At 35.0% G+C, this 60,948-nt stretch overlaps 2 protein-coding genes across 4 annotated transcripts; both read left to right on the forward strand.

Moving 5' to 3' along the window:
• The first annotated feature begins 611 nt into the window (after positions 1-611).
• Positions 612-18,168, forward strand: LOC138330278 (basement membrane-specific heparan sulfate proteoglycan core protein-like). Of its 3 annotated transcripts, XR_011209550.1 has the most exons (14): positions 612-681; positions 3,296-3,406; positions 4,010-4,309; positions 4,842-5,141; positions 5,588-5,887; positions 7,312-7,611; positions 7,949-8,248; positions 9,259-9,561; positions 10,818-11,123; positions 12,159-12,455; positions 13,789-14,759; positions 15,051-15,112; positions 16,923-16,961; positions 17,450-18,168. XR_011209550.1 is itself a non-coding variant. In XM_069277770.1 (11 exons), exons 2-11 carry the CDS (start codon positions 3,316-3,318, stop codon positions 14,190-14,192), a joined length of 2,901 nt encoding a protein of 966 aa, XP_069133871.1. In that variant the 5' UTR covers positions 612-681; positions 3,296-3,315; the 3' UTR covers positions 14,193-15,033. The 3 variants fall into 3 exon arrangements, 1 of the variants encoding a protein (XP_069133871.1); XR_011209549.1 differs by having other exon boundaries at positions 15,051-16,961; XM_069277770.1 differs by lacking the exons at positions 15,051-15,112; positions 16,923-16,961; positions 17,450-18,168 and having other exon boundaries at positions 13,789-15,033.
• A 1,177-nt stretch (positions 18,169-19,345) lies between these two features.
• On the forward strand, positions 19,346-56,760 carry LOC138330277 (basement membrane-specific heparan sulfate proteoglycan core protein-like). Its single transcript, XM_069277769.1, has 16 exons — positions 19,346-19,493; positions 26,136-26,279; positions 26,485-26,793; positions 26,936-27,235; positions 29,573-29,881; positions 31,401-31,703; positions 33,061-33,363; positions 38,015-38,317; positions 45,372-45,674; positions 49,671-49,973; positions 51,609-52,535; positions 53,273-53,428; positions 54,462-54,554; positions 54,871-54,971; positions 55,643-55,791; positions 56,075-56,760. Exons 1-11 carry the CDS (start codon positions 19,364-19,366, stop codon positions 52,010-52,012), a joined length of 3,111 nt encoding a protein of 1,036 aa, XP_069133870.1. The 5' UTR covers positions 19,346-19,363; the 3' UTR covers positions 52,013-52,535; positions 53,273-53,428; positions 54,462-54,554; positions 54,871-54,971; positions 55,643-55,791; positions 56,075-56,760.
• The last annotated feature ends 4,188 nt before the right edge of the window (positions 56,761-60,948 follow it).

Raw genomic sequence — 60,948 nt, forward strand, 5'->3', positions numbered from 1 at the left:
AGGGAGGAAACTATATTGCTATGAAAGTGAGCAGTCGATTATCACAGGATATTCTTGAAAAAAATGCTATTTAGCAATACCAAGCACAAAACTCTGTAATGCTGATCGTTAAGTATATATTTAGAGATAATGTGTAAAAGGCAATATGTTGTATGTTGAAAGTGTTAAGAAAGATATAAGAATTATTATAATTCTGAAAGGTTCTCCTCTCTGTGCAATGATAATCTAAATGTGTTTAATGTTAAGTGGGGTTTATTATCAACCTTAGCATACATAAATCCCAATAAAAAATGTGTAAACCAAAAAAATGTCAATATTTATCAAAAGATCAAAACACTCTTATCTTACCTCTAGTAGTAGAATTCGACCTTATTTGAAGAAAAAAAAACATATTAATGTTTTCCGCAAGTACAGATTTAAAAAATTGAAATATAACAAAATGTCGTCGAACAGATTTCACTTAAAAATGTATTCTTCTCTTCTTTACGGAAACAAAATTTGTTGATAACTTTTTACGCTTCGCTGACATTGCATAATACACAGTTTCATATTGCTGACAAAGCTAGCTTATCAAATAGCATATTTGATCCGTGTTGCGTCTACCTGTTACAGCGTTTTTAAGAGAAAGGGGCGACATCCTGCATTCTTCACCAGTGAATGTTCCTGTGCGGTTGGCGTAGGGTGAGTTCCATGATTTCTGTATTAAAAATGTATTCACATTCATGTTTACTTAAAGAAATACTTGCTTAAAAGGGGTTGAATGATAAAATTGACCTAAAAAACAACATCATGAAAAAGTTAAAATTCTTATAAGTAAATGTAATGGAAAAATCTATATTATGCTATAAAAATGTTCATTTCATTTGAAAAACTTTACTAGGACCCAACCAGTAGTCGTAATGGAACAGTAGTCGTGATTGTGTGCATATTCTACTGTGCGTCCAGATTTCCGAATGTCTGGGGCTGCTGACGAATACTTAATCATGGTGCTGTCTTGTTTAAATGAAAAAATGTGTTTGGTGATATGCAAACAATTATTTTTTTCCCTAAATCACGACTACTGTTCCTTCACGGCGACAGTAATTCAATATCTGTTTATCAAAATAACTGTGTCAGATTTCAGTCTTCAAACTATCACATCAAGAGTATAGATTGTATTGATATCATTTTAGTATTAGATATGGTAACGTTTTAGCCGATTGGTTGAAACTGTGGTAATGGGTAACAGAACTTTGAATTTACTTTGGGGTCAAAAGGTCAACAAGAAAAGTCACTGCTTTAAAAACTTGTTTTTTAAGCAAATTCTAGTTTCCAGTCGGTGAGAACGGATTGGCGAATTTTTAACTTTATACAAATATTAATGCAGTAAAGTTAATGATTGAATTGGTCATTGTTTTTAGCAATACTCGAAATTATTTTTGTTTAGTTTTATAACTTAAAAATTCTGTTTATTTTCACGTCTGTATGATTCAGCTTCTATGGTTTTTGTATGTAGTACTTTAAAACGAAAGAAAGTGACGTTACATATTTGATGAGAAAGTCAAAGTATCTGGAAAAAATGTTTGCCACTAGACTTTAACATCAGCCAAAAAGTTTGTGTTTATTAAACAGGACCGGTTTATTTATTCATTCCATTCAAATGAAGAGAAAACAATCCGAGCGGAAATTTAAAATGGAAACTGGCTAACACAACGCTACGTCACGGTCTGTCCGGTAGTCGAAATGAAACTGCTGTTGTGTATCTCTGCTTCACTGCATCCATTGAATAGAAATGTAAATAAAGGCTTGAATCGTGAGCTATTCCGACATTGCATATTAATTTTTTTTTAAATTATTTTTTAAAACAGTTTGTCAAATCAACTAAGAATGCATTAGGCATGGGTTAGGGGGGTCCTACATGCACCCCTCTCCCAACTCAAAACCTCCGAACCAATATTTTTCTGAACCCTTATGGTACTGATAACAAATAAAAATGGTAACATTGCATAAGTTGGGATGAACTTCCGGTTATGACGTCATCAAGATTGCCGCCACCTCAAATTTCACTCAAAAGTGGAAAAATAGTCATAACATTGACATTTTTCAAGCGAAGTAGACAAATGAGGTATCAAAATGACCACAATAGAACAAAAAATATCAGGAACAAATAATCCAACATGTATAGGGATTTCTACGCAAAAAATGAAAAAAACGGATTTTAAGCTCAAAAAATGTCTTTTTTCGTAAATTTTTCCTATTTGGTTTGACGCAGCAAAAAGGTTTTCCAACAGTAAAACTATTATTTCTGACAAGTTATTTGACCTCTTTTCAATCACAGAAAACAAGTCATATATCATTTCCGAAAATCACAAGATATACCTAATTAATACAATAAAGATAATGTTAATGTCATATAGTTCGTCGCAGCTGTAAGATGATAGAGCTAATTCAGGCAGAATTCAGTCCGTAACCCTTATTTTTACCCAAATGTGCATGAATATTTTATAACGCTGATCAGACACTACCTCGTACATCAACCATTATGCGTAATGTCTTATAAACAGCCGCGGTTATCAACCATGTGATGGATGCGTGTGTGTTTTCGGAAACTGCGGATTATTTTATTTTGTTTTTTTGTCACCTTGTGATAGTAAAACTCGCACCCATTTCGGGTGTATTATCACCCTGAAACACATTGCAATCAATTTCAGTCTTAATCTTTCGAGCCATGACTGTGCAGTGCTTGTTTTGATGAGAGTTCTAGTTTTCTAAGTATAAGAAAGTTTTAAATTTATATCAAATGTTCTCAGTTTCATACCGTGCTTTTCATTTGCGAATCCGTACCAGTTGTACTAAATTGGTACGACACCGCTAAATGGAACGTGTTTGGATTTTTCCATGATGGCAGCACCCATATGAATGATACGCTTCGAATATAAAAGCAATGTGTTTTCGGTGTTAACAACAAAATGGATAAAAAAAGTAATACATAAATAGTTTTGGAATATATTGAAATATATATTCCATGATTTTTACCGGAAATAGATAATCTCTGTCTTGTTTTCAACAAAGAAAACCTTTCGATGACAAATGAAAATCTCCAGTCCGCCATCTTGGATCCAAGTGACTTGCATCTGAAAACAAACCATTTGTTCTTGTACAGTTCTGCTGGTACGGCGCGTTCCATTTGAGATACAACAGATTCGTATCGAACGAACTGGTACGAATCTGCTAATGGGACACACAGATAACTTTGATCGTATTTTCCATATTTATCGATTTGCATGTAGTTAATTGTGGTTTTCTTTAAAAACAGAGCACTGATATTACTGAACAATGGAAGTAATGGCTGGAATCATTAACATCATCAAAATTCTGTCTGGTATGCAGATTTTGATTTTGATGATGCCAGCGGTATTATCACAAGGTAAGTATGTGTATTGCGATCAGAATCACTTTTTTCCCATGTTGACCATTTCACGTTATTCATTTTCTATAGACATATTTGGGGCCGCGGTGGCCGAGTGGTTAAGATGTCTCGACATATTACCAAAAGCCCTCCACCTCTGGGATGCGGGTTCGAATCCCATGTGGGGCAGTTGCCGGGTACTGGGCGCTGGTTGGTGGTTTTTCTCCGGGTACTCCGGTTTTCCTCCACCAACAAATCTGGCACGTCCTTACATGACTCTGGCTGTTAATAGGACGTCAAACTAATAATAAAAAAATATCTATACATTAGTTTACGAAGATCTAGCTAGGGTTATCAATTAGTGTTGCTCCTTTTACCCATATCAATTTTTAATTGACGTTCGTTTCAGAATTATCAAGGTTAAGCTCAAAAAGTCTTGAAGTGGTCATTGCCATCTTCGAGTTTGTAATATTCCATAGAATCCCAACACTTGAGTCAAATAAAACCGTTGTATGATTGACTTTGACAAGATCATGATTGTGCTAATGAATATGATCATGCTTTTTCTGATTTTGCTAATTAGGAGTATTGTGCTAATTGTGTTTTATGTACAACCCATAGGTATTCCAACAGTCGTAGTTCCCGATTCTACATACTCTGTTATATCAGGAAGCTCGGTGACACTTCGATGTGTCGTGTCAGCTAATCCCCCTGTCGACAGCATCCAATGGAGAAGCATTAAAGGAGGCAATGTCTCGAACATTGATGTTAGATTAGTAGCGTACATAGGTGGCACACCAGGAACTCCTGCTCTTACTATTGTAACCGCAACTGCAGCAGACTCCGCAAGCTATATTTGTACGGCAACAAACAGTGTCGGGACTGGTGTAAGTGGGACAACCACTCTAGTGGTCACTGGCGGTAAGTTAAACTTGTTTTAAATGTACCATCTGCTGTTCGATAATAGTGTATTGCTGCCTATACCAATATCAGAAATTAGAATAGAGATAAAAAGGCAATGTTAAATGAATAATCCATTGTTTCAAGATTGATAAAAAAATGAAGTTCTGTCAATATGCTTCAATACTTTTAAATACAAATAATAATAATCAATTTTATATCGTCAACAGCTATATAATAACAGTAATGGAAAAAATGAAGTCCTGATTGGGTCTGGTTTTGATAAATTCCAAAATGAATACTAAGAAAATATATAGGTTTTTCATTAAGTGTTTTAGATAGAACTATAGCTAAACCCTTGACAATATGTTTAAATAATAACGAGGTCAATATTTATACAGTCAACAGCTTTCTAATAGATGGGGGATTTTGAATTAATAATAGGCTCGTTTATGAAAAAAAAGGATTTCAAGCAAATATTAAAGTTTTTGTGTAAGTTTAGACTTGTTGAAAATATCAAAAATGTTTGAAAAAATTGTATTTTCTCCTTCAGCTGTTCCAACCGTTACTATTCCTGCCAATGCCTATACAGTGATCACTGGTCAGTCGATTACAATTGTATGTGCTGTAACAGCTAATCCTACCGCCAGCAGAATTTCGTGGTCAAAGACAGTCGGCACTGTGACATCAACATTGACTATAGACAACACTAAGTTTACCGGCGGTAACATCCAGACTCCATCTCTCACCATCAATAACGCTGGAGCTAACGACGAGGCCATGTACAAATGCAGTGCCACCAATGTGGTGGGATCTGCAACTAGTAACGCGGCTACTCTAGATGTGACAGGTGGTAAGTATATTAACTGTCAGTTGAGATGGGTAAGCTGCATATGTGAAGGTTAAGTAGTTAAAGCTTTGACCAGATCAGTAGACATAGTTTTGGTGAGTTGAGGATGATTTCTTCAATGTATGAAGGACATGGCAATAGAGTAAGGTGAGGTAATTTGGTGAATTACGTCTCTTGAGAAGGTTTTAATATTTGTATGAAAAGCTTTCGTATTAAGGTAAAGTAATTGTAAATACTGCCTAACTGGTTCTTTTCGCGAGCCAAACATTTCGTGATTTGGATACAAAATTCTTAAAATAATTTAAGCGAATCATATCTTTAAAGTGTATATATAAGGCAGTCGATTCTTTATGTTTCCAGGACAAAAATATAATTTTGAAAACGTAACTGTTAGACCTTGTCAATTTAATAAGCAATATTCCACTACATATTTTCTGTATCATAACCAGCTGTACCAAATGTGCAAGTCGCCCAAACATCCTACAGTGTACTAAAAGGCGGGACTATCACTTTGGTATGTACTTTAACGGGTGCTCCTCCTGCCACATCTGTGGTATGGAAAAGAACATCTGGTGGCACAGAAACCGCGGTGTCTACGACCCTCGCCAATTACTCCGGGTCGACGGTTAGTACTCCGTCGCTTACAATTACAGGAGCTGCTAGCGTCGACGCGGCAACATATGTCTGCACGGCCACAAACAGTGTGGGTGATGGACGAAGTGGTCAGACATCTCTTTCTGTTACCGGAGGTAGGTGGTTATTTAGTTTTCTACCCCCTTTCCCGTTTTCAATGATTTTTTTTCTGTGTTATACGTCATCGATTTAGCTCACTTATTTGTGTTCAGTGTCCTCATTCTCAAGAATGATTCTTCTGTTTATCTAATTATTTTCTTTCTTATTTATTATTATTATTATTTTTTTTTATTATACTTATTATCATTCAAACCGTTCAAGACTCTTTTATTTCCAATATTGTTTGCAATAGGAATGTAAATTATACATTAAAATAAAGACACGATTTCAAACATGAAATACAAATGGTTATTTCATAAAGCATTACATTCAATTTCAGTTTTGTTCGTTAATCCATATCGATCAAATGTCAATCCATCACGTGTGGCACTATTTACACATGATAATTTACAATTTTCAGAAAGATCATAATGTATTAATAAAATGTTTATGTCAATATTTTAGGACACAATCCCAACTTTCATTATTATTTCATTATGATTTGATTTCATATGTTACATTGATTTCTATTGGTGAGAACTTTTGTTGCTTTGCATAAACTGAAAGATTTAGAGGTAGGATGATATTACGTCACACACGAAGAACTAATAATTAAAAAGCGGCACAGTCATTGGACAAACAAAACTATAGGCTAGGATACAAATGCGCCACATCTGAATTTGTTTTATTGTAGAAATAATAAAAGAATGAAAACTAAAGCCTAATTAATACCTCGCTGAGTTATCATGTTATTTAAGCATTATTCGAAAAACATATTTCTCGTCTATGAAGAATGCCATTCAGTTTTTGTCTGCGAATTATAAACCAAAACGATATTGAGTATAATGATTAAATGATTGATTTCATTCTAATAATATTCCGTTGAATCTAAAACTTTGTCAACCGTTGTATGATTGACTTCGGCTAATTCATATAATCATTTAAGCAATTGAGTATTTTTTAGCTTCATCAGGGTGAGAAAGAAATTTTGTTTGCAAACTATGTGAGAGCGGATTCTCATAAACATTTGCAAGCAACATTTCAGACATAAAAAATAGTGACATGCTTATAATTAATATTTCAGACTTCTAGATAACATAAAATACGTTTAAACGAACGATTCCATTTAATTTCCAATGAATTGTTTTTCTACATCAATATGCAACGTCGACGTCTCTATTATGGCGTCATGATAACGTCGGGTGTTCTCGCCGTTTTCGGATCTTTTCTTCATTGTTGTGTGAAGAAATAAAATATGCCAATCAGAAAGTCGGATTTAGTATGAAAACAAATAAGAATTTATTATTTAAATATAATATTACATTCTTTAGAAAAAACAGACTTAAGTTCCTTTCATAAATTAAATTAATTATTTTTTTATATTTATGTGTGTGCTAATTATTATTGTGCTAACTCATATGTGATTTTGTAACACCTACAGATGTCCCAACAGTCACAGTTCCCGATCCTACATACTCTATCGTGTCAGGAAATTCGGTGACACTTCGATGTTCAGTGTCAGCCAATCCACCTATCGACAGCATCCTGTGGAGGAAAGTTAAAAGTGGCGTCACGACCAATGTAAATGTTGGCTTAGCGGCATATACAGGTGGTACGATCGGAACACCAGCACTTACTATTGTAACCGCTACCGCAGCAGACTCCGCAGGCTATGTTTGTACGGTGACAAACAGTGTCGGAACTGGCGTAAGTGGGACAACCACTCTAGCGGTCACTGGTGGTAAGTTCAACTTGTTTTAGATGTACCATCTGCTATTCGATTGTAGCGCATTGCTACTTATATATAAATACTATTGAAACAAAACACCAATAGAAATCCATTATCCAATGTTTCAAGATCGATAAGTAACGCCATTGCCAATGTGCTTTAATAATAACGGGGTCGATATTTTACCGTCTCCTGCTAATTAGTAAATGTAGCGGGGATTTCAAATTTGTCATTAACTCTTTTATGACTCAACACAAAAATGTATCTCGAGCAACAATTACGTTTTTTTAAGTTCAGGTTTGTTCGAGATTAAAACAAAGTTTTAACAGGAATTTATTGTCTTTTTCAGCTGTTCCAGCCGTAAGTATCCCTCTCAATGCCTACACAGTGATCACTGGTCAGTCGATTACAATTGTATGTGCTGTAACAGCTAATCCTACCGCCAGCAGAATCTCGTGGTCAAAGACAGTCGGCACTGTGACATCCACATTGACTATAGACAACACTAAGTTTACCGGCGGTAACATCCAGACTCCATCTCTCACCATCAATAACGCTGGAGCTAACGACGAGGCCACGTACAAATGCAGTGCCACCAATGTGGTGGGATCTGCAACTAGTAACGCGGCTACTCTAGATGTGACAGGTGGTAAGTATATTAGGTGTCAGTTGAAGTAGAACAGCTGTATATGGATGATTCCTTCAATGTGTGAGAGACATGCCAAGTAAAGTCACGATTGTGATAATAGGTCAGGTGACGTAATTTGGTGGATTACCTCCCTTGAGAAGGTTTAAATATTTGTATGAAAACATTCGTGTTTAGCTAAACTAATTGTAAATACTGTATAGCTGGTTGTTTTCGCGAACAAAACATTTCGTGAATTGGATCCAAAACTGATACAATAATTTTAACAAATCATTTTTTTGGATTGAAGTGTATACATAAGTCAGTCGATTCTTTTCGATTGTTTCTCGGACAAAAGATCCACAAACAAGTGATGATTGGCGAAATCGCGAAAATCACACCCCAACAAAAATAACCAGCTGTACAGTATTTTATTCAATTTAGATGAAATTGAAAATTTAAACAAATACTTGCCTATATTAAGTTTATATTAATTCTACATACAGTAAAACCCCTATAACTCGAACAGCAGGGGACCAGATCAATAGTTCGAAGAATACAGGGTATTCGACTCATCCTAGGTTGGTAACGATCGATCATCGAATGTCTTGTCTCAAACTATGACAAACAATGTATGTCAATGACATTTTAATTACCGTGATATTCAGTTGTTTTAGGAAAATTCTTTATGTATTTGATGTTCGAGGAATAAGGGACATTTGACGAAAAACTGTTGGAGCTATCCACGGTTTTGTTACATGTAACATTTAAATCAATATAATTTTAGCGAATCAAAATGCTTCGATTGAATATATATATAAGTCTATCAGTTCTTAATATTTCCCTAACCAAAATTTTGTGACCATGCCGATGGCGGGCGAAATCGCGAGAATATCAACCCTGTGAACATAACTAGCTTTACAGTATTTTATTCAATTAAGTTAAAATTATAAATAATAGTTGATTAGATCGAGCGTTACTACATACATTTAAGTCAATATTTCACACATACAATGTGCAATACAATATTTCAGGCCTGCCGACTGTTACCATTACAAGTCCACCGCCTATTACTGCTGTGGTTGGTTCGTCGGTGACACTCACCTGTACGGTAGTGGCAACCCCTCAGGCTTCATCTGTCACATGGAAACGAACCGTAGGTGGAGTCACCAGTAACATAGCCACAACGACTGCTAAGTTTTCCGGATCAACTGTCGCCAATCCTTCCTTGACCATTAATAGTATTGCGACAACTGACCAAGGGAGCTATGTGTGTACGGCCACAAACGCCGTCGGCACAGGGGAGAGTTCGCCCGCCAGACTGGCAGTTACCGGAGGTAGGACATGCATGTACTTTGCTATTTCGATGGAATTGAAGCTGCAATTGGAAACTGGTTGGTAGTAGATGTATTATCCCTCAGAATAATTGAAACATGAAAAACATGGCAAAAATAAACTTTATTGAAGGGCAGTTTTTAGTTTTATGGCGTTATTGTAGCTGTTGTGATTCTTTGGTGTTTGGCTCTATATTACGCTGTTATAGTGTAAGGTGATGTACGGTACGCTGTTATAGTGTAAGGTGATGTACGGTAATTGGAACTCTGATGAGTGTTTCACGCGATGTTATTTGTCAGGGTTGGATCTACGGTGATTCTTTGGTGTTCCGTCTTACTCTGCATTACACTGTTATAACTTCACAAATCGTCGTATCAAGTTTCATTTATGATAAAATCAAATAAAGCGAAGCAAAAACAAACAACAACAAAACAAAAACAAAAAACAAAAACAAAACAAAAAACCACAAAAACATCAAAGTGTGGTTTCAATACAAACTTACTCAAATACGATGGCAGTTTAATTTTGACCAAAAATGCCAAGGGTCTCCTGCAATGCTAACTATGATTGCGAGCAGTTCTGTAGGTTTTTATTCTACTTTAATCTTTGTTGAATTATAAGTCCATGTTATTAAATTTTATATTTTGTTTGCAATGAATTTCACACAAGAGTTCTGTTACAGTTGGTACTATTTGAATACAATGTGGTTCAAATGTTGAATACTACGAGTCCAAAATATTAAAATGTTAAATCGGTGCTTATATAATTAGTGTTGAATCCGAAGTTTTCCAAAGTATTGGTGCATAGTTAACCTATTTAAAGCATATAATTTATGCTCTTGTATGTTAAATTATGATGTATATTTAGCCAGTGTTTGAATCCTAATTGAATCCTGATTGAATCCTAAGTTTTGGTGCATATTTCACTTACTGAGATCAAATTTGACCAGCAGCTTTGGCACGGCACGTATATACAATTTATGATTTGTTCGGGAGTGTGATATTGGTGCTTATGTCAGTACTGAATCTTAAATACAATTTTAGTGATGTTTTTCGTTTGTTGGCTGTGATGTCTAAAGTTAAATATTATTCACTGAAAAAGCTTAATACAAAAGTAAGATACACATAAAATGTTTATATGTTGTTACAATTGCTATATTTTATAAAATATGTTGTTGTTATGCTCTAAAAACATTGATTTATTCTAAAATAGCTTTAAAACCTTCGAACACATTTCACATAAACGTTAAACATTACAGCGCCCCCTACCGCCACTGTCACACAGACAAACTACAACATCAATCTTGGTGACTCCGTTACGATTGCTTGCAATGTTGCTGGAGTTCCCGCAGTGACATCGGTGTCTTGGACCATAACCAAAGCTCCTTCGACCATTTCAACTCCAATCACCATTGCGGCGCCGAAGTATAGCGGAGGCTCTGTGACTACACCATCTTTGACCATCTCCAGCGCCGCATTGACAGACCAAGGAACCTATAATTGCAAAGCTACGAACTCCCTAGGAACTGGAACCAGTCCTCCAGCATACGTCTCTGTCGTTGGCTGTAAGTATTTGTAAAGTAATTTTAGACTATGGTAAACCTCCGGTTAATTAGAGTCGCCGGATACTTCAAACACGCAATTTTTTTCCTGGAAAAACTATCACTAGCTACAGTATTGTTGTAGCTAGTGATAGTTCGAACACTGACTTTTAATAATAGATCCGATAGTCCGAACACGTCAAATTTATTTTGATCGTAAAATTAAAATTTTTGTCGGCAAATCGGCGCAATGGGGTTCCATTCCTTTATATTTTGCATATTGCAACAAAATTGTTTGAAACAAAGATTGTATCAATGGTCATTATAATGACCATACGACAGACAAGGAATTAACATGAAAATTAAAAGACATAAACAAAAATATTTACGCCAATATATCGTGCATAAAACAGCAAAGCCAAAACTTTGGTATAGGCCCCGACAATGTATATTTGAACTCGCTGTACCTGATGGAAGTCCAAACTAGATACATAAATCATCATCGAATAAAGTCGACATCAAACCTCAAGCTGTTTCTTTATTTTAAATCCATCACATCGCGCAGTGTAAACAATTGTTTGTGTTTACATTAGGTACTTTCGACGCATTAGAGAAAGTTTAGGCATATTCACAATTATGTTCGACGAACAGAAATGTTTGCATACTTGATGTCAAATTAGTTATAAGTTGAACCCAAGCATGTACGCATATGGTGCAAATAGAATTAGACAATTCATTCTTTTTTAGTTTATTCAATTAATAGCATAAAGCTTTTTTTATTAATTACTCATGAGATTCGTTTTAATTTGATTCCGTATAGTATCAAAGAGGCAGTTACTGTTAGTAATAGTTACTTTAATCTACGTGGATTATGTTTCACTATACTCACGCCAAAGGCTATTTCCCTCGAAGGAAAAAATAAAAAAAAAAAAAACAAACAAAAAGTGAATTAGTCTGAAAAGAAAAAATCGCGAAATTTATCCCCCGTAAAATTAAAAATACATACAAGTATAGTTTATATCAAGACGGTTTCATCGTTTTTTAATGATATCTCTACAGCAAGCCCAATTGTAAGCGTACCCATATCAGCATTCTCAGTCGACCGTGGAGGTCAGGTAGTACTGCCATGTAACGTCGTTGCCGACCCATCCGCAACGTCAGTCTACTGGACAAGCACGGTTAGTGATGCAACGAACCAAATCACAGCAGCGGCTCCAAAATACGAGGGATCAAGTCCAACTAACCCCTCGTTGACCATCAAGAATTTGGTTGACCAGGATCAAGGAAGTTATAGATGTCATGCGACCAATTCAGTTGGGACTGGACAAAGCGAGCTCACTAACCTGGTTGTGTTTGGTAAGTAGTGCGTGTTCTGCCACATACACCTATTGGTTGTATTTGGTAAGTAGTGCGTGTTCTGTCACATACACCTGTTGGTTGTGTTTGGTAAGTAGTGCGTGTTCTGCCACATACACCTTTTGGTTGTGTTTGGTAAGTAGTGCATGTTCTGCCACATACACCTATTGGTTGTGTTTGGTAAGTAGTGCGTGTTCTGCCACATACACCTATTGGTTGTGTTTGGTAAGTAGTGCGTGTTCTGCCACATACACCTATTGGTTGTGTTTGGTAAGTAGTGCGTGTTCTGCCACATACACCTGTTGGTTGTGTTTGGTAAGTAGTGCGTGTTCTGCCACATACACCTGTTGGTTGTGTTTGGTAAGTAGTGCGTGTTCTGCCACATACACCTATTGGTTGTGTTTGGTAAGTAGTGCGTGTTTTGCCACATACACATATTGGTTGTGTTTGGTAAGTAGTGCGCGTTCTGCCACATACACCTGTTGGTTGTGTTTAGTAAGTAATGCGTGTTCTGCCACATACACATATTGGTTGTGTTTGGTAAGTAGTGCGTGTTTTGCCACATACACATATTGGTTGTGTTTGGTAAGTAGTGCGCGTTCTGCCACATACACCTGTTGGTTGTGTTTGGTAAGTAGTGCGCGTTCTGCCACATACACCTGTTGGTTGTGTTTGGTAAGTAGTGCGTGTTCTGCCACATACACATGTTGGTTGTGTTTGGTAAGTAGTGTGTGTTCTGCCACATACACCTGTTGGTTGTGTTTGGTAAGAAGTGCGTGTTTTGCCACATACACTATGTAGTTTATTGCCCAAACACATATTGGTTGTGCTTGGTAAGTAGTGCGTGTTCTGCCACATACACATGTTGGTTGTGTTTGGTAAGTAGTGCGTGTTCTGCCACATACACCTGTTGGTTGTGTTTGGTAAGAAGTGCGTGTTCTGCCACATACACCTATTGGTTGTGTTTGGTAAGTAGTGCGTGTTCTGCCACATACACCTATTGGTTGTGTTTGGTAAGTAGTGCTTTTTTTTGCCACATACACCTATTGGTTGTATTTGGTAAGTAGTGCGTATTCTGCCACATACACCTGTTGGTTGTGTTTTTCCTTTGTATTTTGCACGGTTTGGTAATTGTTGTAATGAGCATTCCGTTCAATATTTCCATAAATGGAAACTGGATATTAACTGGGGTAACGTAGTCCTTTTTTAGTACTTACGGTACTACTCACACTAGCTAAGTGCGACTTTAGCGTGGAGTGTGACCTTTACTCGTTTGCCATTTGATACTAAAATATCTTGGTAATTAAATGTATCAATTTGTGTATCATTGTAGGCGCACCAATCGTCAATGTTCCACAGGACACATATGCAACAGTTATTGGCGGAAACGTCACACTCGCCTGTATCGTAAGTTCTTCCACAGCCTTCTTAACGTCTGTTTACTGGGAAAGGCTTGTAAACTGTTCATATCAGCAAGTTCAAATCAACACTAATGGCAGATACAGCGGAGGTACGGCGAGCTCACCGTCATTTGTTATCAGCAACGCCCAGACGAGTGATGCTGGAACTTATAGATGCATAGCGGCGAATCAGTTTGGTGCTGTGAATAGTCAAACAACCTTACTGGTTGTCACTGGTAAGTTAAAAATAGCGGTAAGCATGTCAGACAAAGTATCTGTCCATTTCAGAGTCACATGTAGACTTTCCTTACCTCTGTATATAATAAATATTGTTTGAAAATACCATATTATCAAATTAATTTATATTTGTTAACATTCCTTGAGACACTTTAATGTATTTGCCTATGGTAGTTTAAGGAGATTATCATGCCCCTTAACTGGAACAAAATTTAAGGCAGATTTTTAAGAAACAGGTAAAACTTTGTTTTTCTTTGTTTTATGATAATTCAGTTTCTGTCTTTGTTACAGAAATATGAAATGTATTGTAAAAATATAAAAATAATTAATTATATATAATCATTAATTATGTTCATGTATATGGTCCGTTGAGTTCGACACACTACATAAACACATGTTCTTCGTCTGCATTCTATCTGTTTTTGAATTCGTTGTTTTCCGTACATAGTCGTGCGTCTACGTAAATTATGTCTGTTTCCTGTTTGGTAATGTTCGTTGTGTTTGACCATATATGGAAGTGTGATTATAACGTGTAAAAGTGAGTGTGTATTGTGTGGTGATAAGACCCAATTCAGTCGTCGACCGGATCAACTACCATCGAAGATGGACCGGTGTTGTCTTGGACACGATGGCCGATCAGGATGCAGATTCATATCAATCCATGAAGGTAATGACATGGTACTTTATAACGGCGAGTAAATGCTCATACCAAAATAAATATATCATAAAATTATTTATCATTTTTTATTTACATTTAAGAATTTGCTTTACCATAATCTTCCATCTGTGAGTTGTTGTGGTTACTACGAAATGAAGATGTGGCATTGGTTTTCCTTATTTTTGTGGGTTTTTTCATGTTTTTCTCTAAATTTTAGAATTTGTTTTACCATTATATTTTATAAGTTATTCATTTGTTTTTATTGATTGAAGCGTTATGTAATTTCATGGTATTTTTCAGAATTATTGTCTTGGTGTTATATGCACGAATATCATGATAATTTTTGATGTATAAAATGTCAGGTACGTATCTTGTTTTCTTGTACATTTTGTCAGAGAATCAAAATTACGCTTCAGCATTTCTCGTGTTTTAGTTTTACAACTTTCTTACACATTTACACTTATGTAGATATAACGTTGCGCGCCAGCTAAAACACTAATTAACACTTACATTACTCGTGTTTTCTTCAAAACAGGATGATTACGGGTCTCGCATAAACTTACATTTGTTGTATATGTTATTAAACGGACAATTCAGTCTAGGAATACAGTTTTTACTTATTATCACTTGCTGTATATGTTCTCTTATTGTTATAGGGATACCTAATATACAGGTAATATAACGCATGCAATATACGGTCAAACCTCCCTTAGCGACTACCTCTATATAAAGCCCAACCGCTGCATAAGACCATTTTTGTAGGATCCGAAAAAGGTCCTTTCAACACAATTTACACTGTGTATGAGGACCACAACGCTATTCAGAGTAAGCGACCTTGCCGGTCAGTATCCATTGTGACGTAATTATTTTGTGAGCTTAATTTACGTTGTTTTCTCCGATGACGTTACGCTTGCAAACACATGTCGTCCCAATCAATACCTAACCGAAAGGGCAGATAACTCTGTAAAAGTCAAATAGAATAAAAGCATTTTTGATACCTTGGGTGGTCTTTATAGACAGGGTTTACTGTAGAAATATTTTCTCCATTTTTATTTACTTCGTGCTATTTTCTGTCTGTTTTACGCGTCCGTTTTGTTAAGTACTTTGTATTTTAAATTTTAATTAGTAAGTCAGTATATATAATGTGTTTTATCGATATTTGTCCAAGTTATATGTGACGTAAATGAGTGGGAATTTTAACTTGTTATTTTTCCTTCGGTAATATATTGAAAACCATAAGGTTTAATGAATAAAACTGTGAAAATGATTCAAATGGACATGCAAACATATATGATGCACTATAAACGCTAGTTCTCTCATATCTACACGTGAAATATTGGCTGGTCTAGGGCAATACACTCATGTCGCCTGAAGCTGTTTTGCATGGGTAGAATGCAACTCATGCAATAACGCCTCGTGGCGTGACAACATCAACAAAATTACTACTTTCTCGGTATAATTTTGACATTTTTTTCGGAAACTATGCAGTATTTACTGAAAAGATACAAACAATAGAATTTGCGTTGAAATATCACGCAATTATCATGCATGGATAAATTATTTGCATTCAGTGGGTTTTTTTCGAGGTCATTTCAAAATGGCGGAAAGTCGTAGCGGTAAAATTGCAATTAAACGTCGGAGTATGAGAGAAAATTACTTTTTCAAACGTGGATATGAAGGAAAGGGATATTCTTAACTAGATACTGATATAATGATATTTTGGTATTATTGCCAAAACAATTTTCAGCTCTTTAAATTTGTAATTGTAAAATTTAAAAGTATGCATTGAAAGTGTTATCATTCTCATATTTTTGGTAACTTTTGGTGGTAAATAACATATCAAAAGCTCTTTTTGATTCGTGAGTATGAAAATTTGCGGCATATATAACTTTAACAGTATTCTGTATATGCATATTTCAGAGTTATCTATCCTTGCGGGTAGGTATCGATTGTTACGTCTCGTGTTTGCGAGCGTAGCGTCATACATTTCGGAGAAAACGACGTAAATTGCGCTCACAAAATATTGACGTAACAATCGATACCTACCCGCAAGGGAGCTAACTCTGTAATATGCAAAGACGCAATTTGTGTGACATGTTATAATTTTCAGAGTGTATGTTGATGGAACTTAAGTAGCAGCGAAAGCATCCGGTACCATATCTGTCATCTCAGATGGATCGTCTTGGAACCACAAGGTGACGCAGGATGCAGGTTAGTATGATATTGACATTAACCTAGTACGTAACCCGTTATTAACCAAGTTCCGTCTCGGTACTATCACAAATTAGTTTAATCACTGGAGTGAAATAAGTATACCATGTAGTTGATGTGATCAACATCACAGGGAAAGCTCCAAATTATGTAACATAAAGAGCAGAATGTACCAGATACTAGGTATTAGTTATCTTAAACCTCAGTATATCTGTAAATATTTCTAAATACAGTTACAATGACTCCGTGTTGTTAAAGTTTGCTTTAATTTGTTTTTTTTTTTAAATTTTATTAATATTTTAAATTTAATTAATTTCAGTAAGCATTACGGTATACTAATCACGTGCAAACTATTTTTTTAAATGTACATGGAAGCTTAAGTTACATATTTGTATTACGCAAAGTTCTACATATAGCAGTCATTCCATAATAAATGTATATCATTAAGTAGATTTTCTATTAATGTCAAATAACATTCATATTTTTAGGAAACCGTAGCTGCTCGGTCTGTGTTGTCAGATATCAAACTGTATCATATCTGTGAGGGTCTCTGGCAGAAAACTAAAGATTCAATTTCAACTGATGATGATGATATTTGGTATTGTTGTGCTCCACTTGTAAAGAACACTCTGAATTTGTGCCACGAATTTCAAACATCGGTAAACTCCGCCGTAAATATACTAACCATTCCGTAAGCAGTACAGTCAAGGACCAGTGTGGAATAGATACCGGGCATAATATGAAAGTATCAGGTAATGCATCTGAGGCATTTTTAAGTCATATTTCCACAGTATCAATGACCACAAAAACCACGAGATATCAGCATGGTCACTGTATGTGTGGTCAGACACTGATAGTGATGCTCCAGCTACAGAAAATAATGGATCCAGTGTACTACTCAAGTCAGTGATTCTGTTGACCAAGAACTCAAAGCCATTGACTTGGGACCATCAAACTGTAGAATGGCACAGACTACAAATGTAAAATCTACAAACATCCACTCGACCAGTTATGCGTTGATATGGAATAAGTGCAATGAGGATAACACCTAAATTTGAAAGTGATTGTTCTGTGTCTATGTTACCACAGAAACTTTCGGATAGAAATCTGACAGATTGTTGAGTCTGTTTACATAATTTCAAAAACATTCTATCAAGAACTTTATTTCTACTTAATGTTGAAAAAGTTCGCAATTTAAATGTTTGTTACCAATAAATTGTATTTAATGTCTTTTTTCTTATTTTTTGCTCTGTCTTCTTTAATCTACATTTCCTGATGTGGTATTTATAATCGAATACACAAAGGAGAAATACAAAAACAAAATGAAATATGTTTGCAGGGAATAAACGATTTTTAAAAACAAATATAAATTACCTTAAAAATACAGAAGGAAACATACAATTAAGCGCGCATATACAGGGACCCGGAATGAGCAAAAATCGGATCGCGGTCCTTCAACTCAAGGTCTTGAGTTCAAATCACATATGGGGATATACGGTCAGGCACTGAGCGCTGGTCGGTGACTTTTCATCCTAACAGGTCACATCGTTAAATAAATCTGGTTGTTAATAGGACGTTAGACAATTTAGCCAAACTAGTAATACCGAATGAATTGTGTAGCATACATAAACCAAAAAATGTGAATATTTATCAAAAGATCAAAGCACCGTGATTTTACCTCGAGTGGTAGAATTCGAACTAATTTTTGAAAAATTACATTAATATTTTCCGCACGTACACATTTAAATATGAAATATAACAAAATGTCATCGAACAAGTTTCACTTAAAAATGATTATACTCTTCTTTACTGAACCACATATGTAGCAGGGCTTGTAAATAGTTTGTGTTTTATGGGAATATATATGGTGTCGTGGTCCTGTGCTAGATGTAAGAGCGCGTGTGTATCTTGTACACGTGTAGCTGTCGTGTATAATGGCATTGTATCGAGCGCCTCTTCGTATTGGTTGATCGTGCATTTATTGTTATAGTCGGGTATATATAGGAGTGTTCTATCCATTTCATTGTGGTGTACTGAAGGATTGAGTTCCTGAACCTAATAGATTTTAAATAGAGGTGGGTAATAGGAAGCAGGAAGGGGGCATGTTTATAGGTATAGGGTGGTAGGGTTGTAAGTGGGGCATGGAGGGGTTGACGGGGGATATTTTGTAAATATATGTGTTAGTCTCGTCGTTGTTGGGCCCTACGTCTTGTGTAAAACATCGTGTAATATGTCGTTATAAATAAATATTGTTACGTGTTAAAAGTATTTGTCTCGTTTTCCTTCACCGGCAAACATCAAGCAAAACCCTACGAACCTGGGTTGAAACACACAGGTAGGGAGCCGGGTGTAGTTTGTAGTTATTAACAAACTGGACCCGTCTCGCTCCTGTTACGCATATAATGGGACTTCTTACCGCTTCGATGACATTGAATAATACGCAGCTTCATATTGCTATCAAAGCTAGCTTATCACATGTTATAATCCACTGGTGTTACGAGAGGAAGGGGCGGTATCCTGCATTCTTTAACAGTGAGTGTTCATGTGCAGTTGGGGTAGGGTGAGTTCAAGTATTTCTGTATAGAAATTGTATTCACATTCATGCTTAACTTAAGAAATGCTTACTGGAAAGAGCTTGAATAATAAGATTGACATGAAAAAAACAACCAGCACGAAATGGTTAATATGGGTAATGGCTTCGATTTCAGATGATAATTGAGATTGGATATATGGATTTGGTTGAAAGTGTGGTAGTAAGTAACAAAACTTGGAATTGATTTTGGGGGAAAAAATGTCAGCAAGAAAAGTCTCTGCTTCAAAAAGTAATTTTTTGGCAGTAAATACCAGTTTCCAGTCGATGAGCTGAGAACGGATTGTTAGATTTTTAACTCTATACAAAAATTAATGTAACACAGTTTATGACTGAATTGGTAATTGTTTAGCAATACTCTTAATGCTTTTTGTATAGTTTTATAACACTGTATATTATCGCTTCTGTATGATTTAGCTTCTATTGTTTGTGCATGCAGTACTTTAGGGACGTTCTATGAAGTCAAGGTATCTAGAAAAAAAACAGATGTTTACGACTAGACCTTAAAGGTGCTCCACCGCTGACAAATGTTATTACTTCACTATTAAAAATAGGAGCAGACAATTTAGTATTTTTCTTCATTTACAAAAGTTACTTACTTTACACCATTACCACCATTGAAAAGTTTGAGCTTCTAATTTTATTTTATGCTAAAAATATGAAAAATAATCAATTACATTCCCTTTTTTTTTTTTTTTTTTTTTTGTTTGAATAATTTACGTCCTATTAACAGCTATGGTCATGTAAGGACGGCCTCCCATGTATGCGGTGTGTTGCGTGTATGTTGTGCCAGGTGGATGCTTTGGGAGACTGCGGTATATTCGTGTTGTGTCTTCTTGTATAGTGGAACTATTGCCCTTTTTATAGTGCTATATCACTGAAGCATGCTGCCTAAGACACCAAGCAACACACCCCACCCGGTCACATTATACTGACAACGGGTAAACCAGTCGTCCCACTCCCTGTTTGCTAAGCGCTAAGCAGGAGCAGAAACTACCACTTTTATAGACTTTGGTGTGTCTCGGCCAGAGGACAGAGCCCAGAGCCTTCCTCACAGGGGCGAACGCTTAACTCAAGGCCAAAAGTGAGGCGGTGCCAAGGGAGGCATTAGGAAACATAAAGTCAAGTAGGAAGAAGAGAAAACATAAGATCCTAAATTTAGTCGCCTTTTACGATCATGCAATAGGGGCAGCAGGTACAATTCTAACGCCCTACCTGCAGGGCATTACATCCCCAAAAAAATCTGTGGCACTATACCCTATATTGAATGAAGCACTGATTTACCAAAGGCAAAATGAATTATTTTTTATTATTTTTTGTGTTAATTAGACATATATATTCATGATTAAACACCAAATATTGTTCAAATGATGAATATCATTTATGCTCTGTCGACGATGGAGCATCTTTAAGATCAGCCGAAAAGGTGTATATTAACCAGGACCGGTTAGTTTATTCATTCATTCTGTAGTGGCGTGACGGTCGACAAATGAGGCAAATTCAATTTTATATATATTTACATTTTTCTGTAATAGGAAACAGATTGACTGAAACACAACAAACAGTCTATAAAATTTAACTGTAACATGTATAAAGTCTATATGCAAAGTTACAAATATAGATTCGAAAGGACAACTCGCCCCAATATGAGACAAACTATGTTACGAAGCCGAGACATTTCGATCCAAAATTATATTAACTGCAATTACTAGATCAGACGACTTACTAAGTGAAGCATAAACGTAAAACAACTGCTCGAAAGTATTTACGACAGCTTTAGAGACTATCCTCATTGATTTATTAGTACATAAACTAACGTACTTGTGGTCTGTTCACGCTTCGGTGACATAAACCTAATTTGACCAAACTATCCCTACTATATTAAATGACACAATAACATCAATTTCTAAAGAACATAGATCACATATAATACATTTTCCACTGATAGTTAATTAAATTACCGTATCGTTTCGTTATTACCACGATCACATATAATGCATGGGCATAGCAGGCGTTTGTCGCTACGATGTATATATATATCCATAATGTGAGCATATATTAAAGTTCCTAACCGAAATCCGGACAATAACTTTCGGAATTCCTGACACAATCTAAAATAGAAAAAAAAAAATAGAAAAATACAGCAAACTAATATTTAGGCCGTTACACCTTCTATATGAATCAAATGATGAGAAAACAACCCGAGCGGAAATTTTAAAATGGAAACAACACAACGATACGCCACGGTCTGTCAGGTAGTCGAAATGAAAACTGCTGTCGTTTATCTCTGCTTCACTGCACCCATTGAATAGGAATGTAAATAAAGTCTTGACTCGTGAGCTATTCCGAATTTGTATATTAATTTTGTTTAAATTAGTTTTTAAATCAGTTGGTCAAATAATCTAAGAATACATCAGCCTGGTTCAAAACACTCTGAATCGTTCTCGTGTTGTACTTGTCTTGATAATGATAAAAATCAAAACAGGAGTACCCGGAAAAAAATATCGACCTGAGAACTGCTTTTCTTTTTTTCTGCTTCATTCATTGGAAAGTAACAACAGTTTGATATTGTATACATGAGTAAATTCTGTTGCGAAATCCATTACTACTGTCTATTGCAACGAATACTGTAAACCCAACTTTCTTTCGCGTGCGATTTACTTTCGCGAACTTTGCGATGCATACAAAATCTCTAAAGTTAACTCCACGAATTGATTTCTACATCATTTCAATTGATTGGTGTTTACATTCAATTTTAAACCACAAACGTTATGTTTCGCAAACTCGTTGTGAAAACGAAACCGCGAAATTTAGTTGCTGTGAAAAATAGTTGGTTCACATTCTCTAGATTTCTGTCATCAAGATGTTTAAACGTATTTTGTCCATCCAGATTTAATGTTCAATTGTTGCAACCGTTTTGGGCAATACAGATTGTTTTATTGTAGAACATGTTCTAAAGCCTCCAATGTAGTGTCCTGCATGTTATAAACTTGGTTTTCTTTAAAAACATAGAACTTGTATTACTGATCCATGGAAATTCTGTCTTGTAGATTTTGATTTCGATGTTGCCTGCGGTATCATTACAAACACTAATCAAAATATTCAAACTCCTCCAGAACAATAAACATTGAAGTCTGCCAAGGTCGGGGCCTTGGGGTATGCCTTCTCAAATATAATATAAACAGCTTTCACAGTTCCAGTGTTATCTAATCTATATTAGTGTTACCTCTTGTATTGCATATTAGACTCACTCACATTTTGTTATTAGCACGATAAGCATTAGTTGAAGTTTAACGTTATGATACAATTTGTTTCTGTGGACATTTGCCCTGTCAAATGTTTCTTTTAAAGATGCTCCACCGCCGATAGAGCATACGCGAGACCCATCATTGAAAAATAACTGATACATATGTGTCTAAATAAGACAAACATGTATAAAATAACTTATTTTGCTTCTGGTACATGCACGATCAGTACCTCATTTCCATATTGGGTAAAGTGCTATGTATTTTTTTCGGAACGCAATTGATTATTTTTAATATTTTATCTTGAAGTAAAATTAGAAGCTGAAACTGTACAATGATAGTAATGGTGTAAAGTTAGTAGCTTTTATTACTGGAGAATAATTCTAATGCGCCTGCTCCTGATTTTGATAAAGAAAAAATATAAATACCATTCGTGAGCGGTGGAGCATCTGTATTATCTTACTTGTAATACTGCTAATTCTGATATACTAATGCATGTATACAATACCGTAGATTGAAATTAATTTTTAGATAATTCTGTACTAATAATAATAGTATATGACATCGGTACATCGCCCGCATAAGCAGTTAAAATGGATATGGCCTATGATTCAATGACAATCCCTTTTTCTTGTAGCATCAATCGTCACCGTCACACAGACGACCTACAGAGGTTATTGGAAAGAAATAAGTGGAGAAAGAAGCAATAATAAATCAATAATCATTATAATCTGTCAAAAAATTTTAACGGGTCATTATTGTTCAATAATCTATTGAGACCTACGAGTTTTAGTGAATTAACATGTAAAAGTCCTTAAAATCCACAGACAAACATTTCTGAAGCGTTTTTAACAGTGGTAATAATACATTGAAAATATCATCGGTTTCTATACAAAATATAAATATTAATATATGCAGGTGATTGCAATTGAGCACTGTTCCCACTGGACACAAACCAAGCGTCGATTGAGAGAGAGATTCTGGATTACCTATCTACAGATCCGTTATCCCAAAGGCATTAACAAACGTTAAATATACTAATTGACATCAATTGATCACATTTTTGATCGCGTTTTTAACCTTTACATATGCTGCCCAGCAAAAGGCGACTAAATTTGGGACTTTGCTTCTTTGGAGATAGGCGACTAAATTTGCATCTTATACTAATGAGCACTATAAATCAATTTCGTCACACATTTGACGTCACACGTGGCACGCTTTCCAGTCATCGCTCATATTTTAGCGTTCTGCCGAACAGCATGGATACATTTCTGTAGATCCTGTCTTCGGCTTCCACTTGCCGAAGGGTATCTTGCGCTCCATTGTGCTATATAGTTTAATATTTTTCTACTTTGTCCCGCATTACTGTTCGTATCCTATTATGTAATCGTGTTCGTTTTGTATGTCTTCATAAAGGGACAGATCGCCTCGAAAATTTGACAATTTTGTTTTGTCCACACGGTTGGAATTACTTCCTTGTCCCATAAATATTAATATAGTAATCCTGTAAAAAAATGTGAAATGCTAAGTGTCTTGATCATATTCATTCTACAATATATTATAGACATAAATATAATGTTGCAATACTGCCAAAACTCATTGCAAGTCTATGTGTTTCAATCTTTTGATGCTCAGAATACCAAATTAACAGTTTCCTTGACTTTTTCTGTATAAAGACTATGGCATACATAGAAAGTACATAGTAAAAGTGTTTTACCAAACATAAAGATATAAAAAGTTGATGTTACTTTCATCTAAAATGCACAACCATATATCAGTTTAAAACAGACACTAATTTTAATCATTGGATAATCTTTTGGATTCTGTCAGGATTTCTCTGTCTTTTTCCTTAAAAAAACCATCTTATGATACTAAAGTAAGAAAATTATATAATTGTGATTAAGGATGCATTCTAACATCTGAAATCTCTTGTGATTTGCTTCAATTGTTATCCAACACAAATACATTCAATGCAGTGTTTTTTCATAGATATAAATTTTGAAATAAAAATGAATGTACAATAAACATGTGCAATGTAGATAAGTATCAACAGTTAACATTTACAGGTAAATTTACCTGTTAACTCATTTAGGGAAAAAGACAATAATCACTTTTAAAACTAAAAACTACCCTACAGATAATTTCAAAATGTTGGCGCAGGCAATCTGCCCCTACAAACATGGTCACATCATATATAGTTAATTAATATTAGTTAATGGAAAATACAAGAAGACACAAAGTAAACAAATATTGTAATAAAGTTTAACGTAATTAAGGTGGACAATATTTATAACAAAGTATTGACAATAAATAGAAGTACTAAATCTTTCGTTTGGTATTTAATATCATTATTGTTACACACTTACCATCTTCATAATGTCCTTAATAGCAGAAATATTTTAATTCGTCATTTTTTTAATTATTAGATTTAGAGCGTCATGACAACGTGAGAGTATGTTTGTATTATTTTATTTATTTAAACAATTTGTAATCTCAACTTTTAAAATTATAGAAAGTCATTATTGCACAAGGTGTGTCAATTTGAAACTGATTTCTTCATTGCTGCTTTTTATTTTCCATGTAGAGATCTCTCATGACCACGAAAGGCGTGTCACATTTAGTCACTTCGATAACGATTATTCTGATGGGTCATGATAGTATAAGGTGTGTCATTCAAGTAACTTTCTTCCTTGTATGAAGTCTTGAAAACTTTTGGTCCTAACTTGTTTATGTATAGTCATACATTGAATGGATAGTTTCTAATTAACATGCTGTAAACCAACTAATTTTCAAGTACGATTAAACAAGTATTTTGCGGACAGGCAGAAATCGCAAATTAAATCATCGCGAAAATACGGTAGTTTACAGTGCGTTTTTGCGTTGCGATTTTCATTTTTGACGACCCTGTACAACACCAGTTGGCCATTTTTGATTTGCATTTTGAAAATTTCTCAAGCCTACATGTCGCTTATATAAGTAGACGGGATGGCCCATTGGTTGAAATTATATATATTATCACAAACGAAATGGACGGGATTGCCCATTGGTTGAAATTATATATATTATCACAAACGAAAGTAATACTATTGGGATATTCTAACAACGCTGTGATTTGCGAACAATTTACAATACGGTTATTGTATAAATATTGACATAATTATTGTAATTAATTGTAGTTCCTTATAAAAGATAAAAAGCAAATTGTTGATAGTTTTGATGTCCTTAATTTCAATTTTATTGGCCTCCTGATATACATGGTCACATGCATCCGTTTTATGTTGTTAAAATTATATGATATTATAATTGTTTAATGGTCACAATAACGTTTCTCTGTTTCAGAAAAGCTTGGGAAATCTGTAATTGACATTGCTGAACAGAAGTACAATACGACCAAGGAGATAACGATGGGGATACCGTTGGTCCCCAGAGTTCTGCCTTGTCTGCTGGCTCTGATTTCGATGTTTCTAGTGGTATTTTCGCAAAGTAAGCATCCGTCTTTGATGATAATCCTTCTTTGATAACATATTGCCTACAAACACTTTGTACAACATTTTCTCTATTTTTATTCGTTTTTGTCAATTGTCTTCCTCTTTATGCTTTGTTGTTCTCATTCTGCCGATTATAACTGAATCCATTGCAGTTTTGTTATTTATATTATATGCTAATGACTTGACCATTGGTCTTGCAGCACCACCAAGTGTAGCCGTCGCACAGGCAAACGTTTATACAAATCCTGGGACAACGGTCGTATTAGGTTGCTCAGTTAGCTCTACATTACCTATAACTTCCGCGTTCTGGCTACACGATCGGGCTGGTTCTGCAGTGACAATAACAACGTCTGGTGGCAGACATACGTTTACTATGGGTACCGCGCCATCGTTGACAATCACAAGCCCGACTAGCGCTGACACAGGAAACTACAGGTGTTTTGCTACGGACAGCGGGGGAAACGTCGGGCAAAGTGGCAACACCTTCCTAACAGTAGCCACACCGAATGGTAATATGATTTTACCAACAGCAGTCAAATGACGTTGAAATCTTGCTGAATTTTCCTTTAAGTCATGAAAACTACGATCACTCCTTGCCTAAAATATTATGCCTGTCGCAGTAGATATATCGTAGTATTTCTACCTTTATAGCGGTTCCGGTGGTGGAGCATCCACAGACTACTTACTCACTATTAGTCGGAAACACAGCCGTACTTGGTTGCGTCATTTCCGCCAATCCTGCCGCAACAACAGTTGTTTGGACGAAGACATCCGGATCCAATATTGGCACTATTTCCATCGACGGCACCAAGTACCAAAACGGAAACTCCGTCTCACCTTCTGTGACGATAACAAACCTCGCTCTGACAGACACCGGAAGTTACACTTGTGGAGCGACTAATAATTTTGGTTCCGGGGTATCAACTGGAGCAACACTTACAGTAACCGGAAGTATGTATAACAAGGTCTTTGAATTATTAATATATAGAGGATATTCCTTGGTTCTTGATCTTACCATTTATATTTCATCGAGTGAAATATTACTGGTATCCATCAAGAAACAAGGATGTTCTATTTATCACATCTGTTTTCTCGCTTCCATTTACAGAAAACCATCACTAGTTCCGATAAAGGTTATGCCGCCATTCCATTAAACAGATTTATTTGCCCTTACCATTATTAAGTCGTATTTCTATGAGCATAACGTCATATTTCGTGTAGAAATATGACGTCATTCTTGTGTATAAACTAATGACGTACCAATCAAAACTGATATTTCCATTGGAATGAAGTATATCGCTTTTATATTCATTTATATTTCGCTGCGAAAAATGTAATAAATGAATTTATCGTGGATTAAGTTGTTAAACCGCCGACAGTGCATCCATGAGACTCATCATTTGAAGTATAACTGGTGTTAAATTATGTATGAATGTTTCTACTTAACGCAAAAGACATATAATGTAAAAATATTTATTTTGCTTTTGGTACATGCGCAATCAGTAGGTCATTTCAAACAGGTCATAATGCCACGGAGTTTTGTCAGAAATAATTAAGAATATCTTTTCAATGGTAGTAATAGCGGTTAGTAAGTAACTTTTGTTACTGAAAAAAATCGTCTGTTCTTGTTTTTGATAGAGAAATTTACTAATTGTCAGCGGTGCAGCATCTTTAAGCATTAAACACAAACATGATAAAAATTATGATTCATTGCTTATTGATATGGTTGAATTTCCATCTACTGTTTTCTTAGAATCGGGGTAGGTAAATACATGTACACTGTAATAATAGCACATGTTCTACCATGCTAAGGTGAAATGAACTTAGACAATTATTATTTTTTAAGTTAACTTAGTTAATAATTAATATTTTTGGTTAACTTAGACAATAATAGTCGTTAGTTAACTAATCCTAAGTCAATAATCATTTCTTTAGTTAACTTAGACAATAAATGTTTCTTTAGTTAATTTAGCCAATAGCTATTTCTTTAGTAAATTTAAACGATAATTATTTCGTTGGTTAACCTAGAAATAATTATAACAATGTATTTCTTTATTTACCTTAGTACAATAATCATTTCGTTAGTAACGTAGAAATACTTATTTCGTTAGTTCACTTAGACAATTATTATTTCTTTTGTTAACTTAAACAATAATTATTTCGTTTATGTCCTACTTCAAAGTCGATTTCTTTTTTTAGTCCTTTTCTAGCAGCGAAAATACCATATAATGCAAGAAATATAATAACTAAAATTATCAATGAAATAAACCATAATAACCAAGGGGCGACAACTCCCATATCATACCACGATATCGAAGTTTTCAGATTGTTGATATTTCATTGCCTATTCATTAGCAAGAGGCGATAACTCGTACAATGTACATTGGACACTAGTCTTAAACTACAACGATTGATAATGCAATGCAATAATAATATGATATCGTCTATAAATATGGTAGCATCAATGATTTTGAAATAAAAAAAATCGTCATTTATTGCAAACAAAAGGAATGTCAAATAAATTTAATTTGATATGACGTGTAATATACTAAGAGTTTGTCGCTATTTAATACTTCACAGAATTTTTCACACATCAACAATAATGAATCATGTCATTCTATCTAGAATGCTTATACTGACGACTGTTTACCTTTTTATACGTAAACATGTTATTTCGCCTTTGTATATTGCAAAGTTTTCTGCTCTAGCATGTACATATCGATTGTGACGTATTTATTTTCCCTAAAATGTATGACGTTATGCTCATATACACAATACGTCACAAACATAAACCCGCTGCAATGACAGATATCTCGTTATTATACAAAGACTCAATATTTGTTCATTGCAACCAACGGTCATTTTAAAAGTGACCGAAAAACGACAAAGCTATCGATGGGACACATTGTTGTTCTCTATGGGACAATAATCACTTATATAGGCGATGGTATAGGATGCTCGAGTTATTCTCTACTTTATATTGTTGTTGGAAATGTGTTATTATAAACAATCTTACTTTCGGTTTACTCTCGCGAATTTCACGATAAAGGTAAATTTGAGAAAGTTCATCTCAGCGAATCAACTTCTACATCAATTATTCTGATAGGCCAATTGTTAAATCTGCGTATGTATCTTCGCGAACTTGTTTTGAAATCGAAATCCTGATAGTTAATAACCGCGAAAAAACGTTGTTTTACAGGATCAGACACGTTTTGAAAACATAACCAATAAGAAATACAAATATAATATATTTTGAATTAGTCACTATAAATGTTGAATAATTTACAGGCGTTCCTGTGCTCAGCGTCCAGTCGACTACTGCCAGTGCCAACGTCGGAGCATCAGCCACACTACAATGTAGCATAACATCTGCTTCTCCTAGCGTAACCGCTGTCTATTGGCAGTTCACACCCACCGGCGGAACGACAACACAGATCACACCGTCCACCAGTGGTTATACTGGAATAACAACCGCAAACCCGTCCCTGACTATCTCATCCGTTAGTACTGCCTCAGCCGGTACCTACACCTGCTTTGCCGTGAATAGTGCTGGAACCGGTCAAAGCCAACAGATCACTTTGACTGTCGTGCAATCGGGTGAGTACACTTCATCGTTAATCTTGTTTTGTTTGTATTTGCATTATGGTTGTTTTGTTAATACATTATTGAATATGACTATTAAAGACACAAGAAAAATGTTTTACTAATAACCCTTGCCAGTAACCATTGAGACATTAATGGAAAGTAAAAAAAAAATAAAAACAAAAGATCTGGTCAAAAACATACTAAAACATTGGCATAACTTCATGAAACATTTTCTAGTTCTTAACATGTGTTAAGAAAGTGTAGTATCCGTGGCAACGACAATATTTTCCTATCAATCTGTTAATGAATTATTGCAAAATAAATTAAAATAAGGCATATTTAACGGGAAGTTTTTGGGTTTTTTTTTAATTGTAATAACTATTTAAAGAGCATTTTAGCATGTCTATTGGTTTTTTTTTATTCTTTTCGTTTGTTGCTATAGAAATTAAAAAAGCCAACAATTTTGTGACGGAGATATCGCTATTGATATTACTTTAAATTTCAACCATGCTTGGCATTGGACATATATCTGTTTTAAAACTCACAAAATAAAGTCAGTCATCCATCTTTGTTTTTTTAAATTATCAATCAAAGTATCTTGTTTTTCATAACTTTTTTCAATAATTTTAGCATTTTTTGTATTATATTTTATATAGAAAAATTCGGATAAACTTTGTGTCTAATGGGTCTAGTTAATGTACCGCCGGACACGGTGTTACGTTAGTGCGGTACTAGTATACCCAGTTGTGATGGAACGTAAGTCTGTGTGATCTTTTTGAAAATAGTTAGAAAAAACATAATTCATATTACAAAAAGCTCTTTATTTGTCTGATAGAAATTATGCCGTTCTGTTGTAGCTATTTATCATCGAATGAATTGAGATGGCATGCCCATTAACTTGCCTTAGTGAGCAACATGGCACCTTTTGATATAAAGATTTGCTGTATTACGAACAGATAGCTGTCGGAATAACGATTATCACACATGTACCACAATATTGTTGAACTTATCTTGATAATCGATCATCAGGTTATAATGGCGACACAATGACTGACTAAGGCGAAAACCAAAGCGCATGGGTTGTAACATTTATATCAAAGGGAAGTAATCGTGCGGTCAGGTCGCAACAAAGGTAACAACAAAGAAGAATGAAACAAATAACAAAGAAAAGAGAGAGAAAAACCAAAACAAACGGGACACAAAACCTGCCGTGTAATGTTTTTTTCCATTGGATGTTTAAACTGTGGCAAACATCAAAGCATCTTGAAATGCTCTAGCATTTAATTTATCATCGAATGAATTGAGATGGCATGCCCATCAACTTGCCATACTGTATGCTATTGTGGTATATATTTGAAGTAAATAAGAATGTGTTAGATTTGCTGTTGTAGCTTCCCCTGACTGTCACTCACCCACAGGCTGCACACAGTACAAATGTTGGATCAAATTAAATAAACATAACATATATCATATTGAAAAAACATAATTTTTGTCCGATAGTAATTATGCCGTCTTACTTGTTCTGTTTCAGGTCCGCCGACTGTCTCCCATCCACAGCCTACTTACACTACAAATGTTGGTGGAACTGTCACACTTGTCTGTAGCGTTACCTCCACGTCAACCTTAAATAACCTTTATTGGGAGAAACTTGTTAATAATGCATATCAACAGGTTCAGATCACCACAAACATCAGATACAGCGGAGGATCGACATCTTCTCCAAATTTTGTTATCACCAACGCGGAAGCAGCTGACGCTGGCACCTACAGGTGTTCGGCGGTTAATGCATTCGGTACAACCAATAGTCAAACAACGACCACACTGACTGTTAACGGTAAGTGAGAACCATTGTCTATCTCAATATGATTGCAAGAACCCCATTCCCCTTATTAATTCTATTTTTTTTCTTCAAAACTGGAAACAATTATATCTAATACATGTATATATACTTGATATGTTAAATTATACGACAAAAAAATATTTTAACACCGCTTGTTTCGGAACAAGTATTCCAACTTCACAACCCAATCACTGCCACATACACAAGTTTTACACTTAAGACATGTTTTACCCAAACCACCATACATAGCTCTGCCAGCATTATTGCCAGCATTATAATGGTTTTAGATTAAAATTTACTTGAATCACCCGTAATAATTTCCGATTCACCAAGCCGTTTTGTCAGCGGGAGTGTGATTGTGATTGCAAAGGAAGCACAATATTCATTATCTTCCGACGCGGTTTGCAAAGGAAGCGCAATATTTATTATGTTTAATACCACAAGTTGTTTGAAAGAGCCTTTGAACTATTGTGTCTGCAAACAGCTGTCATCAACTGTAGAATATTTGGAGGTTATTGAACAACACTTTGTTTTACACTGGGTAACAGGTTCACCATTTTGTAGTCTACATTGGTACCCAATAACCCTAAGTCCATTTATAGATTAACATGAATATTTGTTCATGTTGTGAAGAAACAGCATGTCGTTCTTCTAATTGGATGAAACAAGAGGTCATTGTACCATAACACCAAAGGTCACTTATAATGAAGACTCTCCTCGGGTACTGAGCAACATGGCACCTTCTGATATAAAGATTTGCTGTATTCCGAACAGATAGCTGACGGAATGACGACTATTACACATGTACCAAAATATTGTTGAACTTATCTTGATAATCGATCATCAGGTTATAATGGCGACACAATGACTGACTATGGCGAAAACCAAAGCGCATGGGTTGTAACATTTATATCAAAGGGAAGTAATCGTGCGGACAGGTCGCAACAAAGGCAACAACAAAGAAGAATGAAACAAATAACAAAGAAAAGAGAGAAAAAAACCAAAAACAAACGGGACACAAAACCTGCCGTTTAATGTTTTTTTTTCATTGGATGTTTTAAACTGTGGCAAACATCGAGCATCTTGAAATGCTCTAGCATTTAATTTATCATCGAATGAATTGAGATGGCATGCCCATCAACTTGCCATACTGTATGCTATTGTGGTATATATTTGAAGTAGATAAGAATGCGTTAGATTTGCTGTTGTAGCTCCCCCGACTGTCACTCACCCACAGGCTGCACACAGTACAAATGTTGGATCAAATTAAATAAAACATAACATATATCATATTGAAAAAACATAATTTTTGTCCGATAGTAATTATGCCGTCTTACTTGTTCTGTTTCAGGCCCGCCGACTGTCTCCCATCCACAGCCTACATACAGTACAAATGTTGGTGGAACTGTCACACTTGTCTGTAGCGTTACCTCCACGCCAACCTTAACTAACCTTTATTGGGAGAAACTTGTTAATAATGCATATCAACAGGTTCAGATCACCACAAACATCAGATACAGCGGAGGATCGACATCTTCTCCAAATTTTGTTATCACCAACGCGGAAGCAGCTGACGCTGGCACCTACAGGTGTTCGGCGGTTAATGCATTCGGTACAACCAATAGTCAAACAACGACCACACTGACTATTAACGGTAAGTGAGAACCATTGTCTATCTCAATATGATTGCAAGAACCCTATTCCCCTTATTAATTCTATTTTTTTCTTCAAAACTGGAAACAATTATATCTAATACATGTATATATACTTGATATGTTAAATTATACGACAAAAAATATTTTAACACCGCTTGTTTCGGAACAAGTATTCCAACTTCACAACCCAATCACTGCCACATACACAAATTTTACACTTAAGACATGTTTTACCCAAACCACCATACATAAGTCTGCCAGCATTATAATGGTTTTAGATTAAGATTTACTTGAATCACCCGTAATAATTTCCGATTCACCAAGCCGTTTTGTCAGCGGGAGTGTGATTATGATTGCAAAGGAAGCACAATATTCATTATCTTCCGACGCGGTTTGCAAAGGAAGCGCAATATTTATTATGTTTAATAACACAAGTTGTTTGATAGAGCCTTTGAACTATTGTGTCGGCAAACAGCTGTCATCAACTGTAGAATATTTGGAGGTTATTCAACAACACTTTGTTTCTACACTTGGTAACAGGTTCACCATTTTGTAGTCTACATTGGTACCCAATAACCCTAAGTCCATTTATAGATTAACATGTATATTTGTTTATGTTGTGAAGAAACAGCATGTCGTTCTTCTAATTGGATGAAACAAGAGGTCATTGTACCATAACACCAAAGGTCACTTATAATGAAGACTCTCCTCGGGTACTGAGCAACATGGCACCTTCTGATATAAAGATTTGCTGTATTCCGAACAGATAGCTGACGGAATAACGATTATTACACATGTACCACAATATTGTTGAACTTATCTTGATAATCGATCATCAGGTTATAATGGCGACACAATGACTGACTAAGGCGAAAATCAAAGCGCATGGGTTGTAACATTTTTATCAAAGGGAAGTAATCGTGCGGATAGGTCCCAACAAAGGCAACAACAAAGAAGAATGAAAAAAAAAAATAACAAAGAAAAGAGAGAAAAACAAACAAATGGGACACAAAACCTGCCGTTTAATGGTTTTTTTTTCATTGGATGTTTTAACTGTGGCAAACATCTGAGCATCTTGAAATGCTCTAGCATTCAATTTATCATCGAATGAATTGAGATGGCATGCCCACCAACTTGCCATACTGTATGTTATTGTGGTATATATTTGAAGTAGATAAGAATGCGTTAGATTTGCTGTTGTAGCTCCCCCGACTGTCATTCACCCACAGGCTGCACACAGTACAAATGTTGGATCAAATTAAATAAACATAACATATATCATATTGAAAAAAACATAATTTTTGTCCGATAGTAATTATGCCGTCTTACTTGTTCTGTTTCAGGTCCGCCGACTGTCTCCCATCCACAGCCTACATACAGTACAAATGTTGGTGGAACTGTCACACTTGTCTGTAGCGTTACCTCCACGCCAACCTTAACTAACCTTTATTGGGAGAAACTTGTTAATAATGCATATCAACACAGGTTCAGATCACCACTAACATCAGATACAGCGGAGGATCGCCATCTTCTCCAAACTTTGTTATCAGCAACGCGGAAGCAGCTGACGCTGGCACCTACAGGTGTTCGGCGGTCAATGCATTCGGTACAACCAATAGTCAAACAACGACCACACTGACTATTAACGGTAAGTGAGAACCATTGTCTATCTCAATATCATTGCAAGAACCCCATTCCCCTTATTGATTCTATTTTTTTTCTTCAAAACTGGAAACAATTATATCTAATACATGTATATATACTTGATATGTTAAATGATACGAGAAAAAATGTTTTAACACGGCTTGTTTCGGAACAAGTATTCAAACTTTACAACCCAATCACTGCCACATACACAAATTTTACACTTAAGACATGTTTTACCCAAACCACCATACATAAGTCTGCCAGCATTATAATGGTTTTAGATTAAGATTTACTTGAATCACCCGTAATAATTTCCGATTCACCTAGCCGTTTTGTCAGTGGGAGTGTGATAATGATTGCAAAGGAAGCACAATATTCGTTATCTTCCGACGCGGTTTGCAAAGGAAGCGCAATATTTATTATATTTAATAAGACAAGTTGTTTGATAGAGCCTTTAAACTATTGTGTCGGCAAACAGATGTCATCAACTGTAGAATATTTGGAGGTTATTCAACAACACTTTGTTTCTACACTGGGTAACAGGTTCACCATTTTGTAGTCTACATTGGTACCCAATAACCCTAAGTCCATTTATAGATACATGAATATTTGTTCATGTTGTGAAGAAACAGCATGTCGTTCTTCTAATTGGATGAAACAAGAGGTCATTGTACCATAACACCAAAGGTCACTTATAATGAAGACTCTCTCTCTGGTACTGAGCAACATGGCATCTTCTGATATAAAGATTTGCTGTATTCCGAACAGATAGCTGACGGAATAACGATTATTACACATGTACCACAATATTGTTGAACTTATCTTGATAATCGATCATCAGGTTATAATGGCGACACAATGACTGACTAAGGCGAAAACCAAAGCGCATGGGTTGTAACATTTATATCAAAGGGAAGTAATCGTGCGGTCAGGTCGCAACAAAGGCAACAACAAAGAAGAATGAAAAAAAAAAAAAAAAAAAAAAAAAGAGAGAGAAAAAAAAAAAAAATGGGACACAAAACCTGCCGTTTAATTTTTTTTCATTGGATTTTTTAACTTGGCAAACATTGAGCATCTTGAAATGCTCTAGCATTCAATTTATCATCGAATTTTGAGATGGCATGCCCTTCCAACTTGCCATACTGTATGTTATTGTGGTATATATTTGAAGTAGATAAGGATGCGTTAGATTTGCTGTTGTAGCTCCCCCGACTGTCACTCACCCACAGGCTGCACACAGTACAAATGTTGGATCAAATTAAATAAACATAACATATATCATATTGAAAAAAACATAATTTTTGTCCGATAGTAATTATGCCGTCTTACTTGTTCTGTTTCAGGCCCGCCGACTGTCTCCCATCCACAGCCTACATACAGTACAAATGTTGGTGGAACTGTCACACTTGTCTGTAGCGTTACCTCCACGCCAACCTTAACTAACCTTTATTGGGAGAAACTTGTTAATAATGCATATCAACAAGTTCAGATCACCACTAACATCAGATACAGCGGAGGATCGGCATCTAATCCAAACTTTGTTATCAGCAACGTGGAAGCAGCTGACGCTGGCACCTACAGGTGTTCGGCGGTCAATGTATTCGGTACATCCAATAACCCAACAACGACAACACTGACTATTAACGGTAAGTGAGAACCATTGTTTATCTCAATATCATTGCAAGAACCCCATTCTCCTTATTAATTCTCTTTTTTTCTTCAAAACTGATATAATTATATCTAATACATATATATATATACTTGATATGTTAAATGATACGAGAAAAAATGTTTTAACACGGCTTGTTTCGGAACAAGTATTCAAACTTTACAACCCAATCACTGCCACATACACAAATTTTACACCTAAGACATGTTTTACCCAAACCACCATATATAAGTCTGCAAGCATTATAATGGTTTTAGATTAAGATTTACTTGAATCACCCGTAATAATTTCCGATTCACCAAGCCGTTTTGTCAGCGGGAGTGTGATTATGATTGCAAAGGAAGCACAATATTCATTATCTTTCGACGCGGTTTGCAAAGGAAGCGCAATATTTATTATGTTTAATAACACAAGTTGTTTGAAAGAGCCTTTAAACTATTGTGTCGGCAAACAGATGTCATCAACTGTAGAATATTTGGAGGTTATTCAACAACACTTTGTTTCTACACTGGGTAACAGGTTCACCATTTTTCGTCTACATTGGTACCCAATAAATATAAGTTCATTTATAGATTAACATGTATATTTGTTTATGTTGTGAAGAAACAGCATGTCATTCTTCTAATTGGATGAAACAAGAGGTCATTGTACCATAACACCAAAGGTCACTTATAATGAAGACTCTCCTCGGGTACTGAGCAACATGGCACCTTCTGATATAAAGATTTGCTGTATTCCGAACAGATAGCTGACGGAATAACGATTATTACACATGTACCACAATATTGTTGAACTTATCTTGATAATCGATCATCAGGTTATAATGGCGACACAATGACTGACTATGGCGAAAACCAAAGCGCATGGGTTGTAACATTTATATCAAAGGGAAGTAATCGTGCGGTCAGGTCACAACAAAGGCAACAACAAAGAAGAATGAAAAAAAAAAAAGAAAAAAATAACGAAGAAAAGAGAGAAAAAAACAAACAAACAAACGGGACACAAAACCTGCCGTTTAATTGTTTTTTTTCATTGGATGTTTAAACTGTGGCAAACATCAGAGCATCCTGAAATGCTCTAGCATTCAATTTATCATCGAATGAATTGAGATGGCATGCCCACCAACTTGCCATACTGTATGTTATTGTGGTATATATTTGAAGTAGATAAGAATGCGTTAGATTTGCTGTTGTAGCTCCCCCGACTGTCATTCACCCACAGGCTGCACACAGTACAAATGTTGGATCAAATTAAATAAACATAACATATATCATCTTGAAAAAACATAATTTTTGTCCGATAGTAATTATGCCGTCTTACTTGTTCTGTTTCAGGTCCGCCGACTGTCTCCCATCCACAGCCTACTTACACTACAAATGTTGGTGGAACTGTCACACTTCTCTGTAGCGTTACCTCCTCGCCAACCTTAACTAACCTTTATTGGGAGAAACTTGTTAATAATGCATATCAACAAGTTCAGATCACCACTAACATCAGATACAGCGGAGGATCGGCATCTAATCCAAACTTTGTTATCAGCAACGTGGAAGCAGCTGACGCTGGCACCTACAGGTGTTCGGCGGTCAATGTATTCGGTACATCCAATAACCCAACAACGACAACACTGACTATTAACGGTAAGTGAGAACCATTGTTTATCTCAATATCATTGCAAGAACCCCATTCTCCTTATTAATTCTCTTTTTTTCTTCAAAACTGATATAATTATATCTAATACATATATATATATACTTGATATGTTAAATGATACGAGAAAAAATGTTTTAACACGGTTTGTTTCGGAACAAGTATTCAAACTTTACAACCCAATCACTGCCACATACACAAATTTTACACTTAAGACATGTTTTACCCAAACCACCATATATAAGTCTGCAAGCATTATAATGGTTTTAGATTAAGATTTACTTGAATCACCCGTAATAATTTCCGATTCACCAAGCCGTTTTGTCAGTGGGAGTGTGATTATGATTGCAAAGGAAGCACAATATTCGTTATCTTTCGACGCGGTTTGCAAAGGAAGCGCAATATTTATTATATTTAATAACACAAGTTGTTTGAAAGAGCCTTTAAACTATTGTGTCGGCAAACAGCTGTCATCAACTGTAGAATATTTGGAGGTTATTCAACAACACTTTGTTTCTACACTGGTAACAGGTTCACCATTTTGTAGTCTACATTGGTACCCAATAACCCTAAGTCCATTTATAGATTAACATGAATATTTGTTCATGTTGTGAAGAAACAGCATGTCGTTCTTCTAATTGGATGAAACAAGAGGTCATTGTACCATAACACCAAAGGTCACTTATAATGAAGACTCTCCTCGGGTACTGAGCAACATGGCACCTTCTGATATAAAGATTTGCTGTATTCCGAACAGATAGCTGACGGAATAACGATTATTACACATGTACCACAATATTGTAGAACTTATCTTGATAATCGATCATCATGTTATAATGGCGACACAATGACTGACTATGGCGAAAACCAAAGCGCATGGGTTGTAACATTTATATCAAAGGGAAGAAATCGTGCGGTCAGGTCGCAACAAAGGCAACAACAAATAGAATGCAAAAAAAAAAAAAAAAAAAAAAAAAACACTTGTCTGTACCGTTACATCCACGTCAACCTTAACTAACCTTTATTGGGAGAAAATTTGATAATAATGCATGTCAACAAGTACAGATCACCACCAACAGCAGATACACAGCGGAGGATTAACAACTTCTCCAAACTTTGTTATCACCAACGCGGCTGCAGCCGATGCTGGAACCTACAGATGTTCAGCGGCTAATAAATTTGGAACTACAAATAGTCAAATAACGACCTCGCTGACAGTTACCGGAAGTAAGTACAAAAATTCCATTCCAGTTAGGTTTTAAAAATCTTACTTCTTATGTCATTTCCTCCATATATCCTTTGCAAGCCATGGGCATTATTTGTTTTAGATTATCTTTCCTAACTGATTCATTACCATTCTTTTTCAAATTACTTCTAGTCTTTAGTTTTCCAAACTCCCCATTGTGCTCCTAATGGAGGCAATTTAAAAGTTTAATGATGATATAAGTTTAAAACCAATATCCTCTGAACAAAGTTTTTTCCAAAATATGAGTCTAGTTTCCAGCAGCAGCAGCCAAAGTCCACTTTCCTCCTTCTCCTTCTTTCGATTTTGTATTAAGTAGCAACCATAATCCACTTTCATCCCCGCTATCATAGTTAAAAGTAAAAAAAAACGGTTTTTTTTTTGGGGTAGATTGCTCAATGTCGCATGGTATATAGTAAATGTGAGAACATTAATAATAAGTGATCCCAGGACGGTTTATGCGTCAAACCTTTAAGAATTTATTGTAGCATTGAACAAATTGAAAAAAAAAATGGTCAATACTTCCCGCCGCAATATACATCTCAGGTAGAAAGAACGTTTTCGAGTTTGATGTCAAATAATATAGTTATTTATTTTCTATATTACATCATGCGTTCTGTTTTAGCAGAAACAATTTTGCTTTGCTTGCTATCTGTCTCTACTCCATCAACACTACAATCATGCGTTACACAAACAATTCTTTCACTACCTATTTCATTTTATCTATAAGGTATCACTTCAGTTTGCTTATCATTTGTTTTTTAGACTTAAACTAATAGTCAAATAACGACTTCGCTGACAGTTACCGGAAGTAAGTACAAAACTCTATAATCGTAAGGTTAAAAACAACCTGGCTTCGTCCCTTCATATTTATTTTTCAAGACATGGAAATACTTGTTTAAATTATATTTCATAAATTATTCATTACAATCCTTTTTGTTTCAAAACAATAACGTCTCGTCTTTGAACAACTTCCATATTTTTTCTCTAAATAAATCCCCATTGTGTTTTCTAAGCTCTTTATTGTGTTTATAATGGAATGTAATGAAGAAGTGTAACTTAAGTTTAGAAAAATCTGAGCAAATTGCTTTTTTTTTTATTTCAGGTTTATGAGGTATTCATGAACGGGGTCGACTTTCCAGCCCGCTAGCGTAGCCGCGGGTTCGTTCTTTCGTACTTTCCCTTACTATATTCCTACACTCTCCCTCACTGATTATCCTCGGCTGTTTTTTCAGATGCTGTTGTTTAAGCAGGCAGCCATACGCTAAGTGGCTGGTGTCTGTCCCCTTCATTGCTTTCATTGCGTTAAAAAATGCACATTATCTATTTGGTTTATTTTCAGTGTTTTCCAAAATGTTATATGTAAGCCGCTCCCGTTCGTTTAGATTGTGGTTCAATGGGTCCATTTAAAATGAAATGGATGTATGATGTTTTTATACTAACTGATCCCTAGAAACCAGGAGCTTCCAGGGCAGGTTTTTGTCTCAGAACTAGTATTTAAAAGATATTTTTCGTAGCGTAATAGATGACAAAACTACCAGCCCGCAAGATGCCTTGTACCTGTAATGAGCCTATCGTTAGCAAAATTGGTTGAGCACAAAACTAAGATGCCGGAGGTCTCGAGTTCCATCTCTAGTGGAATCGGTTACTATTCTTATAGCATCATGAATTCTGTTTCAGCAGGAACAACCATTACCTGTTATCCAACAACAGTTTAATAACATTAAACACTACAAAATATTTTCAATTCATAACTTCTATTTTATTAGTTTTAGAACTTAAACATTCGATACTATATGTAGGCAATTTTCACTTCATGGATAAATATTCAAGTGGTATGTCGTAGCGTATCGAAAACTATTCTTGGATTCGAAACAATCTTCGCAGCTTCTGATGCAGCGTCGTGCAAAATTGGCGCGGGTTTCAAAAATATGAACCTACCTTAAACAATGAAACGTTCCACCACTACTGGTCAACTTTAATGTATTAAATATCACTTTACTTTGTTTGTATATTGCGTTTTAGATCCCCAACTGTCACTCACCCACAACCTACATGTAGCACTAGTGAAGGTGGTACTGTCACACTTGTCTGTACCGTTACATCCACGTCAACCTTAACCAACCTTTATTGGGAGAAACTTGATAATAATGCATGTCAACAAGTTCAGATCACCACCAATCGCAGATACAGCGGATGGACGACCACTTCGCCCAATTTTGTTATCACCAACGAGTTTCAGAGAGCAGATTCAAACCATACTCCCAAAAACGACACAATAGTCACAATTGGAAACGGTACGGCAAAACAGAAACTCTTGTTCAACCAGGCAATCGAAGAATATCACTTATAACATAGACCTAAGATAATACAAAGACGAGATCATAAAATTTTAAATTTCAGCTCTGGAGCTACAAAGAAAATTCGAAAATGGTAGCATGTTTCTTTCTTGGCTTTTTGTGCCATGTCCTACACAAGGTAATCATTTGATTCAATGGGTATATATAACTATTTCACATTTACTGTTTAAGATCCTCCGACTGTCAGTGTTCTACAGGCATCATACAGTATAAACATCGGCGGGAGTGTCACTTTAGTCCGTACCGTTACCTCCACGTCAACCTTAAAGGTGATAAAAACAGATTTAAAATATGCTAGTTTTGTGTTGATATTTGTTTATCGTGGTGCACTTTATGATTTCCAACAAAAAAATACAGGTTGTATTTGACGTAATTTCAATAAAATGTGCTTGAAACGTAGTCCACAACGACCCTTGTCTAAAACGATCGCATCGCTTATCGCCCCTGATATCACCAGGTGGCCGTAGATTCGTGACGTCATCTGAGACCAACAGCTGTGACAAGAGCCGGGAAAATTCAATGGGACATGTTGCGGTATTGACGATTATGGATATTTACAACAGTCGCGCTACGTGCAGTTGCTATATTGATAAGTGGAAATGTATCCGTATATATAATATACAATCTATAACATACCCTGCTATAGTAAAAACGATCGTTTACTCATTCTAATCGTCATATTCTGGGCTATAAAATTGTTATGTTCTTAAGGTCAAAAGTCATTTGATATCGTGTACGTGTGTGTCAACTCAGGTTCGAGGAGGTTACGCTTGACTTTTGACTGCAAATTAAAACTCTAAACATAAAGTTTATAACAACAAGAAGAAAAGTTTACAAGAAAATGGACCCAAACAACAATGACACTACATGCTTTAATGTACATACACATAATGCATATATTATATAAAAGTAGACCCCGCCACCCTTCATACATACCCTTTCTAAAACCCTATCATACCGCGACAAACGTGCCCATATCCCGCCTGATGTATGTACTACACACCTCTAATTTCCTATTTGGAACTTAATCCTTCAGAAACACCGCACAGAAAGGGTTAGGCTTATTTATTTTTTTAAAGTTGTGTAATGAGTTTTACGGATTTATTCGACAAAATTTCGGGGCTTTCCGTGTAATAGCATGTATAGTAGCAACAATACACGCACGACCGATAAAAAAAGACGGGAAAAACACAGATACTAGATACAGTGACCAAATATGCATGACATGTACTCGTGGACAAGATATGCATATTTAATAGTTCAACTAACACAGGGCCATGGAACAACATATTTCCTATAAAACAAAACCGCTTCATTATATTATCTAATCGTGCGCAGTTTTGGAAATAACAAACCTGTGAACCTTAAGTAAATTTTAAAAGTATACGAACAGTCCATAGGGAATTGAGAATTAGTTAGTTTATATCAATATGGACACACTAGATAGCCTATTGATCATTATGAGACGATTTAGGGGTCTAGATAAAAAAAAAATCGGAAAAAATCGTAATCTACATATACGCAAATGTACTATGTAGAATATAACAGGAAATTAATGAGTATGCAAATTGTCCAAATTGGTGAGCATTGTGGTGTTTTGAGGGTTCGGGGAGACCCCCGGGAAAAAATATTACGATTTAGAATGGCTGAGATATGAGTTTCACGATGTATTTTCATAATTTGCAAGCGGCGAGAGGCGCGATATTTTGGTGTTTGGGGGTCCGGAGGTCTCCCCCGAGAAGGAAAAAATATTACTATTTACAATGGCTGTGATGAGTTTTTACGATGTATTTTGATGATTTAAAAGCGTTCTTAACATTGAAATTTTTCGATTTTAAATTACATGCATTTAAATAATTATAATATTGTCGTCATACCATTATGCTACCCTGCTTGATCTGAACATACCGGCTTCACACCATCGGCACATTATTGTGTAACTCAAAGTACAAAGAAATGTAATAACGAATTAATTGTCTTGCTAATATTTATACACATTTTTTTAAATACATGTAGTAGAATCACTAAAATGAAGTATGAAAACTGTACAAGAGGTCCTTTTTTCTTTTAAATGCGCAGAACATTTCAGTCGACGAAAATGGGGGGGGGGGGCAAAACGACACAACAGATAAATGATTGTTTTTTTCTTTTAATCTGCGTGTATTTGTTTATGTCTCCGTATGTTTGTAACGCGTGATTTTTTTCATCAAAACGTATGTCTAAAGAGGTGGGCCGCAATAATTGTCCATTTTCACTACGGTCTTATTTTGGACATAAAATTACCGGTATGTACATATATCAAAACTCCCCAGTTAATTTTATGTGTAAACTATAAATTACATACATGCACAAACGACTGATGCTGGAACCTATACATGTATAGCTGCTAATCAATTTGGAACTACAACAAGTCCAACCTCAACTACACTTGCAGTCACCGGAAGTAAGTGTAGTACGACAAGGCTCGTATTGGTCTGGCGTTTTCAGTACTTTGGTGTTCGAAAAAATCTGGCAAAGAAGTTGAATAATAAAATATACGCCACATTACCTTCACGTCGAAACACGTACTTTCATTCCAAAAGTTCCAAGTTCCCCAAATAAAAAGTGATGAAAATGTGCATTCAATACGCTAAATGAATTCCAAAACAAATATGTTGTTAGAAATACAGACTTTAATAAACTTCTTTAGATTAACTAACACCCGAAAATGATTTTTTACTAAGCATTTAAACCCCCATATATTTTATTATATCAAGTCTACCAAAGAAAAAATGGTAGAAGTGTCTATTTCAATTAATATTCGCTTCGATAATTCATTGTCCAAACGATAGAACTCATTTAAAAAGTTTTTGTACTTGAATAAGTTAAACGTACATGTTTGAAAGTAGATATATAAATAGGGGATCATAACCATATAATGTATTTTCAATTCGGCCGCGGTGAGCTTATGTTATGACGCACCGTCTTCAATCAACATTTCTTTGAAATCACTAATTGTCATTTCATGGATTATGACCAAATTTGTTCAGAAATATCCTTGGGCGAAGGGAAACAGGGTTTGTATAAATATTTCCTCTAACCACCTTTGAACAGGAGAGGCAGGCGTAATAGGTGGAAACTGAGGTAATAAACTACTACTCATAGACTTTTGCGTGTATTCTAATCAATATTGACAAGAAACATCCTTTTATGAATGGAAACAGAATTGGTATATATTGGCACTGACTCCTTTAGACAGGAGAGATGGGGAAGTTAGAGGCTAATCTTTTTTTTTTTAAAAAGAGGAGTTATAATGAACCTGTATTCAAAACATGACTTGACAATAAGAAACCAGGTGAGCGATTCCTCAGGTTTTCTTGTTTATAATATAACTGCCATTGTCACGACGACTCGTTTTTTCAAACTGTTTACATTAAATATGATTTACTTTTGTGTTTGAAGATATACCTACCGTAGCCATTCCTCAGACAGCATATTCCACAACCTCTGGACAGTCAGTCACTCTTGTCTGTACCGTCAACGCGAATCCATTCCAAACCGGAGTGACTTGGCAGAAATTTACGAATGGTGTATACCAACCCGTTTCTATAACCGGAAACAGTAGATACAGCGGAGGAACCGTTGCATCCCCGTCTCTGGTGATTTCCAATGCATTAACAACTGACGGCGGAACTTACAGATGTACAGCGGTCAACTCTATCGGCACTGGGACGAGTGGGAATACCTTGCTTACAGTCGCTGGAAGTAAGATGAATCTTAGTCTTAAAGCATCTCTTAATGCTTGCAAATATATCTGTGTTAACATTACGATTTTTGTCTATTAATCCGTCTGTCCGTTCTTCGTTTATAATAGCTCCATGCCAGAAACTAATTACGCAGTGAAAAGTTCGTTATTAGATACATTAGGTAAAGTGCTGAAAAAGAATATAAAGATATATGAATGAAGATTCCAAATATTTAGTTTCCTTCAATTTATTTTTCTGATAATTGTTTTGTATTTCACCCGTCGGTTATTTAACACGACGGACACTAGTAATCTTATTTCAGTCATTAAAATACGAAGCAAATCTGATTCCATTTATATATGTGAAAAATTAATATGATATCAAAATGAGTTTCTAGTATCAGCTCCCATTCATGGAACTTAATTCTCGACTTTTACTTTAGGGGCTGTCTTATTATATAACTCTTGTGAAATAATAGTTCTTCATGTATCGCCTTAAGTTATAGCATTTGTATCAACTTCATAACAAACAAATTATTATGTTTGATATCAAAGAGCAATTTTAAGTCGGTTTCCATAAGGTGGCTTCTATTAATGAATAACGATTCTTTATGTTATAGTCCGTTTCATTAGTTACGAAGATGTGAAAAAAGTTTTAATTGCTTAAATATTGTTTAAACAAATCCCATTACATAAATTAACTAATCAATGTTAATGCTTGATATAATCAGCAAAGTATACTCCGTTTCTATTTTGTATTAAACGTTAAATAATAAATTACGCTTGCATTAGACAAATCCAGTACATTTAATTAAAATGCTTTAAATAATTCAGCGATGTTATAGTCCGTTTCTAATTTGTAGTAAATGGAAAAATAATGCTTTCCGATTCCGCATGATATTTGTCATATTTAGAAATGTTATCTCCCTTGTCGGTAGGTTTTGATTGTGACGTCATTACTTTGTGAGCACAAATTACGTCGTATACTATTAACGTTCACAAATAAAATGGCGTAACAGTCAATACGTTCTCCGCAATCAGAGAACAGGTTATTTTCTTAATATTATGTTTATGACATGAACAGCAACGAATTGAAATGCTAAATTATTAAATTATTATTATTACATTTTAATTACATTAAATCCCGCAGGGCATGTTTTATATACATTGCAGCCAGTTAGACATTTCTAATGCTTTATTTGATTTTGCTTCTTTTTCTTTTCTGCTTCAATTGTGATATCGATGGTCTAGCTCTGTTGCTTATGCTTAACTTTGTAGAATTCTCTAACAGTAATTATCATTGTAAATGTTGGGTGTAAGGTATTGTAAATGCTGTTGGGTTTGTTTTAAGCAAATATAGAAATAAACGCCGTACCGAATGTGAATATTGACCAGACAATCTACAGCACTGCAAACCTCTGGCGACACAAATCAATAATTGTTTGCAATATAAACGCAGCATCCGTTCCAGGACCCGAATATTGCAATGGGAGTACTTTAGATAACAGTGTCTTCCAGACAGTACAAATCAATAGCATCGGTCGCTATACTGGGGGTAACGACCACGATACCATCGTTAACGATCTCTGGTATTCTCACCACAGGACGGCGGAATATACCGATGTGTATCAACAAATAATATTGGTACTAACATTAGCTTAGCGGGACAACCCAGTTAACAGTCAGTGGTAAGTAAGACCCAAATCATGGCTGAAGTGAATTTATTATTGAATAAAAATTGCACAACTATTACTACAAGCCTACAAGCCAATTTTTATTTTATATTTATTTTCTTTATCATTTTTTCCAAACATTTATTGATCAATCATGAGGTTTCTTTGAATTTTTTTCATCAAATCTTAGTAAACTTCAGTAAACAGTTTTGGGTCACAATATACATACTGATATGGAATACGATCCTTATGTAAAAAGCCTATCCTCTTTGGCTTTTAATTCAGTATTTAAATGTTAAAATTAATTTCAATTTCTTTTATCTAAGATGAAACATATATTTAAACATATATATTACTTCTGAATAATTTCTGCCGAGAATTTAGACAAGTTGATAAATATCACGGATTGATTACAGATATCTGGCATAAACACATAGCCACGGCTAGATTATAATTTTGTTATTTTTTTCTTGTTATTTTTTTTCTCTTTTCTTTCTTTTGTGGGGAGTGTTTTTTTTTATTCCATCGTCATAATGTTGATTTTTTAACATTGCACTGTACATGCAGTAACAATATTTCACTATTTCATATAGCCTTAAAGGCTTGTAGGATCAAAGCAGCTGTAGAAGAAATTGATATCGGAAGACTATTGCGCGCGACCTGACCTTTCCCTAACTGACAAAAGCACTAAGTCTCGTGTTTTATTTCAATTGTTCCCTTTTAGCCTAAATCGCAATCCAATCTATCGACAACCGCTGGATGTTTTTCAGCTGTCAACCCAGTACTGTTCGATAAGTCAGTGTGAATTTTATTCATTTTTAATTTTCCCTAGTTATTTTATTATGTAAGTCGACATTATAACCCGAACTATCTGGTCAAGCTATTACCAGATAAATCTTGGTGGAACATCTTTAACTTTAGGCGGACTCGATTTAGCCTTTATTCAATTATTAATTATTAAATTATTAATTTCAACTTTGTACTCAAAGCAAAGTCTTATTTGCTTGATGTGTGTTGTGTATCACATTTACTTTTATATATCCCTAATCCCCTATACCAACCCCGTAATGCATGATGTATTGAAAAACGGTTACTGGATTTAAAATGTTATAATCACTAAACTTTTTAATTAGAAATGATAATACAAAATTGCTTTGCCACAGTATAACGTTTAATTGTTCGTTATCAGGACTAATATTTACATATTAATACTAATTGACTAACTTTGATTATTCATCAATGTCAAAATAATTACCGTAAATTGAGATGTTTTGGCGTCGGAAAATAAATCCGTTTTTTTTATCAAAATGGGTTGATTAAATTTTGGTGTGTTTTAATATCGTGATTTCCTATGTCACGCAAATAGTTTGTGCATATATTTATTTGATCAAGAGGGAAGAAATCTGATTAATATTTACTTTATCTATACATATATATCCGTAACAATCAAATCTGGGGTGATAAGTTTTGAAGCCTTATAGATACAAAGATAACCTTTGAAATATTGGTCTTCAATAGAAGAGATTAATAGTCCCACATCTTCTTATTTGTTTGCAGTAATAACTGTTTTTTTAGTTAACAGCACATATCTTAAATGTATGTTTATGTAACGTGATCGAGTATTTTACCCGAGATACCCGAGAGTACGTGTTTAACAAACTTAATAAATGGCATGTAGATGTATTGATCGCTATATACAAACTAATAAGTATGTACAGGTATATGCATGGGACGAAATGTCCTTTTCAGTTGCTGTAGTTAGGTGGAGAAACCGCATGATCGTTTGAGCTCAAGTACATGGTGGAGTATAATTACGGCCATCAAAATGTGGCCCCTTTTGGATGTTGGCACATCCTTACGACACGTGATAATAAGAATCTGTATTTTAATCAGATTGAGAATGGATGTCTCGACACTTTATCAATGATTGGATAGAATTTACACTCACCACGATACATTCAATTTGAAATATGGAAAACACCTGAACATAGCTTCTCTTGCAATATAAATGTCCCATTTGTACATTTATCTGCGAATATTATCAAATAATTAAACTCGGATCTAAAATTTCTTTTTAAGTTGAATGAGAATAAAACTATTGTCCACTTGCCTTCAATTTTCAAAATTATGTTAAAACCCTATATACAATGTAACAAAATCCGCAATACATGTTTGATACAAACCCTTAACCGGGTATGTCAGTAATGTTTCGTCTTGCCATTCGCATTATATTATAGGTACAATTTAACGTGATAATAACATTTAAAACAAAATGGCTACATATTCCTCCTTTAAAGTTAATCTGCCTCTTATTTAAGTTAACTGATTCATCTTGGTTTCTAGCTATTCCGATCGTTTCCATACCAACGCCAACATATGCCACCAATTTCGGAGGGACTATTACTATGGTCTGTAACGTGAACGCCGACCCGACCCATACCAGCGTTTCATGGCAGAAGAATACGAACGGCGTTTTCCAGGCGGTGAATATTGTTGGTACTACCAGATACAGTGGAGGTACTGCTAACTCGCCTTCCCTTGTCATAACTGGCGCTGTGACCGGTGACACTGGAACATACAGATGTACGGCAACAAATTCTTTCGGAACTGGAACTAGTGGAAATACAAAGCTAACAATCACTGGATGTAAGTACACAATAACCTAAGGGTGAACTCCTTTTTTTCTCTCTATCATGTCATGACACCATACTGTTATACTCTCATCGATGCTGAAACCGTATGCGTGAAGGCGTCGGAATCCTTCATGCTTTCCCACGTAGCATAAACTAATGACTCAACATTATGAAGTTTCCGTTATAGTTATAACGCACCTAGACTGGGAGCCTATTTACACATGACGTTATCAATACAACTTTTTTTGCATATGTCGGCAAATAACGTTTATCTTAATTAGGCATTCTTGTAGAAGATTTTATTTTGGTAGAAACATGTCAAACAAGTCGGGTTTTTCGGATATGAAATTTATTCAACTTCAACACTCGTAAGTTGTTTTTTTTTAAGTTACAAAAGACACTCGCAAATCCCCGGGTTTATTTTAGTTCTTTTTAAATAACTCACTCTTGTGGAATAAATCCCATATCCATATACGCGTGAGAAAATGTAGCTACTTTTAATATTCTGGTAATTGTTCAAGTGCTATTGTCTTACTTATAATATACATTTATAAACTGTAATAGTAGAACAATACGTGTTTTTTCTAATTTATGAAAGAACATAAAATTATTTGACAAAGTATCAATGTACTATATCTTACTCTAGTAATTTTTCAAGGGATTCATTTTTTGAATTTATACGCAACTTCAATGTCTCTAATTTCACGTCACGATTTCGTCGGAGTGCTGTGCCATTCTCGGATTGTTTTGATAGTTGAATGCAAAGAAAACATAGGCTAATCTGAAAGCCAGATTTGGTAAAACAAAGTAAAGAAATGAACGTGCTTCATGTCAGTGTCATCTCATGACTTTCGTAGTGTCCCCTCCCATCGTGTATCAACTCGTCTAGAGGGCTGGAGTCAGAGGGTTAGGGACCAGAGTATTAGGGGCCAGTGGGTTAGGGGTCAGAGGGTTTGATCCAGAGTATAAGGGGTCAGAGTGGTAGGTACCAGAGAGTTAGGGACCAGTGGGTTAGGGGTCAGAGGGTTAGGTACAGATTGTTAGGGGCTAGAGAGCTAGGGGTCAGAGGGTTAGGGGTCAGAATATTATGGTAAAAGGGTTAGGTGCCAGAGGGTTACGGGCCAAAGAATTAAGGGTTAGAGGGTTAAGTGCCAGTGGGTTAGGGCCAAAGGGTTAGGGGACAAAGAGTGTGGTGCCAGAGTGATAGAAGCTAGTGGGTTGGGACCAGAGGGTTAGGGGTCAGTGGGTTGGGACCAGAGGGTTAGGGGCCAGTGGGTTGAGCTGATTGTTAAATGTCGCATTGGATATAATAAATGTGAGAAATTTAATACTAGCTGATCCCAGCGTCATGTCAAGACGTTTTATACGTCAAACTTAAACATTTGTTTTGAGCAGTGAAACATAGGTCAATACTACCAGCCGCAATATGCCTCTCAGCTAGAAAGAACTTCTCTTTAGATCCAAGCGGATGCAGTTATTAATTTTCTATATAACATCATGCATTCTGTTTAGCATGCACAGTCATAGCTCACTCTCTGTCTCTACTCCATCAACAGTACAATCATGCGTTACACAATAATTTCTTTCACTACCTCTTTCATTTTATCTATAAGATATCACTTCAGTTTGCTTATCATTTGCTTTTTAGATCCCCCGACTGTCACTCACCCACAGACTACATATAGCACCAGTGAAGGTGGAACTGTCACACTTGTCTGTAGCGTTATCTCCACGTCAACCTTAACTAACCTTAATTGGGAGAAACAAGTTTCAATCACCACCAACAGCAGATACAGTGGAGGGGTGACAACTTCTCCAAACTTTGTCATCACAAACGCCCAAACAGGTGATGCTGGAACCTATAGATGTTCAGCGGCTAATCAATATGGCACTACTTATAGTGAATCAACGTTACTGACAGTTGCCGGATGTAAGTATAAGGATGTGGTGGCAAGATTACTGATAGGTGTTAGTTTTGAAGTCATATGTCACAAAATTGAAATATATATCTTTGCTTGTGCATTTTATCTGGTAAATAGAGTATTACGTTAAACAGAAATACAAAATAATACTAGTTGGATCCAAGTAACTACACAAAATATCTTTTTGATCAGAAACAAGTTGAACAATCTGTTTTTGTTGTTTTATAAAATGTCATTTTTTTCTCTCTTTGCTACAGTGATATAAAATGTATTGATGGAATGACAAATCTATATATAATTAATTTATATTAGGATATTGTCTATTGGATTTGACACATATACACACATCTGTTCTCTCTCTACCATTTGTGTCCTATCCTTTTCTATATTTGTTGTTTTCCGTACTTCGTCGTGCGTCTACGTAAACTGTGTCTGTTTCCTGTTTGGTAATGTTCGTTGTGTTTGACTATATATGGAAGTGTTAAGTGTCCTGGTATGACAGGTGATAATAACCTGTAAAAGTGAGTGTGTATTGTGTGGTGATAAGACCCCAATTCAGTGATCGACCGGATTACCCTCCACCGAGGATGGACCGGTGTTGTATTGGACAGAATGACCAATCACGATGCAGATTCAAATCAATTCATGAAGAGGTAATGATATGATAATTTATTACGGTAAGTGAATGATCATTGTAAAATAAAGAAATCATGAAATTATTCATATTTTTTTTACACATTTCAAAGTTTGCTTTACCATTATCTTCCATCTATGAGCGGCTGTGGTCACTACGAAATTAAGATATGGCATTGACTTTCCTTATTTTTGTGGGTTTTTCATGTTTTTCTCTCAATTTCAGAGTTTGTTTTACCATTATATTCTTATGACACAAAACGAAATGGACTTATTTATTTATTTATTTATTTTCATTGATTGAAGCATTGTGTGCTTTCATGGTTTATTTTTCAGAATTATTGTCTTACTGTATAAACACAACATATATATGCATAAAATAGATAGCACAAATGGTCTTAAAGGATCATGATAATTTTTGATGTATAAAATATCAGGAACTTATCTTGTTTTCTTGTACATTTTGACAGAGAATCAAAATTACGCTTCAGAATTCTCGTGTTTTACTTTTACAACTCTCTTACACATTCACACTTATGTAGATATAAATTTGCGCCACAGTTAAAACACTAATTAACACTTACATTACTCGTGTTTCTTCAGGATGATTACGGGTCTCGTATAAACTCATATTTGTTGTATATGTTATTAAACGGACAGGTCAATCTAGAGTACAGTATTCACTTATTAAAATAAGTGTTTGCTGTATATGTAATTGATTGTTTTTTTTGTTTTTTTTTTTTTTTTTTTGTTATAGGGATACCTAATATACAGGTAATATAACGCATGAATATATACAGTTTAACCTCTGTATAAAGACCGCTGCATAAGACCATTTTTGTAAGATCCGAAAAAGGTCCTTTCAACACAATTTACCCTGTGTATGAGGACCACAAGGCTATCAGAGTTGCGGGTTAGTATCCATTGTGACGTCATTATTTTGTGAGCTCAATTTACGTTGTTTTCTCCGAAAAGTGTGACGTTACGCTTGCAAACACATGACGTCACAATTAATACCTAACCGATAGGGCAGATAACTCTGTAATATTCAAATACAGAATAAAAACATTTTTGATACCTTTGGTGGTCTTTATAGATAGGGTTGACTGTAGAAATATTTTCTACATTTTTATTTACTTCGTGCTATTTTCTGTCTGTTTTACGCGTCCGTTTTGTTTAGTGCTTTGTATTTTACATTTTAATAAGTAAGTCAGTATATATAATGTGTTTTATCGATGTCTGTCCATATTGGACACTTTAAAGTTATATGTGACGTAAATGAGCGAGAATTTTTATATGTTACTTTTTCTTTGGCAATTTATTAAAAACCATAAGGTTAAATGAATAAAACAGAAAATCATTTTAATGGACAGACAAACATATATCATGACTATAAAGTTCTCTCATACCTACACGTGAAATACTGGCTGGTCTAGGGCAATACACTCATATCGCCTGAAGCTGTATTGCATGGGTAGATTGCATGGCTACACATGCAATAAAACCTCGTGTCGTCACAACGTCAACAAAATTACTACTTTCTCGGTGCAACTTTTACATTTTTTCAGAAACTATACTGTATTTACTTTAAAAGATACAAACAATAGAATTTACATTGAAAATATCACGCAATTATCATGCATGGATAAATGATTTGCATTCACTGATGTTTCGAATTCATTTCAAAATAACGGAAAATTGTAGCAGTAAAATTGCAACTAAACGTCAAAGTATGAGAGAAAAATACTCTTTCATAAGTGGATATGAAGGTTGGGGATTACTCTTCCCCTCGGGATCACAGAATATTGTATATAATATTTATAATATTTTGTGACCCTCCGGTAGAAAATCCCTTTCCTTCATCTTCACATATGAAAAAGTCTTATATTACAACTCAGAAATTAAGTACTGTAAAATTGTTGTTTTTATGCCTTATGTCTGTTTAGATAGTTATATACCTGCAGAAATCACTTTACATCTATAACACTGTAAATGTGAAAGGATATTGTAGACAACACTTTGGCTTTACGATCTCAACGGTATGGACTTATTTTATTGCACTGGCATTATTGCTAAAAAAAATCAGCTCTTACTTGAAATTTATAATTATAAAGGGATATTCTAACCTAGATGCTAATATAATGATATTTTGGCATTTATTGCCAAAACAATTTTCAGCTCTTTAAATGTGTAATTTTAAAATTTAAAACTATGCACTGAAAGTGTTGTCATTCTCATATTTTTGGTAACTTTTCGTGGTAAATAACATATCAAAAGTTCTTTTTGATCCGTGGGTGTGAAAAATGAGGCATATATAACTTAAACTGTTAACGTGTGACACGTGATAATTTTCAGATTTTATGTTGACGGAACTCCAGATTAAGTGAAAGCAACTGGTGCCATATAAATCATCTCGGATGGATCTTCTGGAATCCACAAGGTGACACAAGATGCAGGTTAGTATGATATTGACATTAACCTAGTACGTAACCCGTTATTAACTCAGTTCCGTCTCAGTACTATCAAAATTAGTTTAATCTTTGTTAATATTCTAGCCAAATTCAAAACAATTTAATATTTAAATGATGTTTCAGCTATGTCTTTTAATAAATTAATATACCTGTATATTTTTCTAAATAAAATTAGATATATATGCTCACTGCAGCACTACACTTGTACTTTCGAGGTTTATACTGACATATAGGACATGGGTGAAACAACTGCGGGCTTTCTATACTTTTTTTTCATGACGTAGGAAATTACGATATTCATGCCAGGTCAAATTTATTTACTTCATACCATAAACAAGACGATTTACGCTTTAGAGATCTTTTAAAGATCCTAGGATTTAACACGATAGACGTTGATTCATTTTACTTAAGTTTTCCAGGAACCACTAGTGTTTCTTACACGGTGATCTTAAGATTAATTTTCAATGTATATATATAATTGGCCAATCCGTTGATCTCTTAAATAAAGGATGTAAACACATCCCACCACCACTCTCTCCCCCACTCCGATCTAAGTTAGTAGATTTTTTAAAGTGAACATATTATCTTTACATCGGATTTTCTATATAACCAAGGTTAGTAAACCAGTTGCATTTATATTTTGTTTTAAATTTTAGAAGGGGATACGAGAAAACTGAAGAAGAGGAAAAGGAAATATCCGCCAAATGATGAAGAATACATTTCTTATTGCTACGATGACACTGGAGTGAAATACGTATACCATGCAGTTGATGTGATAGATCAACATCACAGGGAAAACTCCAAAGTAAGTAACATAGATAGCAGAATGTACCAGATACTAGGTATTAGTTATCCTTATCTTAAACCTTAGTATCTCTGTAAATATTTCTAAATACGGTTACAATGACTCAGTGTTGTTAAAGTTTGCTTTAATTTGTTTTCTAAATATTAATATTTTCAAATTTAATTTCAGTAAGCATTACGGTATACTAATCATGTGCAAAGTTCTACATATAGCAGTCATTCCTAATAAATGTATATCATTAAGTAGATTTTCTATTAATGTCAAATAACATTCATATTTTTAGGAAACCGTAGCTGCTCGGTCTGTGTTGTCAGATATCAAACTGTATCATATCTGTGAGGGTCTCTGGCAGAAAACTAAAGATTCAATTTCAACTGATGATGATGATATTTGGTATTGTTGTGCTCCACTTGTAAAGAACACTCTGAATTTGTGCCACGAATTTCAAACATCGGTAAACTCCGCCGTAAATATACTAAAAATTTCGTAAGCAGTACAGTCAAGGACCAGTGTGGAATAGATACCGGGCATAATATGAAAGTATCATGTCATGCATCTGAGGAATCATTTAAGTCATATTTCCACAATATCAATGACCACAAAAATCACGAGATATCAGCATGGTCACTTTATGTGTGGTCAGACACTGATAATGATGCTCCAGCTACAGAAAATAATGGATCCAGTGTACTACTCAAGTCAGTGATTCTGTTGACCAAGAAATCATAGCCATGATCGCGCTGTCTTTTGACTTTGAACCATCAAACTGTAGAAAGGCACAGACTACAATTGTAAATCTACAAACATCAACTCGACCAGTTATGTGTTGATATAGAATAAGACATGTCAAATAAGTGCAATGATGATTACACCTTAATTTGAAATTGGTTGTTCTGTGACCATTAGTGTTAATAACTGTAACCAATGAAACTTTCGGATAGAAATCTAATAAAATTTATTAAATTGTCATCATTTTTCTTGCTTTTTGCTCTGTCCTCCTTCTGTACATTTCCTGGTGTGGTATTTATAATCGAATACACAAAGGAGAAATACAAAAACAAAATGAAATATGTTTGCTGGGAATAAACGATTTTTAAAAACAGATATAAATTACCTTAAAAATACAGAAGGAAACATACAATTAAACGCGCATATACAGGGACCCGGAATTAGCATGAAGCGGATTTCGGTCCTTCACCTCAAGGTCGTGAGTCAAAATCACATGTGGGGAAACTGTCATGTACTGACCGTCGTCGGTGATTTTTCTCCAGGTACTAGACCTTTCATCTTAATCTGTCACATCGCTAAATAACTCTGGGTGTTATAAGACGTTAAACAAATGAACCAAATTAGTCCAACCGAATGAATTATCGTATATTCACAATTACATGAAGTATCTCAAACAATAGCTGATGATTCCACATTAAGTAGACTGCTATGCACACAAAACAACACTTGTACATCTGCTCGGTTTCATTTACTTTGGTGGGGTTTTTTTTAATTATTTTTAGTCCTATTAGTAGCCAGGGTAGTTCAAGATGGCCTCCCACGTGTCATGTGTACAATGTATAGTGGTATGTGAATGTGTCTGTATTTTTAGGAGGCTGCGGTATATTCATTTTGTCTTCTTCCAATAGTTAAACTATTGTCCTTTTTGTAGTGCTATCTCACTGAAGCATGTTGCCGAAGACACCAAGCAACACACCCCACCCCGTTATATTATGCTGACAATGGGAAAACCAGTTGTCTCAAAGCCGTTGTGTTGAGCGCAAAGCATGTGCAGTAACTTGTTTAGACTACAGTATGCCTCGACAAGGGAACAGATTATTTGGGTAATTGGACAGAGGGTAATTGATCGGTCATTATGTCTCAATCTTCCACAGTGACAATAGTAACGTAGGCAAGAGTTTCATATATTGCTGTTAACTTATAATTAATTTGAAACTTTTAAAAGATAAAACTAGTTTACGGAATAAATTGAATTTTAAAGATATTCTAGCACAGAAACGTTAAAAATTCAAAATTATATATTTAAATTAAACCGGATAGCAATGATATAGCTCTATCCGTAACGTAATAGACAACGTTTCAGTCATAATCATATGTCGCATTCATAAAGAACACGTTCTTTATGCTATAGGATATCGTCAGAACATGATTTATTTACTCAAATGTGCAATAAAAAAATGATGATGTGTTTGTACTTGCTACAATATTCATTTTATCTATATAGTTAATGTCGTGTAATATGAAGCGATTCTATATTAATATTCATATCTTCTGTAATCTTTGTCAGAAGGAATTTTTCCTATACTATGCGCTATAAAAAGCTGAACGATTTCTTATTTGGCGGTTGCTAAAATCGTTAAAAACTAATTTCACTGGCCCTGTATAGTTATTTTAGAGACCACGTCCTTTTAGAAAAGTTTACGTAATTACGTTGGTAATTAGACTTTGGCGTAATATTACCTCCAAAAGTGTTCATAAAATAACAAAAGACTGACTTCACGCTTATATGAGAATTTGAAAAGATTGATAAAATCGCCAGTTCACTTTCGGCTGTTCTTCAAATCAAAGAAAACTGAAGTTGTAAAATAATATGCTTAATGAACAGACGAAGTAAACCTGGCGTCAAGAGGGACTTCTCTTGCAAAACCATCGAAATTCATCTAAACCTACCTTAGGAACCACGGAAAGAGACAAGGCATTATTTCCGGTAAGAATATATCCGCAAGTTACTTTCTGTAGCTGTTACTAATATTATATTTCAATAATTTTATCGCCTTTCATATGTTTCTCTATTCCACCGGGAATATCACATACCTAATATGTAGACATCTTTAAGCCAGTGTAAGCCATGCAGGAGGAATTCTAACCCTTCTTACTTCCGATTTAGAACTGACTGATATGTTTCACTCCTTGATAGACATTATGAGTCACCCTTCCATCATTAATAGCATGGCGGTGCTATTTTACATATCAACACAATTTACATTTACATAACACTAAAGTGATTCGACATATTAATAATTTTGTGATTTTGTTTTGAATTGATTAGGCACCTGTTTTTAAATCTAAAAGGTTAGATCTGACTGAACCATATACAAATTTGAGACCGGACATTTTGACTATTGATCGTGACCAACTCGGATGAGTCGAATACCCCGTATACCTCGAACTATTGACCTGGTCCCCTGCTGTTTGAGTTATAGGGGTTTTACTGTATACCATAATGAGGAGTAGGATTCTATACTGAAATAGTGTCACAATGGATGATAAAATCGAGGTGTTCCGAAAGTATAGACACATTCCGTTGCATCGAAGAGATCAAACTAACGCTTACACAATAATAATTCATTTTTGCTTGTTACGAGCATTTTCATTGGCTTAAAAATTTACTTTATCAGCCCATAAAGGAAAAATGGCGTCGTCGTTTGAATATTGAAGGGATTATCTTTTTAGTAAATTGAATTATAAGGATTAATTTGAATAGATTTTTTATGTTATGGAGATATAACACAAAAATCTTTATGTTCTCTCATCATAAACCGCTTCGCGGTTTATTTAGAGTCCACTAAGATTTTTGTGTTATATCTCCAAAACATAAAAAAATCTATTCAAGTTAATCCTTAAAATACGGAATCATCAAAACACAACTATAAATATAATTTTCGTCCTTGTCTGACTTTTTTTTTATTTGTATCAAAATCATCAAAACATAATATAAAATAAAACAAGTATTTCATAATTGAGCATACATAAATACACAAATATTTGTGAACATTTAACAAATGATTAAAGCACCATAGTTTGCCTTTAGTAATATGATACGAACGAATTTGAAAAAAAAAATATATCAATGTTTTGCATTTACAAAATGTCGTCAAACAGGTTCTTTATTGAAACACCTATGATGGTGTCTTGCTTCCGCTTCACTATTGTGCATTATTCACAGCTTTATATTGCTATCAATGCTATCTTATACAATAGTATAATTGATTCCTGTTACGTTTACCTGTTACATCGTTTTATTTAAGAGAAAGGGCTGGTATCCTGCATTCTTCACCAGTGAGTGTTCCTGTGCAGTTGGGCTAGGGCGAGTTCCATGATTTCTGTAATGAAAATGTATTCACATTCAAGTTTTCTAAATAGATATACTTGCTGGATAGGGCTTGAATGATAAAGTTGAAATGGAAAAATTAACCGAAATGGTTAGATCATAAGTGAATTAATGTAAAAATCATAAATTGTGCTGCAAAAATGTTTCATTTCATTTGAAGAACTTAAATTCAATATCTGTTTAATAACATAACTGTGTCAGATTTCAGTTTTCAAACTATTACATCAAAGGTATAGATTTATTGACTTTTATTATTACTTTGTAATTATAGAATTAGACAGGGTAACGTTTTAGTCGATACATATAATGTTTTTATTTGTCTCGAAACGATAATACGAAATTAAAAATAATTGCCTCTTTACAAGTCCCTGTCGATGAAACCGTGGGTAACTATATTGCTTTTCTCTGTCGTTCTGTCTTTCCGTCTGTCTCTAAATACGGGTAATGGCCATGTGATCACTTGATGTTTGATTTATGGATTTGGTTGAAACTATGGTAGGAGGAAACAGAGCTTGGAATTGATTTTGGGGTTAAAGGGTTAAAAAGAAAAGTCACTGCTTCAAAAAGTATTTTTTGCAAATCCCAGTTTCCAGTCGATAAGCTGAGAACGGATTGGTAGATTTTTAACTCCATATAAAAAATGATGTAACAGTTTATGATTGAATGGGTCATTGCTTTGTAGTACTCGAACATTCCTTCTCAATGAATCAAATGAAGAGAAAACAACACGAGTGGAAACACAACGCTACGCCACGGTCTTGCCAGTAGTAAAACTGAACACTGCTATATTTTTCTGCATCAATGCACCCATTGAATAGGAATGCATATCAATTTGGTTACATTTATTTATAAATCAGTTTGTCAAGTATTCTAAGAAGGCATCAAAATATTCTAGTTCTAGTTTTGCACGCGTCATGATCACTATATAGAATAAAACAGGAGTGCCGGATAAAAATATCGACCTGAAAAATGCTGGGGTTTTTTCCCTTTTCACTCATTGGAGAAGTTACAGCAGTATTATATTGTATACATACGTC

The sequence above is a fragment of the Argopecten irradians genome, chromosome 8 (assembly GCF_041381155.1).
Source record: "Argopecten irradians isolate NY chromosome 8, Ai_NY, whole genome shotgun sequence".
Classification (NCBI taxonomy): Eukaryota; Metazoa; Mollusca; class Bivalvia; order Pectinida; family Pectinidae; genus Argopecten; species Argopecten irradians.

Coding starts and splice junctions, on each gene's coding strand:
- LOC138330278 (XM_069277770.1), top strand. CDS start 3,316: ATGGAAGTAATGGCTGGAATCATTAACATCATCAAAATTCTGTCTGGT. Junction 8,249..9,258: donor TACTCTAGATGTGACAGGTG/GTAAGTATATTA, acceptor ACAATATTTCAG/GCCTGCCGACTGTTACCATT. Junction 9,562..10,817: donor CAGACTGGCAGTTACCGGAG/GTAGGACATGCA, acceptor TAAACATTACAG/CGCCCCCTACCGCCACTGTC.
- LOC138330277 (XM_069277769.1), top strand. CDS start 19,364: ATGGGACTTCTTACCGCTTCGATGACATTGAATAATACGCAGCTTCAT. Junction 31,704..33,060: donor GACCACACTGACTGTTAACG/GTAAGTGAGAAC, acceptor GTTCTGTTTCAG/GCCCGCCGACTGTCTCCCAT. Junction 49,974..51,608: donor AAAGCTAACAATCACTGGAT/GTAAGTACACAA, acceptor TTTGCTTTTTAG/ATCCCCCGACTGTCACTCAC.